General features: G+C 45.0%; 1 protein-coding gene across 2 annotated transcripts; it reads right to left on the bottom strand.

Moving 5' to 3' along the window:
- Positions 1–17,991: 17,991 nt before the first annotated feature.
- Positions 17,992–52,497, bottom strand: LMO2 (LIM domain only 2). 2 transcript variants are annotated; one of them, XM_025356298.1, is made up of 6 exons: positions 52,006–52,497; positions 41,443–41,506; positions 29,127–29,403; positions 28,778–29,003; positions 24,022–24,237; positions 17,992–18,997 (listed from the first exon to the last, which is right to left on the bottom strand). In XM_025356298.1, exons 3-6 carry the CDS (start codon positions 29,131–29,133, stop codon positions 18,778–18,780), a joined length of 669 nt encoding a protein of 222 aa, XP_025212083.1. In that variant the 5' UTR covers positions 29,134–29,403; positions 41,443–41,506; positions 52,006–52,497; the 3' UTR covers positions 17,992–18,777. The 2 variants fall into 2 exon arrangements, with proteins under 2 accessions (XP_025212083.1, XP_025212084.1); XM_025356299.1 differs by lacking the exons at positions 41,443–41,506; positions 52,006–52,497 and adding an exon at positions 29,770–29,867.
- Positions 52,498–71,794: the final 19,297 nt, after the last annotated feature.

Below are 71,794 nucleotides of genomic sequence, written 5' to 3'. Positions count from 1 at the left end.
TCAGAAACAAAACAAACCAACCAACGTAAGGCCTACACTCAATAAGAAAAGTCTACCAATCTGATGATCACTTCCATAAAATATGAGCTATAAAACAAGTAAGCATCGAAACTGTCAAACAGAATTTTACGTCCACAAAGATGCCTTCTTTACAACAAATTATTAGATCCAAGTGACTTTGAGTTCTTAATATGATAATGAATCGTTTGAATTTTTCAATATTTTATAATGAATTATTTGCTTACCTAATTTACATGAATTACTGTCATTAGTCATTGTTATTATTGAGAAATAAATAATTTAACTTTTTAACTTGAGGAAAGAATAGCTTTTTCAAATTTGTACGAAATGCCATATAGGCTGATGATAGCCCTGGTTTGGGTAGTATACTAAATAAAGAATGAAATTACCCATGGAACTTACCTGCCTGGTCTCAAGCTCTTGATATCCTGAAATTGCTCAGCTGGTTCAAATAATCCAAATATAGTCTGACCCAGAAGGGGATTTTAATGGGCCACCAGATAGATTGTTAAAAGGTTACCTGTGGGACCAAGGAAAACAGGATTCTTGGCCGTGGATCTGCCAGGAAGACCAATTACCAAGTCTTCACGGGAAAAATAGGAACTATGGACCTGCATGGCATAGAATCCTGGAATTGGAAGCTTGTCCAGGGTCTAAGGCAGCTCCAGCTATTATATGAATATAAAGCTTCTTTATCCCCTCCCCAGTAGTCTGCACTCCAGCCATTCAAATAACCCATCCTCTCCCTCCTCCTTTCCCTTTCCTTTCTTTTTCTGCCTCTACTACTGATCTCTGTGTAGCTCAATTAGTAAGAGAATCTGACTGGACTAATAAGGTCACTCTTGTTCCTGCTGGACAAAATTCTCCTAACCCCAGACTCGTGTTAAAAGAAACCCTTGGAAAAACTCTTCTAACCAGGGGCCAGTGGATGGGGGCCCTTCACTTACCAGGCTGGAGATAAAAACTGACTGTGTAGAGAATCTTTTGAAAACAGTTCTTCGTTTAAAACACTCTTGATGGACATTATCTTTATAATAAACAGCATTTATTTTCCTGACTATAAAAGTAGTACCTGCTTGTTTTAGAAAAATATAGAAAAAAGTAAAGAAGAAAAATAAAATAATCACTGACCATTTTTGTTGTTTTTTCTTCTAGTTAAATATATTTGTGGCTGGGTGCATGGTGGCTCACGCCTGCAATTCCAGCACTTTGGGAGGCCAATGCAGACAGATTGCTTGAGCCCAAGAGTTCAAGATCAGCCTGGACAACATGGTGAAACCCTATCTCTACAAAAAAAAAAAAAAAAAATTAGCTGGGTGTGGTGGTGCGTGCCTGTAGTGCCAGCTACTTGGGAGGCTGAAGTGGGAGGATCACTTGAGCCTGGGGAGCAACCTAGGCTGCAGTGAGCCGTGATTGTGTCACTGTACTTCAGCCTGGGCAACACAGCGAGACCCTGTCTCAAAAAATATCTATATCTCTCTAAATATAATGTATATACATATATATGTTTATATGTGTATACTTACATGTGTATTTAAAACGTATATAACATTTGAGATTATGCTACACATATTCTTTTTTCATTTATTTTGTGAGTTTTTTTCTAAGTGATAGAAAAATTCTTCATAAACACTTTTGCTAACTAGATCCCTCATCTTCCAACAAGAGATGTGCTATTATCAGCAACTTCACTATTGTAGGACAGATGTGGATTTTAACCAGACTTCGCCTGTATGAAAATGTTGGAGGGGTAGCTGTGAGGACAACTCACTGTATTGTGCCTGGGGTTTCTCACCCCTAGACCTGACAGAAGAATTAGCTGGTTTCTGTCTCCAGGTCAGCTCTGGCAGCCAGGACTCCATCTACCAAACACAGGCTTCAAGAGGTGGAAGGCCTGGCACGGGGATGCGGTGCACCAGCTTCTTCTAAAGGGTTACAGGATTAGAGAGCTGAGCTGAAGGGGTGCACCTGGAGGCAGTCCTGCACGCTGGATTTACAACAGGAGCCTGGGAGTCGTATAAATGAGTAATGCTTCATGATGCTCTTTTCCAAGCGAGCTGCAAAAATTGGCAGGGGCCCTTCAGTGTGCTGTCGATGTGTCTGGAATTCAAATAATTTGATTCTGAGATACAATGACAATGGGAAGCAAGGCATTACCTTGCAAGAATGATGGCAGAGACAGCTGCTGCAACCAGCATCCATGGAAGAGGTTGTGCGAACAACTGTTCTCCCTTTGCCGTGCCCCTGAAATCTCTATTATGCCTCGCTGCTACTGCCCTTACTCAAGGGCATTAAATTAAAAAGTAATGTAGCTGGTAATTCTTCCTTTCTTTTGCCCTAGTTCAGGCAGTGAAGAATGGGGAAAGTGAAATAAAAACCTTGACGGAAACTGATATGTCTCTTTAAAAAAATGATGCTGACATTAGACACAGCTCAGGAGGGTACAATTTGAATATCGGGTGGCATTGCAACATACAGTATCACTTGCTTTCTTTGCTTTAAAATTTGTCCTTGTTGGCTGAACATGTTAATATTTTTCCAAGGTGTAATAGCTGGGAGGGTTCCATCAGGAATAACAGGAGATCTGGTGAGCACTGGGTTGTTTTATCTTCCAAATCGTAAGGGATTTTGCTTGTGCTGGTTGTCGCTTCCATTAGAGGAACTGATAAGCAGATTCTGACTTCATTTGCCCAAATATAGTGCTCTTGTTGGTAGAGCATTTAGCTTCTCTGAAGCACTTTATTATTTATTTATTTATTTATTTATTTATTTATTTATTTATTTATTGAGACGGAGCCTCGCTCTGTCACCCAGGCTGGAGTCCAATGGCACAATCTTGGCTCACTGCAACCTCTGCCTCCCAGGTTCAAGCAATTATCCCGCCTCAGCCTCCTGGGTAGGTGGGATTACAGGCACCCACCACCATGCCTGGCTAATTTTTGTATTTTTAGTAAAGACGGGGTTTTGCCATGTTGGAACCAGGCTGGCCTCGAACCCCTGACCTCAGGTGATCAGCCTGCCCCAGTCTATAAAGTACTGAGATTACAGGCGTGAGCCACCGTGCCCTGCCAGCACTTTATTTTTTTAAGCCTTTTTTTTTTTTTTTTTTTTGTCTAGGCCATAGCATTCTGGAGAAGAGCTCTAGACAAGAACTGTGAGCTCTTAGTTGTGATTTCAGATTTGTTGTTGCGGCTTGCTATCTCTGGATCTCCTTTTTTTCCATCTAGAAAAGGAAAAGTGTTGGGCTTTCCTCTCCAGATTCCCAATTCCCTGATTCTGTTATCTGATGTGATAATTTATTACTGATGGTTGCATTGGCAAAATTCCCAGATACTTTGACACCACCTTTCCTACAAAAGTCACAGTCCTTTAAAATGAATTTAGCAAACAACATTTTGACTTTTTCTTAACGTCTTAAATACTTAGTTCTCAGAATGTGAACATGTAAATAGTAATGGCAACCAATTACATAGCATTTACTATGTAACAGGTATGGTTCCAATGCTTCATTTAGTCTCACAACAAACCTGTGAGATATGTAGACAGAGAAAAATTATTCTTCTAGCTTTACAATTGCTAAGAAATAATGTATAATATGTCCTGTTTCTGCTACCGAAGTACCTTGGACAGACAGTCAAAAAGGGGTAATGAATGGATAAAAAATCATCAACGGCATGCCCCTAGATCCAGATTTTCTCCTAGATTCATGAATTCAGGGTAAAACCTTGGACAAAAAGCCAGTGTCCAAGGAGCACAGATAAATTCAGCAGTGGTATCTGTTCACTTTCATGAAAACTGTCTAGAAACGTGGTCACAGGTTCATACTGACCTGTCTGGATGAACTTGAAGGTTTCTTTCTTGTCACAGAGTTAGGATTGCAACCTGCCTGCATGGAGAACAGGATTCCTTCCTAATTAGCAATTGCTTCTTTTGTAGCTATTGCTCCTGGAGCCAGAGCAACCCACTGGTGCACAGGGGAATCCTGGTGTGCCCAGAAGTGGTTACAGTGAGCCGAAATCATCGACACCCTTGGCAAGGCTATGAGGCCCCAGCAGCTTCCCCACCGTACTGCTGCATTCCATTCTGTATGTGCCAAGTTACGCAAATGAGTGGGAAACACCAGTAGAGAACGTATTCTCTCTTTCCTACTTGCTGTCACTGAGAATGAGAATTCAACCAAAATGTCCATTTCACTTCAAGGTAAGGAATTCCCCATGGAACAGAAACAGAGAAAATCATGTATAAAACAGAATCGCCACTCAAAAGAATCCAGAGTTATGCCTATTCCAATGCTGAACAGTTTCTTCAAGAAAATGAAATCATATTTATTTAGGGTTTCTCTTTCTCTCTCTTTTTCGTGTGTGTGTGTGTGTGTGTGTGTGTGTGTGTGTGTGTGTCCCAAGCAAGGTAAACTGTTCTTCTTGTACCCAAAAATACTTTTAAAGACCAAAAGTAATGTGTAGGTCAGCCCTCTGACAGTTACTGCTACCATCTTGTATTACCGCTAGACCACAGTGATCCAGAAATGATGCCAAGGGAGAATCTACTCAGCTGGGCCTCTCTTGTTCCACACAATCTAGGGAGTCAGGTTCTTAGCCTTGCAAGTCTAGATGTATGATCTTCTCAGTATCCCAGAGAAGACAGGCTATGGGAGGGCAACCCATACAAACCAAATTCATGCAAGGTTAAATTATAGCCCAGAATGCGATGTCAACATTCTGAAATTAAATCATCCAGGCAACTGGTAGTTACTCGGGAGACTGATGTGGGAGAACTGCTTGAACCTGGGAGGCAGAGGTTGCAGTGAGCCGAGATCGCGCCACTGCACACTGCAGCCTGGGTGACAGAGCGAGACTCCGTCTCAAAAACAAAAACAAAAACAAAAAACCTACAAAACAAACAAACAACAACAAAATGATTACCTAGGCAACTGGGACCTCCTGGGAAAATCTCCCTGCAGGGAAACTATGAGGGAAGCCAACCCAGACCAGGAGGTCATCGAATGAGTTTTGAGGCTGTTGAGAAGGCTCTTAAGTGAGTCTGAACAAAGGCAAGAGGCCTAGAAAGTGTCCCTGAGGGTGAGGCACAGGGTGGCTCATGCCTGTAATCCCAGCACTTTGGGAGGCTGAGATGGGAGGACTGCTTGAGCTCAGGGGTTTGAGACCCACCTGGACAACATAGCAAGACCTTGTTTCTAATTTTTATAAAAGTATTTTTTAAATTACACAAAAAAGAAAAGAAAGTGTCCCTGTATTGGTGATTGGATAGCCTGCTAGGCACAGTGCAAAGTGCTTTATATATACTGTGTTGTTTAATGTGGTCCTCATAACAATATGTGATATTCTGTTATTATCCCCACATTACACCTGAGGAGACAAGACCCAAAGAAGGTAAATTGTCCATTGTCACACAGCTGTTGTTTATGGCCAAAGGGTACAGAAAACTGTGTTTACATATTTTTAGCTCTGTCCAGTAAGAGACCATGAGTTTTTTAACAATAAGCTTTATTGAGGTATAATTTACATATGATAAAATCTACCCATTTTAAACATTCAATTCAATGAGTTTTAACAAATTCACAGTTATGTAATCATAACCACAGTCACCATACAAAACAGCCCCGTCCAACCCTTATCTCTAGCTTTTGACAATCACTGATTTGTTTTTGGTCACTGTAGTTTCCCCTTTTCTAGAATTTCATATGAATGGAATCATGCAGTGTGTAGCGTGCCTAACTGGCTGCTGTCACTTAGTGCAATGCTTTTGAGACCCACTCATGTTGTATTTGTCAGGAAAATTCATGTTGTAGTTTGCCATAAAAAGGAAAAAAACAGATATAGTCTTCTGTTTGTATATCTTCTTTAGTGAAGCATCTATTCAAATCATTTCCCCATTTTAATTGATTTGTTTTCTATTACTGAGATGTAATTATTCTTTTCAGGATACAAGTACAAGTCTTTTTTCAGACACATGTTTTGCAGGTATTTTCTCCCAGTCTATTACCTTGCCATTTCTTTTTCTTGATGGTGTCTTTGCAAGAACAACATTGTAAAATTTTGGTAAAGTTCATAATTGTGTTTGCCTCTTCCTATTGAGACAGAGGAAATCACAGCTTAATGTCAATTTTTATAAATAATTTATTGGATTGGGCGTGGTGATTCCCAGGCTGTGCATTTATTGTACATTCAGAACTGTATAAGTGGTATCTTGAGGTTTTGCATTCTCAGGGAAAACTTTTGTTTTCTGTCATCCAGAATCTAGATAGAGGTTGCAAACTTCCTTGACATCGCTCTGTGCCTGTGGATAGATTTTTTTTTCCCAGTCCACCCCTTCACTGTGGATGTAGCCCTTTGCTAGCTCTGCCTTATGTAGGATTCTCACTTCTAACCACCCATTCACAACAATCCTCAATGTATTCTCCCCGCATGGAGCCAGATGGTAGTGGCCAGTAACTCCCCAGCGCATCTCAGTGCCAGCTTTACGCAATATTTCTCACCTCTATTTATTTCTGGACCTGATGTTTTCTATATTTGTTTTTCCTGCAGCTCAGTTTTGCATCTAGATATCTTTGGATACATTTTATTCATCATTAATAGGTGTTGTGGTTATCTTAGGCTTCCATTTTGCCCGAACTACACATTCTCCAGCTTAGGTTTTACTTCATCTTTGTGCACAGCTGGATCTGACTTATTTCACCTTCCCCTGTCGGGTGATGCTGGGTTTGTGCCTTCCTGTTCATCTGGGTTTCATTATAAGCCATGGTAAGTAGAATCAGAAGATTTACATTCCTTTCTAATGACCCCAGTTGCCCAGCAGTTAAGACCAACTATCTTTTTTCTCTCTCTCATGTTTTGAGACAGAGTCTTGCTCTGTCACCCAGGCTAGAGTGCAACGGCATGATCTGGGCTCACTGCAACCTCCATCTCCTGGGTTCAAATAATTCTTCTGCCTTAGCCTCTGAGTAGCTGGGATTACAGGCACCTACCACCTTGCTCGGCTAGTTTTGTATTTTTTATAGAGACCGTGCTTCACCATCTTGGCCAGGCTTGTCTCAAACTCCTGACCTCAAGTGATCCGCCCGCCTTGGCCTCCCAAACTGCTGGGATTACAGGCATGAGGCACTGTGCCCAGCCATCTTTTCTCTTTAATCACATATTCAAATGAATTTTTTTCTTTTCTCAATAACTCATTTCCCCTGATCACACTAAGCAAGTAAAACCTTAGGGACCACAGCAAATTGTGTTGCAATAAACAACTAAGACAATATTGCTTCAACAAAAATCATGCACAAGATGGTTTAAAAAGTCCCTATTATTAGTAGTAAAAATAAAAACTTCTTTTAGTGCCAGCGAAGTCATTTTAGCTACCTTTGAAATATATCTGGAACCTGTTGATATAGGTTGGATCTGTTTCCTCACCCAAATCTCTTGTTCAATTGCAAACCCCGCTGTTGGAGGGCAGGCCTGGTGGGAGGTGGTTGGATCATGGGGGCACTTCCTTCATGAATGGTTTAGCACCACCCCTTTGATGCTGATCTCACGATAGAGTTCTCACAAGATCCAGTCATTTAGAAGTATATAGCACCTCCCCCCACCTTCCTCCTGCTCTGGCCATGTGAAATGCCTCGCTTCCCTTTTACCTTCCACTGTGAGTAAAAGCTCCCTGAGGCCTCCCCGGAAGCAGAGGCCACCATGCTTCCTGTACAGCCTGCTGAACTGTGAGCCAATTAAGCCTCTTTTCTTTATAAGTTACTCAGTCTCAAGTATTTCCTTATAGCAATGCAAAAATGGTCAAATACGCTTGACTAGTTTTCTCTATCCCCATTTTAACACCTTAATTCAAGCCACCATCATCTCTCATCTGGATTATGCAGTAGCCTCCCAGCTCATCTCTCTAGGGTCCTCCCTGCACACACAGTTAGAGTGATCTTTCAACACACTAATCAGAGTATGTATGTCTCTCCTGCCTAAAATATCCCAAAGTCTTGCCACTGCAGTTAGAATAAGATCTGAGCTCATCTTCAGCCTTGTAAGATCCTATATGATTTGGCCACATGTATCGCCTTTCTTCCAGCTAAGCGCGACAAGTGGGTTCTTGGCTTCAGATTTTCACTTGCCTGTTTCCTCCGTTTCTGAATGTCTGTATGACTGAATTTTTCCTGACATTCGGTCTTAGCTCAAAGTCACTGCCTCACAAAGGCTCTTCCTGACCACTCCCTCCCTCCCTCCTCCAAAATGACAACATCTCTCTGCATCTCTTGACATTCCATCACATTGTTCTATTTTATCCTAATTCATTGATCACTCTCTGAAATAAACCTGTTCATTTATTTGTGTACTTATTTATCGTGTTTCCTCCCACTAGAATGTAAGTGCTGGGGTAACAGGGACCTTGCTGTCTTGCTCACCACCGTATTTCCATTACTAAGAACAGTGCCTGGCCCCTAGAAAATGCTCAATACATATTTACTGAATGCATGCAAGCATGAATGCCAGCAACTGTTCTCACTGCTTCATGTAGATTACCCATAATTTTTACAATGATATGCTAATGTAAGTATATTATCTTCATTTACAAATGAGAAGACCAACTAGAACCACATCCGTTTGTCTCCAAAGATGACTCTTATACATTTACACTCCCTCCCATTTTGTTAGGTAACATTAAATGCAATGAAACATTTATTGTTGGCAAATGCTTTTAACATTTTGTTTACATTGGCTATATTAATTTTTTTTTTTTTTACACAGGGTCTTGCTATGTCATCCAGGCTGCAATGCAGTGACACAATCTTGGTTCACTGCAGCCTTGACCTCTCAGGCTTAAGTGATCTTCCCACCTCAGCCTCCCCTCCCCCCAGTCCCTCAAGTAGCTGGGACCACAGGTGTGTGCCACCAGGTCCGGCTAACTATTTTATTTTATTTTTTATTTATGATTATTATTATTATTATTATTATTATTGAGACGGAGTATTGCTCTGTCGCTTGGGCAGGAGTTCAGTGGCACAATCTCAGCTCACTGCAACCTCTGCCGCTGGGGGTCAAGCGAGTCTCCTGCCTCAGCCTCCTGAGTATGGGATTACAGGTGTGTGCCACTATGTCCAGCTGATTTTTGTATTTTTAGTAGAGACGGGGTTTCAGCATTTTGCCAGGCTGGTCTTGGACTCCTGACCTCGTGATCCACCTCTCTCGGCCTCCCAAAGTGCTGGGATTACAGGCATGAGCCACGGCACTCAGCTCTTATTTTATTTTTTGTAGAGACAGGAATCTCGCTATGTTCCACAGGTTCATTTTGAACTCTTGGGCTCATGCGATCCTCCCACCTCAGCCTCCCAAAGTGCTGGAATTACAGGCGTGGGCCACCACACCTGACCTAGGATTTGACTTCTGTCTCTTTTTCCTTAAAATAAGTGGGAAAGTAATTTCCAGCAGTCCGAAAAAATATATGTTATTTGGTTATATAAAATGAAGTTTTGAGAGATAAACAAATTAATGAAGCTAGAGGCAATATAGTCTAGGATGAGATGAGCTAGATTAATTAAAGTCTCAGCTTTATCCCAAGCCTCAGTTTCCTCTTCTGTAAAATTCAGATAGAAATATTTGCTGTGTGGGGTTGTTGTAAAGACCATAAAATACTTAGGATAGTGCATCTGCCTGGCAGATGCTCAATAAAGTCATGTTTAATAACATTGATGATGATAGTGCCGCCAAGAATCAGAATTCTATTGCTAGAAAACTATAAGAGACAAGTTCCATTCACTGAGTGAGAGGTTGGGCTGGATAATTTCAAAAACTTCTTCAGCTTTCCACTAAGATTGTATTATTCTGATCAGTGCTTTTCAGACTCTGGAGTTTTTAACTTTCAGTCTACCGTGGATTGATACTTTTGTACAATATAATAAAAAGTGGATGACTGGAAAAATAAGAATTTAAAAATGCATACAAAATAAAAGCCCCAATTTTTAAATCTAGGTTCAACAGATGTAAAATTACTCCTTGGAATTGCTGTAAAAATTTCTAAATGTATTCCAACATACCATATCTCCTGGAAAAAAAAAAAAAAAGCTCCTAAATATCTTTTAATATAGCTTGTTGCATAACACATTGCCCCAAAACTCAGTGGCTTAAAACAGCAATTATTTATCTTGTGTCACTCAGAAATTGAGGAACAGCTTTGGACTGATTCCGGCTTGGGGGTTTTTCAAGAGATTATATTCAAGATATAAGCTGGGACTGCAGTTGTCTGAGGCTTTGACTGGGCCAGAGGCTCTGCTTTCAAGGTGGCTCATTTACAAGATGGGCAAATGAATGCTGGCTGTGGCAGGAGGCCTCAGTTCCTCTTCACCACATGGAGCTCCCAGTAGAGCGCTCTGAACAACTTCAAGGCATGACAGCTGTTTTGTTTTGTTTTGTTTTCTCCAGAACAAATGATCCAAGAGACAGCAAGGTGGAAGCAACAAAGTATTTTAGGATCTAACCTCAGAAGTCACATTCCATCATTTCTGCAATATCCTATTGGTTAGACAAGTTAGCCCTATTCTATGTGGATGGAGACAACACAGGAGGTAAAGCCAGGACGCAAAAATCACTGGGGTCACCTTGGGGAATGGCTACCACAAATGCTTCCTCCCAAACTCCATACTTACGTGTCTGTAAAGCAAAGTCTGAGGACCAAATTCCTAGAGATCATCTACTGTAAGCTCCTCAGTTTGCAAACGAGGAAACAGACCTACCTAAAGACACACCAGTAATTAGTGGCAAAATCAGGTTTCCTGATTTCAGTGTTCTTTCTGTCACATCACACAGGCTATTTTACCTACTATATATCTATTTTGCCTGGGATGTAATTACAGGGGGGCATTTGCCTTGAGCTGCTCATCAAGTAATTAGAATGAATGGGGTGGGGTGGGGAGCGTGACACAGAGATGCTGCTGTGGGTTTGCTGAGGCTCACAACAAAGCCATCTTTAAAGTGGTCATCAAACAGGATAATTCAGTGAGCCCAGTTCAAAAGCATCACAAAGTGACAATGTTAGCTTCAAAGATTCTATTAACTCAGAGAAATGATGATTTTCCGGGAGAATTAATACATGGCCACTGGTAAAGAATGGAAGTGACTTCAGGGCTTTGAAACATCTTTTAACTCAATTCTTAGATGTACATACAAAACATTATAGCTTAGATTCCTGCCCCTATAATACACACATTTCAGGGCCAGATGATTACATCTTGATCCTAATTACAAAGGAAATGCAGGGTTTCTGGTAATCTCATTTTATAAGGTTGAGAAAAAACGTGCTTCCGAAATAAGCACTAAGTGAACCTTCTAAACACATTCTTCGCATTATGGGGGAGTGGGTGTGGAGAGGGGAATTACTTGCTTGAGGTACTTTCTTTATTTGTAAGGTCAAAAGTGCATTAAAGTTGTGACAAATGAACAGTAGTACATTACTGAATTCTGAACTATATTTTCTCCTCTCTTTATCTGCCTTGTTATTCTCCTAATCAAACCAAAAAGCCCAAAACGAGAAAAAGCCAAGATTTGTGAGTTAAAAAAAAAAAAAAAAAAACTACCTTTTTATTTGGAAATAGTTTCAAACTGACAGAAAAGTTGCAAGAATAAAAACAGTGTACCAGTACAGCCTTTACCTAGACTCACCTGTTGTTAATATGTTAATCTCATTTGTTTTATCATTTCTCCTCTCTCTTTCTCTCCTCTCTATCTCTCTCTCCCTGTCTTGAAACACACACACACACACACACACACACAACTTTTTTCTCAACTATTTAAGTTACATATATAACAGCTCTTTGATGCAGGAGTTTTTCTCCACTCCTTCATCAGACTTGCGATAGGCGTGCCCTGTTCACTGGGCTCTCCATGCTCAAGCTCTTCTAGGGGGAGCGGGTGGGTGAATGAGTGCAGGATCTGGCCGGCTGCTTTGGGCACCTGCAGGAGCAGCCTCCCTGCAAGCCCTGCAGCGGTGCCCAGGTGGGGGTGCCTGTGACCCCCGAAGCCCCAGAGGGCATGTTACAATGCTCTCTTAGCTCCAGCATCTGTGGACTATGGTGTGTTATCAGCTCAGCGGGCCTCTTGCCTCATCGCATGGGGAAGCTGCCTCCACCAGTGAGGGCAAAGGGCCAGTGTGACAGCGTTTTTTGGGTACCCTCACTCAGTGGGTCCGGAGCTCTTGTTCAGCATCTGAGAAGAATGAGGTCTCACGGACACTTGCGTGGAGGTGGAGAATTATATTTATTGATGGAGATGGCTCTCAGTGGAGAGGGGAGCTGGAGAGGGGCTGGGATGGGCAGATAATCTTCCCTGAAATCTGGCCTTCTCCAGCTGGCTCTTCTCTGAAGGTAAGCCATCTCTCCTCTGAAGTCCAGCTCTCCCTCTGAAGTCAAGTCGCCTCTCCCCAGTCAAGCTGCTTCTCTCCTCTACTGACTGAGTATGGGGTCTATACAGGCACAGGATGGCAGGGGGTGGGGTGGGCCATAGGTAGTTTTGGAAAAGGCTACATTGAATTGGTAAAAAGACATTAATCAGAAAGAACCAATGGGGAGAGAGTGGGCAAACGGGGATAGAAGCTCTCACTTTGGGCAGAGGGTTGCAGGGTTTTCGGCTGGAAGGTGGGGTTTTGCCAGGGACCCACCCCTGTCTACCTAGAATTTCTCTGCTTCCTGCCTCTATCACTTGACTCTTAAATATTTCAGTGTGCATTTCCTAATAATAGGGACATTCTCTCACATAAACACAGTACAATTACCAATTTCAGTAACATTTTCATTAACACCTAATACTTTTTAACTAATCTATTCATTCATACTCTGACTTTATCACTTGACCCAATGAAGCCCTTCGTAGAATTTTTTCCCTCCAGCACTGGATTGAATACAGGGCCAGGTGTTGGATTTAGTTGTCAGGTCTCCTTAGCCTTCTTTAACCTGAAACATTCCCACAGCTTTCTTTATTCATGACACGAACATTTTCAAAGAATAGAGTCCACATTCCCCGCCACCAACTTTTAAAACTAGAATGTTCATCATTTTGGGTTCATCTAATAATTTGTCTCATAATGAGACACGTTATATATTCTCAGCAGAACTATTAAAAAGAGTGATCCTGTGTCCTTTTCAGGATATCATATCTGGAGGCCTGGGATGCTCATCTGCCCCACGTAGATCACCTGGTCAAGGTGCTATCCAATTTCTCTACTGTGTAATTAGTATTTTTCCTTCTTATCACTAGTGAGGAATATATGGGAAGGTACTTGAAGACCATCCAAATATCCATATCTTGCTCTTTGTTTCTCTGTTGAAATTTAGCATTTATTGATAATGCTTGCTTGATTCTATCTTAACTGTCACAGTTGCAAAACGATTTTTCCAGCTCTCATGCTGTCTTCCCATTTACCAGTTGGCATTCAAGATTCTGCTGTAAACATGAGTCCTTCCTTCTCCCTCATTTATTTATCACTGGTATAAACTCATGAATTCTGCCCCCTGCCATGCTTAAAACTCATTACTATCCTTAATTCATTACTGTCCTTAATTGTTTTGATAATCAAATTGTCTTAGATTTGGCTATTGAGAGCCTCTTTAAGCTGGCTCCTTTGTCTTTATGACATGTTTACATCATTTTTTTCATTTCATTTATTTATTTAGTTTTTACTATTTCCTTACTTTCTGGCATAACAAGATGCTGCAGGCTTAACTTCTATCTTCCTTGCCCCTTCCCTGCAAATTCCTGGGTTTTACTTCCTAGTTTGATTTTGATTTACCATTTAGTCTTAAAATTATAGAAAACCTCATCTCCCCTATTTATTTACTTACTGGCCCTCTGTCTTAGCTACTCATGCCATAAATATTTGTTCCTTCTTTTCCACATGCGTGACACTGGCCTAAATGCTGTTGGCGAGGATAAAGAACTTACAGGCTAGTTTCAGAAAAGGCCTTCTTCTCAAATCAGGTTTTAAAGTAGAAAATAGGTGGGGAGTGGTGGCTCATGCCTGTAATCCCAGCACTTTGGGAGGCCGAGGTGGGCAGATCACCTGAGGTCAGGAGTTCGAGACCAGCCTGGTGAAACCCTATCTTTACAAAAAAATACAAAAATTAGCCAAGTGTGGTGGTGCATGCCTGTTATCCCAGCTAGTCGGGAGGCTGAGGCAGAAGAAATCTCTTGAATCCAGGAGGTGGAGGTTGCAGTGAGCCAAGATCATGCCACTGTACTCCAGGTTGGGCCATAGAGTGAGACTCCACCAAAAAAAGAAAAGAAAGGAAAAGAAAAGAAAAGAAAGAACTAGAGAACAAAGTTTTAAATAAAACAAAGAAAATATAACAATCAGGCTAGCCATGGTGGCTCAGACCTGTAATCCCAACACTTTGGGAGGCTAGGCAGGAGGATCGCTTGAGCCCAGGGGTTCGAAACTAGCCTGGGTGACATAGCAAGACCCTGTCTCAAAAAAAAAAAAAAAGAGGAAGAAAGAAAGAGAGAAAGAGAGAGAGGGAAGGGAAGGGGGAAAGGAAGAGAAGGAAAAAAAGAGAAGGGAAGGAAGGAAAGAAAAAGAAAGGAAGGGAAGGAAGGGAAAAGAAAGGAAGGGAAGGAAGAAAGGAAGGAAGGAAGGAAGGAAGGATCTTGGGCACTATGTGCCAGGCAGGTGCTACAGTCTGGAAAGGGTAAACCAGAGACTGTCCCTGAGTTTGTGGAACTCAGGGTTCAGGGTTTAGCAGCAACAAAGGAAGAGGAGTTTCCTGATGACTGTGTAGATTCCTGGGTCCCATCCAAGAGATCTTGATTCTGCAGATTTGCAGTTTGGTCCAGGAGCCAGCATCTTCATAGTTTCTCCTATTAATTAGAAGATTTCTAGTACTGAAGTTTGAGAATGATTGGATGAGTAGCTGTAAATTGGAGATTGAGGGGGCTACCTGGAAGAGGAGGGGCTTGAGCTGAGGGTCCAAGGTCAAGTCACAGGTCAGCAATGTCCACAGGACCCAGATCTTGTAGAAACTGGAAATTAAGGGCACCCCACCAGAAAGTGACAGCATCAAAATTTAAGCCCTTCACTGGCTGGCCTCCAGCCAATGCCTGTACACAAACTGGGCTCACTGAAATACTCATGCTGCAAGTCAAGGTCCCCAAGTCTTTGCTCTTCCAAGTCCAAGGCCATTTCAAATGTCACTTCCTCTTTACTCCAGACAGACAGGCTTGGGCCAATTTAATTGTTCCCTTATCTGTGTTTCCAGAGCACTTTTTACATTGCTTTATTGTGGTGCTAATCCTGTATCGTTGTGCTTTGTTTACATTTCTGCCTAGACTAAACTCAAATATCCCCAAATAATCTGGGATGGAAGGTGTTCATGCTCCCTCTTTTGCAGATGGGAAACCTGCTGTTCAGTGAGGTGAGACTTCGAGAGAGCAGCAGGGCGCAGGGTGAAGCACCTTGGTTAAAGCGACTTCTGTCACTTCTCAGCCGCAGGACCTTAGAAAGTTTCTTAACCATCTGTGCTTCATTTTCCTTGGCAGCACAATGCAGGTGATAAGCAGTAGAAACTGCCACCGAGGCAGGTTATGTGGCCTCAAGGAGTTAATATATGTAAAACTAGAAGAGGGCCTGGCAAATGGCAAGTGCTGTGTAAATGGTTATTAAGCAATTAAAGTCATGTCACTGGAATTCAAATCCAAGTCTTCAGATGATAAAGCTCCTAGATGCTTGTTCTATTTTAACTTTGTAGGACTCCAAGTTTTCCCGAAAAGTAGTAGTTGTCTTAGAAGCAGCAATAAAAGGAAGCTGGTTTGCAGTAAAAGACATTCAAGAGATAAGAGGAAGCAAAATGTTCCAGCCAACTGCTTTAATGAAGGCATGGACCAGGGAAGAGAGCAGATTGTCAGTTCTCCTGACCCTGGGTCTAGAGCACACACGGTAACACATTCATGCAAGGACCACCAGGGTAGACCTTGGGAGCTGGTCCCTCTGAGTCTCTTTACACGTCTTTCCTCTTAAGTCAGTTGTGGGTTAGATATTTGGGCCCCTGAGGTGATGTGCTACAAAGACTGCCTGCGCATCCACAGTTCTGCAAGACGGTGCCATTGACAAATGGAAAAGGTCAATTATTGCTTTGTGGAGCATGACAAAAATATTTGCTGATTTCCTGAATCTTAATGTGTGTTGTGCTACAATGGGGATTAAGAATAAAGTTTACATTTCCAACGCAATGATCATTTGTATTTTTACTTAATGCTACTTATAAGATGATTGCACAGATAGAATCTATTACCATTATTATTATTATTATTACTGTAAATATAGTTTAAAATGGTGAATTAAATTGTGATCGATTTTGAAGATGATATGCAGAACAAATGAGTGACGAATGTATGCGAAAGTTTTCAGTTTAGGGACCAAGGGTAGACAGTATCTACATGTGGAAGAGTTTCAGTGATTAACCTTTGCATCAAATATTAATAACTTAGAATGCTTGATCTTCCTAACTGGGAGCTGTTTTAGAATAGCCATTCTCAAACTTGAGCATGTGTCAGAATCATCTTTAAGGCTTATTAAAATACAGGTGGGGCACGGTGGCTCGTGCCTGTAACCCAACACTTTGGGAGGCCAAGGCAGGTAGATCACTTGAGTCCAGGAGTTCAAGACCAGCCTGAGCAACATGGGGAAACCCAATCTCTACCAAAAATCCAAAAATTAGCAGGGCGTGGTGGTGTGGGCCTGTAGTCTCAGCTACTACAGAGGCTGAGGTGGGAGGATTGCTTGAGCCTAAGAAGTCAAGGCCCCAGCGAGCCAGGATCATGACACTGCACTCTAGCCTGGGGGACAGAGAGAGATCTTATCTCAAAACAAACACCCCACAAATTGCTGAACCCCATCCCCAGATTTTCTGATTTAGGGTGTCTTGGGTGGAGCCCATGAATCTGTTTCTTTATTATAGTAAGTTCCCAGGTGATGTGGATTCTGCTGGTCCCCAGAGAGTTTGAGAACTATTGACTCAGAACAAACATCCCGTCTCTGATAGCGCCTTTCCACCAGGTGAGCTGGAATGCAACGTAACTGGATTTGTTTTAAATAGGCCACCTTACGCAGTCAGATTTCCCAACCACTTTTAGCATTTTACAGACCAAGAGAGCCGTGACTTCATTATTTCTCACTAGAAGGAAAAAAAATCATTTGTCTCTCTGTCCTGGGATTTAAAAAAATTTTTTTTAAAAAAAGATCACAAACCTTAGGAAGATTTTAAAGGAATCTTATAGTTAACTGTAGCCTTAGCTGCATGTTTCTTGTGTCTTAATAACTAAACGCATTTAGACTTCTTGCATTTCCCAGTACTCTAAGGAAATCATTGAAAAGCTTCTTCTTCATCTAGGTTTGTCCTTCATTGGGACCCTCTTGGGCTAGTGCGCTTCGAGGTGATGACCAGCAGGTGGCGCTCTGCATCAGTTCATGGGGGCGGCCTGACTCGGGGGAAGGCAAACACACAAACCAAGGGGCCTGCTTTAAATCCTCAAAGTAAAGGTCCTCTTAACCACTTGTCATAAAACACCCTGAGACGCCCGTCTTGGAAAATCGAAGTGTCAAGCTCAGCATCTTTGCCACATTTCAAACTAGGTAATTACCTTCTCTCCCAAAGGGAATCTGCTTTATGTATTTGTGTCCTTTCTAGGTTACAAGTTTCCCAAAGGCAATGATCTTGCCTTCCACTCACTCCATACAATGCTGAAGTGAAATGCATATTTTACAGTAACAATTTAATTATTCTACATTCCTCTGAGCTACATGATGACCTGTTACATAATTGCCAGTAATATAGAAATGTGCCTGCCTCATACAAACCCTTGCAATCCATGGAAGTTTTTATTTGACCTAAGAGTAAATTGCTTATTTACTTCTCCTTTACAATACAAAAAGCAGAGCTTTTCCCCGCCATCCCAAATTATAAGTCGTAATCAAATAAACAACACTGCATTTCAGTCTGTCATTTTTATTAAGCCTGCAGAGCTGGTTTTTTTTTTTTTCTACACACGACAAATACTTTGATATAATCTAGGATAATAAAATAGTTGAACAACTTTTTTTTTAAGATTTATATTTGTATAGAAACAATCTGTGGAGCTCCTCACCTCGAAATGAAGGTGTCTAAAAACAGTGGTTCATCAGCATTGCTTTAAATAATTGTTTGGTTAAAAGTTGTGGTTTCCATTCTCAACCAAAATGTGTCTCCATGCAGTTTTCCTTGGGTCCAAAGCTTAAGGCCCTGGGAAGGAGGCCAAGAAAAAAAGAATGGCCACTCCTTTCTGTCCTTCCCTTGTGTGGAGGACAGTCATTGAAACAGGGGTGTTACAAAACCCAGGAAGAAAAGAAATCAATTGCACATCTCTAGTTTGCAAGCATCAAAGTCACAACAAGTCTTTACACAACAACTCCCTATCTGTGGATATGAAATTCCATCATGACCGCACAGTGCCTGCTTGCCCCTAAATGTTCCTGTCTTCTGCTAATCATGTCAGTTACCACAGATGGCTGTGGCCGCAAGCTCTCCCTTAAGGGCTGGTCCTCTGTCACCTTGAAGTGCCAGCCCTTGAATTATGCCACTTGGATGCTATGCCTTGGTACCCAATAAAGGTCTACCATCCCCTAAGAAAACCCTTACCCCACCCCCAAACCCCCAAAGTGCCTAAGAGTGAAGACGAAGATGCCATGGAGACGGTGTCTTCAGTGAACACCTCCCCAAAGATGCCCGGGGACTCGGGCCTATATCATCCCATTGATCTTAGTCCACTCGTAGATGTCCTGTTCGCACACTATGTCGGAGTTGATGAGGAGGTATCTGTCACCTACACAGAAATGCTTCTGACAGGCGGCACATTTGAAACATTCCAGGTGATACACTTTGTCTTTCACCCGCATCGTCATCTCATAGGCACGAATCCGTTTGTCACAGGATGCGCAGAGACCGTCTTGCCCAAAAAGCCTGGGGCAAAAGAAAGAAAAGCTAAGAAGACAGTGAAAGGGACAATCCTGGAAGACAGGGCTCAGGGATGAGCCCTAGAAAGGAGGCCGAACTTTCAGGATGTCAGGAAGCCAGGAAAGGACAGCTCCAGAAGGAGGGCCGGCTAGTGCAATCTTTCCGAGCAGGCAGAGGGAACTCAGATGAAACTGGCATTTGGATCTGGCGTAACTCCTCCCTTTTCTGAGCCCTCTCTCTGTCTGCAGCAACTGCTCACCATTCCCCTGGGCTGCCCCCTGGCTGCTCCTCTGTGGGCGAGACTCTCAGCTGATGTGATCTATGATAAGGAGTTAGGCAAGTATTACCTGTCCCCTCCCAGGGGAACCCTCATTTCAGAAGAGCAGCTGGAAGGAGACCCTAAGGGTCCCTCTGAGAGGGTACTGACCAGGAATGCAATAAAATGGGCATTCTTCTGAGGCTCCCAAACTCTATCATATCAACAGCCACGGATTCTACCCATGGGGAGAGCTGACCTTGAATACCTCCGTAAGCTGCAAAGCACATCTCCACCTGCTTATTCGCTGCGGCCCCAGCTGCTGGGAGACAGGGACTTCCACAGAAAACACGCAGTACAGCTAATCGCGCCTCTGAGATATAGAGGACAAACAGCATCTCTCCGCCATGAATGGAAGATCTTAATTCATGGCCCTTGCTGCCCCATTGTCATGAATCAAAAGTGAAACTTTTTTTCTGACATTTAAACCAAGACTCTGCCAAGCCTCAGTTGATCACTTATTTCAGGCAGTATTCAGTGTCAAGGTGGGAGACAGAACATGGCAGGGCTCAGTGCAGTGGTTCTCAAAGTGTTGGTCCTGGGACCAGCAGCATCAGCACTGCCTGGGAACCTGTTAGAAATACAATTTCTCAGGCTGGGCGCAGTGACTCACACCTGTAATCCCAGCACTTTGGGAGGCTGAGGCAGGCAGATCACTTGAGCTCACAAGTTTGAGACCGCCCTGGGCAACATGGTGAAACTCTGTCTCTACAAAAAATACAAAAATTAGCCGGGTGTGGTGGTGCATGCCTCTAGTCTCAGCTATTAATACTTGGGAGGCTGAGGTGGGAGGCTTTAGCCCGGGAAGTGGAGGTTGCAGTGAGCCGAGATCATGCCACTGCACTCCAGCCTGGGTCACAGAGCCAGACCTTGACTCAAAAAAAAAAAAAAAAAAACCCCAACAAATTCTCAGCCCTCCCCTCTCCCTACCCAACTGAAACACCCTGGGGAGAAGGCCCAGTAGTCTGTGTTAACGAACACTTCCGGGGGACTGGATGCAGGCTGACATTTGAGAATCAACAGCAAAAGTGCAGTAACACAAGTACCGGAAGCAGAGTAGACCCAGCTTCAATGTCCTGGTCCAGCCCTGAGTGACCCTGGAGAGACCTCTGATTCTAAGCCTCAGTGAAACAGCAGCCATCATAGGCTCCACCCCACTCAGCTGTTAGAACAACCGAACGAAGCATGTCAGGGCACCCATGGTCAAGGGCTAAGCCAACGCTGCTTATGTTTTAACACATTTTGGGTGTATTCCCAGTTGCACCAGTCTTGCTGCAGGAAGTAATTTTCACTCGTGGCTGAAAACATAGCATGTTAGCAGGTGGTTTCTACATAAAACCTTTAGGACAGTTTTAGGTGAGTGCTTGCTCTTACTGGAAGTTCTGATTGATTTCAGGATATCAGAGAATCAATTGGTACATTCTGAGAGGTTGTAGGAGACGTAAGGGCAGTTGACACATTTTGCAATATTTGGGCAAAATTAATGGAATTGAGAAGAGGTGGTCCATGAGTGGAGAGCTCATTGTTCGGGCCAGGGCCAGCTAATTTTCCTCTGAATCCTGCTTTCCATTTGAAGATTTCCGAGTGTTTCCAAAGCACCGCCTGGGAGCAAACTCATTACTGGGGGAGAACATTTTATCCCAACATAGCAGATGGTGGAGCGGCAGGTAACCGCCACATTGGAGGTCACGGAGTGGAAAGACAGTTCTGGTTTCCTGACTGTTCTGTAAGTTAAGTTTGGGCCTGAGCAAGGATGAACGACTGAGAAAACAGTGTGCATGGCATGAATCCAACCGCCTGGGGTGGGCGATCCTTAAGGAAGGAGGGAGCTTATTAAAGGGAAGTCAGGGGGTAAATTACAATCCACATCAGGCAGCTAATGAAGGGAAGGACAAAGGACGAATATGTGAGAGACAAGTTCAGGTCCCAGCATCACCTCTAACTTACCAGGTGACCTGAGCAAACGGAGTCCCCTGCACAGGCTTCCGTGACGTAAGCCGTAAAGCAAGGGAACTGAAAGAGAAGGCCCTTGTAGCCCTTTCCAGCTCTGGGATTCTGAGATTCTAATATTAGCAAAAAATAAGCCAGGAATTGACACCTAACTTGAACATTAACCTCTGGCACCAAGAATTGGTATCTTAGGCTGGATATGCCAGAAGTGGCCCCTGAGGCAAGGATTTTTGTGCCAGTGATTTATGAATGATGCATTCTCAGGAAAAACCTAGAAGGCAGCAGGGGAGGCTGGAGGGAAGGGGAGGAGGCCAAGCCAAGTTGTAACCTCAGGCAAAGTCCCTCAGAGGGGAGGGACTCTGGAATATAAGTTATGCCTGGCTTCAGGCAAGGCTGCAGGGCTTGGTACTCCCACCATATCTGTCACTGGTTAAGGTCCATTGGGGGTGTAGCGGGGGCAGGCATACTTCTGGCTCTAACAGATTCAGGTGCTGGCTGTCAAAAGCAAAACCACTGCCATCACCACCACCCCACCACTCCCAGCACACTAGAATTAGTGAAAAGGGATCCAAGGAGATCTGGCTCGGCACAGACATGAACAGCTGCTCTCAGGTTCCCAACAACACAGCAGAGTTGAGGTTCCGCACGGGGGTCTCATGAATATTTGAAGCGAAATGTCGGAAAAGAACTGTAACAGGCAACTCAGCCACTGGAAATCCTCATGGGGACAAGTTATCCTAGGGGTGAATTAGAATTCAACCCCATTACAGGGCTCGTTCAGTCACTCTTCCAACTTGCCTTGTTCAAAGATCCTGCCAGATATACCAAGAATGCAAGTAAACAAGATCTTGGCTAAAGGACCATCCCTGAAGCAAAAGACAATTTTTCTCCTCTGTCAAGAGGTGTCCCATCTTAAGCTCTCTGCTGCCCATTTTAATAACAATAATATAAATGTTAAAGGATGGCTGGAAATGCCTGCACTAACGCAGAGTTAATTAACATGTTGCCTAGGAATGTGGCAGGGAGAAGAATTATTTCATGTCACCAAGACACAAGTTAATTAACATTGGGTTCTCCCAGACTGGTTTTTTTTTTTTCCTTCCTCTCCTTTTTGAAAATGGAAAGGATTAACAAGCCCAGGCAGCAATGGTTTTATTCCTGAATGTTATATAAAACGGTAGAGATAGGGAGAAGCCGGGGCTCTTCTGACCTTACTCAATCTGCACTTCATTTAATAAGATTCAAATGATTTGACAGGGATGGAGTCAAGGGTCCGATGGGATTCATTTACCCGTCTACCTTCTCACTGACTTGGCAAAGTGGGAGTGAGCAAAACCAGGTCTGTATTTATCCCAGTTCTATTTTTTGGGACTTAAAAAAAGGAAAACTGACCAAAATTATAAGCATGATCATTGCAAAACCCTACTTATTTTCTCGGAACCACCATATCTGCAAGGACTGCAAGGACTTTATCTGGGAATTCAAGAAGGACAAAAGGCTTCTTCCATCAGTCTTTAGGTAAAGCTTCCTTCACTGTGAAACTGCCTGCAGTTTTTTGGTTTGGTTTTGTTTCTGTAACGTAAAATGCTCCGAGGGCAGGTTCGAGGGGAAAAGCTGGCCCAGCAGCCAAGGGCGCTGAGGTCTCAACAAGCTTCCATGGGTTGGATGGTCCGGGTGCATCAGGGAAGCATGCCTCACAGACCCTCTGCTCCAGGAAGACGGAGAAATCCTGACAGCTACACAGTTGAGCAGATCTGACAGTAGAGGGCACAGAGAGTTACCTCCACAGCAGCTCCTCGGAAACTAGAAACGCTAGTACATTCTAGGCAAAGGCATTCACAGAGTGCTGGAAAATTCGGATGGCCAACGGAAGCATGGGAGATGTCCTCAGCTCCTGTCTTACTTGGCGTGGTCGAGTTCCTATTTTACCCTTCCATTCTTCCATCCCTTTGCTCATTAGATTGGAAAATAATGATTACGCCATAAGGATAAGTTATAAGAGCAGCTAACATCTATTTGATCCATACCGAGTCAAGTAGTTTATCTGCATTATTCCATCAAATCCTCCCCACATCCTTAGAGGTAGGTGCTATTATGATCCCCATTTTACAGATGAGGAAATCGAGTCTTAGGAAGGTTAAGTAACTTTCCCAAGGCCACTGGGAAGCAACGGTGTTGGGACTCGAACCTCCAAATGCCTGCAGGGCCTTTGCCTTCTGTTCTTCAAAGACTGCCTTCCTGCTATGAGTCAATGCTTGGAGCTCCACATGCTTTCTATTGTTAAATTTCTCATCATATAATACTGGAGTCATACAAAAGAATATTTATAACATATATATGTGTGTGTGTGTGTGTGTGTTCTGAAGCATTCAAATGAGGTCCTCAGAGCCCACCTCCTAAGTTAGAAACACTCCCAGTTCCTCTGATCCTCCGTGCGTACTCCTCCTCAACCCCATCCCCTGGCTTCTCCCGCTCCCCAAGGGAACAACTTCTCTGAATTTTGGGGGTGCAATTCTCTTGCCTTTAAAGATATTAGTATTTTACCACATAGGAACGTAACCCTGAAAATATGCTTCTCAAACAGGAAGAAATGCCCTCTGCTTCTCGGCAGGGGAGCTGAGACTCAGTTTCTGCAGCCTGACCTCTTTCTATAGGTGTTGTCTAAGCCTGGAACAGGGTCGGGGGCAACATGCACAGATTGCAGATGTTCAGGGACCACCCAGCCTCCCTTCCGAGGGCCCCAGTGGAGTGCCGCGGAGGGTACCTGAGATAGTCTCTCCGGCAGAGCTTCCGGCCCAGTTTGTAGTAGAGGCGCCGCCCCACCTCGCCCAGCCGGCAGCCACAGAGGTCGCAGCTCAGGCAGTCCTCGTGCCAGTACTGGTCGATGGCCTTCAGGAAGTAGCGGTCCCCGATATTCTGCTGGCAGCCGCCGCATGTCAGCAGGGACGGGGGGATCTGCAGCACCTCATCCACTGGTTCCCTGGAGAGAAGGCCAAGCATCAGGGACAGCCTCACCAGGGTGAGACCAGCACCGGGGCTCCGAGATCATTTTGGGCCAGACAGGGTACCTCACCTGACTGCCTTTTGGTGACCTAAGGGAGAAGGGACAGGACAACACATCCCTTGGCCAGATTGCAGAGTCCCAACCAACCTTGGGTTAAGACGGAAGAGAGCCAGACCTTACTCCCTAGATCTCTAAGAAGTCAACACAAGGCACCAAGAGGCATCAAAGGCAACTGCAGGTGGCAATGTGCCCCTGCCCATGCCCAGCACTACCTGGGCACCTCTGGTCTCCTTCTGCTTTTTCCCTCTCTCCCCGCTGACTCTCCCTCTCTGTCTTCACAGATTTCCCTCATTTTCCTCCTCCTATACCCTGAACCCAAGGGCACTGCCTAACCTCAAAGGAGGCACCCTGGACTAAAAGAGTTGCTCACCATCAGGGCAGTGGACGACCCAGAGAGCTAAGAATCTGCAAATCCCCTGTTGAGTAAAGTGTCATCCTCCCTCCAGCCCTTCCGCCCCGCACAAAAGCAGAGGTGAGGAAGAAAGAAGAATGAGACCAGGCTGCTTTCTCTTTCCAAAATAAAAATTCCATCAGGATATAATAGGAATTCTCCTAGTTTTACTCTTTTACAGAAATTCCATTTTCCATTCTTCCTACTGAAGGAATACTTGGAGGAAAATCCCACATTGTAAGGCCATTGTTACACTTATGAAGAACATCAAATAGGCCTTTCTTTCCTTACCTGAACATTTTTATAACAGTAAAGCTGATTCGGATAAAGTTGATTTGAGGAAGAAAATGAAGTGGGGGCAATGATTATTTCAAAGAGAGTGGAAGGCAATTAAACAGTCATTGACATCTCAATCCAGCAATTGTTAATAGGCTGTGACACGCGTTCTTTCATTAATGTGCCATGCATAGTATCTCCTGTTCACTTTGCTTCACTGGAATCTGAGTACTTTTTTAACATTTAAAAATAAATAATTTTGCTAAAAGAAAATAAACGAGTGGAAGGAATTATTCTAGTGTCCCCCAAATGGGACACAGGAAACACTTAATACTTGTTGATTTGTAATAATTAGCAAGTGTTCTCTGGAACCTTAAACACAAATCTATTTCTAAAAAATCTATTATATTTCAAAAAACAGACCTTCTTCCAACCATAAAATTCGCAAAGGGAGTTTCCTCCTGGGTGCCCTGCAGGTATAAATCCCTGTCTCCTATTTCTAACTAGTACTAACTTACCAGGTGACCTTGTGTCCTAATTGGTCTGAGCCCACAAAGCCCAGCAGTCATTATACTTGGGGATAGGAGGCTAGGTGGCTCAATGTCTATAACACTCTGACAACTTCAGAGGATTCTGTCATGTGAAGAATGAAGCGTTTCTTGTGAATATTTAGGAGTGCTAAAGCCATGCCCACACTTTCTAGATACAATGTAACAGCACTTCATGAGATTATCATCTTTGGAACAAGAAAATGTGAAGCTCAAGTTAGTTTATCTGGGAAAAAAAAGAAATTGCCAGGCACAGTGGCTCACGTTTGTAATCCCAGCACTTTGGGAGGCCAAGGCAGGAGGATCACTTGAGCCCAGGAGTTTGAGGCCTGCCCGGGCAACATGGCAAAATCCTGTCTCTACAAAAAATATAAAAAATTGCCCAGGCTTGGTGGCATGAGCCTGTAGTCCCAGCTACCCAGGAGGCTGAGGTGGGAGGATCACCTGAGTACAGGAAGTTGAGGCTGCAGTGAGCACTGCACTCTAGCCTAGACAACACAGTGAGACCCTAGCTCAAAAAAATCAAAACTATAGTTTCTTTTTTTTTTTTTTTTTTTGAGACAGAGTCTTGCTTTGTAGCCCAGGCTGGAGTGCAGTGGCACGATCTCGGCTCACTGCAAGCTCCACCTCCTGGGTTCGCGCCATTCTCCTGCCTCAGCCTCCCAAGTAGCTGGGATTACAGGCATCCGCCACCAGGCCCAGCTAATTTTTTGTATTTTTAGTAGAGACAGGGTTTCATTCACTGAAGCCTTGCTTTCTTTCCTTTGTTTCTACAGATTGTATATAAGGACTGCCATTTTCCCTTCTAACAAGTAATACCCTAGCGTTTTTATGTGTATCAACTCGGAATTGCATCTCTTCTCTTTCCACAGCCCATGGTCTTACTCTGGGCTTTCAAAACCACTCATGGGACCTCGACAGACATTGGATGTCCCGATGCAGATGCTGCCAAAGGATTGTGAAAGAGGATAATTTGCCCTTAGCTGGTGCAAAACTGCCTGGAATTCAAATGAACTGCTCTTGTTACTCACAGGGGAGGCAGTGGGGGCCACCAGTGGCATAGCAAGAGAATCTCTGTGTTCATGAATTCTGGCTGGCTTTCTGTCCAAATGTTTCATTTGCATATAGCTAGGCAAGTCTCCATCTGTAATTTGGAGATGCTGATTGTAATGACCCAAGTCGGCTTTGAGGAAGTACACAATGAAGCATCTAGTAGGATACTGGACAACAGGAGGAACGTAAAGTAAAAGAGTTATGGTGATGGCCTGAGATGAGATGGAGAAGTAAAGTATAAGATATGGGCTCTGTCTTTCTATAATTAATTGATAATATCACATTATACTTAGTGGGCAATCCAAGACGATGAATGAGATTGATTCACCCTCAAATTAATATTTTATATTCTCCCAGACCCTTATCTTGAATATTACACCTGAGTATCATTTCAGCCTGGATTTCTGGGATAATCATAACAATTTCTAAGGGGGTGGAGAATGTGCTGCTGCAATTTCTCAACTAGCTTGTCCCTCTTTGATCAGAAACTATCTTCGCTGGGCAAATAGTGAAGTGAAGGAAGGAGCTGGTGAGCCTCCAGCAGTAGATACCTGCTGTGTTAGGAAGTTAGGATGTTTCAGTTTTCTAACCTCAGTGAAAAAGCACAAACTTTGAAAGACGCAAACTTCCTTCAGGGAAATGAAACCTTCAGATTTACCTTCTATTGAAAGGATTAGTGACTAAACTCTGCTGATCAAAAAGGCATGAGGCACCAATTCATCCAATTCACTCCCTTATTGTGTTACTATGATCTTGCCCAGTCTCTGAAACTCAAAGCTCAGTTGTAATTTTAAGTTTATTTTTTAAAAAGTGATCAAACCACCCTTTAAACCCATTGTTGACATAAACATACTTTAAAAAAAAATGTTATTTTTCTCCTGAGAATTTGTTGAAGGAAGTGGGGGTTTTTGCTACAACAAACCTAGCTCATTACAGAACTGGTGTCTTAACCTTCAAGACGGAATAGTGATGTTTATATTCTCATTGGATGGTGGTACTTCCTGTGTTTTATGAGAACATGCTGAGCTTTTATGCTGCTAACTGAGGGTAAAACCCAGGTAAATAAACACCATAGAAAGCCGAAATTGAAGGGTGTATGTGTGTGTGTGTGTGGTATTTCAAGCAGGAAAGCACAATTCTTTTAAACCAGGAAAAGAAAAAACAAAACAAATGTCTCTTAAAAGCACAAATGGACAAGTCATTAACCAGCTCCTTTGGTCTTGTGTAACAAATCCCTTCAAAGGATTAGAGGGGGACTTCAAAGGAATAAAAATTCTCAAAACCAGACAGCTAATGACTCTTAAAAGGGCATTTGCGTTGACAGGAAAATGATATCTTAAACACCCCTTGCTACCCATGTTAACACTAAAGAATTGGTGAGAGATAGAAAAACATTCCAAACCAGTACGAGGCTCAGAAAACAGATGCGGTCAATGCTCATTAGAGCTCTGGTTCCCTGACCCCAAACCCTTTTGAGACTATGCTAAAAACTACGAGACTCTGCTCCCTAGAAGAATTCACCTGTACACAAAATGGTGCATTAACTTTCGAGGTTCACAGGCCCCCATCGGTGGACCCCGAGGAGGGCTACACGTACTCAGATTTACTCCGGATTTCGCTGCTCTAGAAATCCCCGGAGGCCCAGAGCCAGCTCCGAGGTGGACGGTCGGACCCCTCACCCGCCCGTTACCCGCGCGGCTGGCAGCGGCTCCACCTGCGGACCGGGAAGGCGGCCGCTGGGGACCCCGGAGGCCTCCACTTGGAATGTTCCCCTTTCCAAGACCAAATGGACAAAGAGAAAGGGCCGAGAAGGAGAGGTGAGAAGGGAGCCGAGTCAAGCACGGAACGCTCTCCGGACTGCACCTGCACGCCTCCAGGCTCCCCTTGTGCCTGCTCCCGTGCAAACTTTCTGGCCCGCGGTGGCTTTAGGCAGCGTCCTGATAGCCTGGAGTGGCCCGCAGAGGCGCCGAGCCGACCCCTCTCCCTGCCGCCCACCGCCCAGTCCCTCTCCCAGCGCCCTCGAAGTCACCCGGGAGGAAGAGGGAGCCTAGCGCTCCGCACAGGGGGCCAAGAGCACGCCGCAGGTGCGCACCTGGAGTCCCCTCGAGGGCCGCCCGGGTCCCCCAGCCGCTCCAGGACGCGAGGCCGTGGACACCGGGGGTGGCAGGGGCAGGGGCGCCGCACTTACTCTGAAGGGTCCAGGCTCTTCCTTTCGATGGCCGAGGACATTGGGGAGGGAGGCGGCGTGCCGGGCGGCAGGGGCGCTCCCTTTGTGGCGCGGGGCTGGCCGGCTGCCGGGGCTCGGACCCCCTCGGGTGCTCGGGCGCCGCCGCCGCCGCTCCTGCGCCTCCGCTTGCTCCGGCGCTCCGGCGGCGAGCTCGCCCCTCCGCGCTCAAGGACAGTCACCGCGCTCCCTTCAAATGCCAAAGAGAGAGAGCGAATCACCGGGCTGCGGGCGCGCCGCGGCCGAGGCGGGGGCCGGGGCGCGCAGCCTGGCCCCGGGCGGCTGCAGCTGCTGCTGCTGCTCAGGACTTAACCTTCCATCCCGGTCCCGCCGCCTCCGCCGCCCGGTCCCTCTCGCGCGCTGTCGCCGGCTCCGCGCCGCCCGCGGGGATGGTGCGCGCCCGCCCGGCCGCCCCGAGCCCCTCGCACCTTCGGCCCGGGTAGCGGGCGCTGCTCGCAGCGGAGGGCAGAACGGGGGCGGCGGCCTGGGGGCGGGGAGAGGACTGTGCGTCTCTCCCCGGGCTTCCTCCTCTCTCGGGAAGGTCTATTTTCGCTCAGCTTCCCTCTGTCTCTGGTTTCATTTCCTTTTTCCTGATCACGATTCAAATACAATAGAAGGAAATCACATTTAAAGAGACAGCTGCCCGGTTCCCCCACCTCCCCTTTTTTCTTCTTCTTTTTTTTTTTTTTTTTTTTTTTTTTAAACGGGGCTCCTGGGGATTAGCAATACAAACAGCAGCATCAGGACTGACTTGGCTTCTTAAAGGGGCCAGTGTCGGGGACGGGGAGATCCGCTCAGCTAACACCTCTCCCTGGAGAGGAGGCTGGGCAGCCACTAAATAATTCTTCAGGGCTTCCCCCCTTCAGCCTTTCCCTTTTGGTTTAACTAAGGCAGAAAGTAACCCACGAACAGCTCGAGCAAGCAAGAAAAAACAAGAATGTGAAATAAGCACCTACAGAAATGCAAGTGTTCCGAGTGGATTTTGAGCCCGTCCCAGGTTCGAGATCCCAGGTCCACGGACGCCGAGCACCGGGATGCCCCGGACAGCGCGGCTCTGCGGGCTACCGGCTGCGGGCTCCAGGCTGCGGCCGCGCTCTGCAGAGGCGATGGGGGTGCGCGAGCCGGGACTGCACGGGCTGGGGACGCCTGAGCAGAGTCAGGGCAGCTAATCCCAGAGGGAGGGTGGCTGGGAGGGACTTCGTGGGGCCAGGGCTCCTCTCAGTCGGCTGGTGTCGGAATCCCCTCCCTCAGCACCTTTCAGAGAGCGGACTCCTGCGGTTAAACTGCCCCCCATGTAAAGTGCCAGTAGTACCCCGACCAGAGAAAGTGTTTTTCCAGTGATCCAGAACAGTATTAGGGAGATTATTTTGCCCTGGGTCAGGCACAGAGAAAGAAGGCGGACTTGATTTGGGGGTTCAGGCTTCCCCCCTCAGCCTCCTTCTAGAAAGAGGTAGGAACACAGAGGGTAAGAGAGGGGAGGCCAATAGTCTGCCCTTCCATGGAGAAAACGTTTGTCTCTCCTGGGCCTCAGAGGTCCTTGAAAATATCTGCGTTCAGAAACCCAAAGGCCTATTTGTGCGTGATGCCAGTCACTAAGGCTTGCAAAGAGGGAACGTACTTTCAGGATCCATAGTTTTATATGATCAGTCTGGATCACAGGCATACATTTTTGTTCCCATTTTCAAGATGGCACATGGGCCTGGATGAGCTCACCCTGAAAGATGGTAGTTGAAGTCAGAAGTGAATCCCTGAGTGCTTCATTTTCCCTGTTCAGAGCCAAAGCTTCATGACTTGTTACAAGTATAACCATAGTTTACTACTGCCTGCATGCTTTTGTCATTTTCTGGTCCCTGTGTCCCAAGGCTTGGGTCCCTCATGGGTATAATCAAAAGCTGTGTGTGTGTGTGTGTGTGTGTGTGTGTGTGTGTGTGTGTATCTCAAAGAAAGCCTTAAGAGCAAATTTTTGTCCAAGTGGAGCCTTCAGTATACAAAAAGACTTTTTTTCGGCTGTGCTCGGTGGCTCATGCCTGTAATCCCAGCACTCTGGGAGGCCCAGGCTAGCCTGAGCAACACAGTGAGCCCCCATTCCTACAAAAAAGAAAAATAATTAGCTGGGCGTGGTGGTGCTTCCCTGAAATCCCAGCTACTCAGGAGGCGGAGGTGGGAGGATTGCTTGAGCCCAGGACGTTGAGGCTGCAGTGAGCCATGATCGCACCACTGCCCTCCAGTCTGGGGAACAGAGTGCGACCCTGCCTCAAAAAAAAAAAAAAAAAAGTTTTTTTTTTTTCCCAATAGACCCTTGTTTTTAATCTAAAAAAGAAAATTCTTAGAATTTTAGGCAAGCCTAAACTATGTGATAAATATGTAACCTACCACACTACCACACTACTTCCATTTCTAACAGAAATGAAAATAAACATATAGGTTGTGATGAACAGTTTACCTACTTTAACCAGTCAATGTGGTGGTTAAATGCTGGAATTTTGGAACCCAACTGCCTGGGTTTGATTTAGACTCTTAAAACGTATCAGCTAGCATGGCCTAGGAAAATTATTTAATCTGAGGAGGCAGTATGCGGTAGTAGCTCTGGAGTCAGGCTACCTGGATTCTAGCCCACCCTTGACCACCTGTGTGAACCTGGGCTCACAGCAGGAATTTAAACTCCCAGTATCCTGGCCAGGCTCAGTGACTCACACCTGGAATCCCAGCACTTTGAGAGGCCAAGGTGAGCGGATCACTTGAGGTCAGGAGTTCGTGACTGGCCTGCCCAACATGGCGAAACCCCATCTCTACTAAACATACAAAAATTAGCCGGGTGTGGTGGGACATGCCTGTAACCCCAGCTACTCGGGAGGCTGAGACAGGAGAATTGCTTGAACTCCGGGAGGCGAAGGTTGCAGTGAGCCAAGACTGCCACTGCACTCCAGCCTGGGTGACACAGCGAGACTCTGTCTCAAAATAAATAAACAGATAAACAAACAAATAAAATAAACTCCCAGTATCCTCATCTGTAAAATGGAGATGACAGTTCCTATTGCCTAAGTTATTGCGGGGATTATATGAGTAGTGCACAAAAGGGTGGCACATAGATTTGTAATGGCATGGGGGTAATAACAGATATGAGGTTGTTTGCATGAAAAGCAACTGGTATATAGTAAGCACTCATAAATGGCAGCTGCTATGTTATGGCAAAGGGCATCATGAAGATAATTTTAAAAGAGCTTGACATTAAATTTAAAGGTGAAATGGGGGTTTAAAATAAGAATTGCCCACCCAAATTTGGAAACTATTTCCTGTGTTGTAAAAGCAGGAAACAGGATCCCTTCACCTCACCCCCTTCTTCTAAATAAAACATGTAAGCGTTTTCCATTTTCGTGTTCATTATAGTCGTGACTAAATGACCTGTTTGCATCTGCTTGGGTGTTGTTTGTTTGTTTTTTGAGATGGAGTCTCTCTCTGATGCCCAGGCTGGAGTGCAATGGTGCAATCTCAGCTCACTGCAACTTCCGCCTCCTGGGTTCAAGCAATTCTCCCTGCCTCAGCCTCCCAAGTAGCTGGGATTACAGGTGCCCACCACCACGCCCAGCTAATTTTTTGTATTTCTAGTGGAGATGGGGTTTCGCCATGTTGGCCAGGCTGGTCTCAAACTCCTGACCTAAGGCGATCTACCTGCCTCGGCCTCCCAAAGTGCTGGGATTCCAGGCGTGAGCCACCGTGCCTGGCCACATCTCCTTGTTTTTATTTAATCTGATAAATTATTACTTTCCTTGTTACAGTTCTGCATGGGGCTTAAGTCAGTTGTTAAAATAAATATATCCTTGGGTTCCAAGAGGTAACCTCGGAACAGCCAACTTCAGGGCATAAAGTTTCTTTTTAATAATATGCTTCTACTTTGACCTGAGAGTGTAAAGAAAAAGAGATTACTGCATATGACTTTGGGTCAGTTTCTTATCTTGCACAACTCTTTGGGGAGAACTTCCTTAGAGAAGGTGAATATTTGAAATGGTATCTTAAGATTTCAATTTCACACACAGTGGTTGTAAGAAATAACTGCCTGCCGGTGGGATTTCATTCCTATTCAACGGGTAATTAAATTGCTCAAATTTAAGTTTAACAGTTAGTATCAAGTCTCAAAATGTGTTTTTATTATGAATAATTTTAAAGCAATCATGACCTTATTGTATCCTCCCATAACAACTAGTACATGCCTTATGCAGAAGAGAGACTCAGGAACTGTGAGGTGATTGGGACATGTAAAACGGTTCTTTAAAAGTTGAGGAAATCTCTATTTGATCCCTGCCAGTGGGACTGAAATTTCATTCCTTTTCCCTTTCCCCCAACTCCTTGCAAATCTTCAATATTCTAAAGTCTAGAAAATGTTCAAGTTTTCCTTCCTGAATAAGAATGCTAGAAGAATGAATCAATCTACATCATGGCTCTGACCCCAGATGGATCATTTTTTTCCCCCTGTGGGCATTTTCTATTCTTTTCGCTTATTACATTTACAATTGTTTTCTAGGGAAGAGCAGATTCAAGTGACTAAGGTTACATTCCTTTGTTAAAATGGACTTCTGGTAGAAATGAAAATGCAAATATAATTGAGAAGATCCCAACATTATGATAATTTACCTCTCTTTTTTTTTTTTTTACAACCATTAGAAGCCAAGTTGCAACATATGCTTTGTCACTTGTGACATTCCTATATTAAAATATGACATTTTGTTTCTAAATGTGGCATTCAGGAACAAAAATAAAGATCTGTCTTAATAGGGGTTCAGCTCCCATGGATAATTTTTTAAACTATTCAGTTGTCACAGGCATCTTGCACTCAGACTCATTTCAGAACATTTCAGGACCAGCTGATAGATAAGTTTTCACAGATGTTAGGCCTATTAGTAACCTTAGTGATAGGCAAATTCGGTTTTCTGTATAGTGAAGAGCCCAAAATACATCTTTTAAAAAATCCATTTCAACTGAGTCTTACGATGAGCGTAGAAGCTCAGCTGTTTGCTAGCTGTGTGATCTGGGGGAATTTACTTCACCTCCCTGAACCTCAGTTTCTGTACCTGTCAAGTGGAGGATGGGGGCAATCATAATGTCACCAGGGCCAGAACTAGGATGAGGCCACTGGGGTGCCTGCTTGCCTCACAGGAGTTTTGAGAGGATTCAATAGGATATGTATAAAAATGCTTTGCACAGTGATGCTGCACAGTAAATGGTCAGAAATGATAGCTGTTGGTATTACCCCATCTTTCAGAAGTAATCACCACTGTATCAGGAAGCAACAGTCTCCCAGCCAATCAGGACATCCGCCAAAGAGTGCTGAGACTGGGGTGCTGTAGAAAGCGCTGAAGTTCACCTAAGACCTTGGCAGGCCTCAGGCCAGAAATGCAGGGCTGTGCCCATTTGGGGGCCTGGGTAGGCTGCTGACAGCTGCATTGCTTCTCTGCTACACTGACTGCTTCAGCCACATCCCTGATTCTTCATCTGATTTTCCCCCTTCCAACAACTTTCAAACCACCATTTATAATTTTAAAAAGAAGCCAAACAAAGCACTGAAGGAGCCGCCCCCAAATGTCACCATTTCTCAGTGAGTTCTTAGCAGTGTTAAGCTCATAGTGTGTCCTAGTGGAAGGGGCCTGAGAAATGGGATTTTCTAGCTTGCTCCTTGTGCAGTAGGAGTTTGAAAGTGCCTCCCTAGTGGGTGTCACCCACCCCGCTCCCACTGCAGCAGTTCTGCGTTCATTGACCTTGGGCGTGTTGCCCAACCTCTCTGCATTTGAGCTTCCCCATCAGTAAAGTGGGAGTATTCAGAGTACCTGTCTCATGGAGCTGTTCTAAGGAATCTGTGAAATGAAGCAGATCACAGAGGAAAGTGGCACACTGTCAGCTTATATGGAAAATTTTGCTTATAAAAAGAGATTCTAATTGTAAAATGTTTGGGCAGCCGGGCACGGTGGCTCACGCCTATAATCCTGGCACTTTCGGAGGCTGAGGCGGGTGGATCACCTGCGGTCAGGAGTTCAAGACCAGCCTGGCCAACATGATGAAACGCTATCTCTACTAAAAATACAAAAACTAACTAGGCAAAGTGGCCAGCACCTGTATTCCCAGCTATTCGGGAGGCTGTGGCAGGAGAATCGCTTGAACCCGGGAGGCAGAGGTTGCAGTGAACTGAGATCGCACCATTGCACTCCAGCCTGGGTGACAAGAGCGAAACTCTGTCTCAAAAAAATGTTTGAGCACCTATTGATAATTCAAACCCTTTGATGGACAAGGTAAATGAGACATACAGGGTCAACAGTTCCTTCTTCCGCCTCAGGCAATCGTCAGACTGTCCCCACCTTCTCTCTTGGGTACCAAACCCTGGACTTCATTTGCTGCTTCAAGTTCAAGGTGGGAGTCAGAGCCAGGTGAGCTGACTCACTGAGCTGTCTTTATGCTCTTTGTTTATACAGTCTCTCTCCTTTCTGTAGCTATGCAGAGGTACCACACCTGAGTGACACACCACAGTGCCTGGGTCCCCGGCACAGCATATTTGAGATCTAAACTCACTGTGGCCTGGAAGGCCCTATTATCTGGCTTCTACTGCCCGCCCTGTCCTTTTCTCCAGCATGCCCCTTCACTCTGTCTGCTTGAACCACACTGGCCTTCTTCCTAGTCCTTAAAACAGACCAAGCTTACTCCTACTGTAAGACTTTTGCACTTGCCCTTCTCTCTGCTTGCAATGCTCTTCCCCTGGATCACCCCATGGCTCCCATGTACTTCATTCAGGTCTCTGTTCAATATTTCATCCTCAGAGGGGCTTTATAAGATCCTGTTTCTCCTCACTCTCCATCCCTGTTATCCTGCTTTGTTTTTCTTCCTAGCATTACCACTGCCTGCTCTTTACTACAGATGTATGTGCAGGGTTTTGGTGTGTGTTTTGTTTTGGCCTTTCCTCCCAGCTAGAATGTAAACTCTGTGAGGGTAGAAATTCTTTCTGACTTGTTCTCAGTTGTGTCTTCAGCACCTAGAATGTGCCTAACTGTGGCTGGCCCTCAATAAATATTCATTAAAAGAATGACTGTACAAATGGCAGCACCATTCCGCTTGGCCAAAGCATGCCTGCATGATGCCCCCTGGGTGAAAGTGGAGAAGGAACTTCAAGGTCCTTTGTTTTTCTTGAGCATCATTACTGGGAGAAGAATAAGGGTCCAGATACCATTTGTATTTGGGCCCAAGAGTTTGGTTTGGGAAAGAGATCAGGCTTTTGGCTCCCAGGAACAGAGAAACGGTGGTGTCTAGAAGCCACAAGGCCACTCTTTGAAGCCTGACTCTCCACTGCAGAACCTCTACCCTCTCCAAGGACTGAAGTGTAGAATGCAGTCAATCATATGAGTAAAAGCAAAGGCTTTGGAGAGAGAAAGCCTTGTGTTTGAGTCTTGGCTCCTTTAAGTATGTGGTTTTAGGCAAATTAAACAGTCCTGAACCTCAGTCTCATCATGTGCAAAACAAGGATAATAATATCTTCATTACGGGTTGTAGGAATAAAATGAGATCATGCATGCCAAATGCTGAGCCCAGTGATCAACATGGAATAAGTGCTCAACGGATGGCAGCTATTATTAGAATTAATTAAGCAAAGAGAACCTCAGAGGACAATAGTCAACCAGGGCAGGGCTTTCTTGGATAGACATAGATGGATAACTGGAGTTCTGCCCTACAAGGGCTTAGTTCAAGCAAGGTGGGGTCAACATTCTTGCCTGGGGAACAGAGTGTCTTGTCTTACCTCTCCCAGTATGTTGGCCTCCACGGGACAGGTGAGTTAGGTTCACAGAGGCCTGGCCGAGGCTCACATTCAGGAAGGCAACATAAAGAAGGTGCTGGAAGCCATTCCTGGCCATTGGCTCTTCAGAGTCACGTGTCACTGATCTGAGACATTGCACCCCAGACAGGATTTCTATTGGAGGAAGTGGGGAGGATGGGGACAGGCCGCTGCTGGGGAAGCTGTGTTTTCTGGCATTTGGGCCATCAAAGGGCGCTGAGCCTGGCAGGGGAAGGTGATTCTGACCTTTCTGATGGCACTTGCCCCTACAAGCTGTCTCCCGATTCTTTTTTTTTTTCTTTTGAGACGGTGTTACGCTCTGTTACCCAGACTGGAGTGCAGTGGCGCGATCTCGGCTCACTGCAACCTCTGCCTCCCGGGTTCAAGTGATTCTCCTGTCTCAGCCTCCTGAGTAGCTGGGACTATAGGTGCACACCACCACTCCTGGCTAATTTTTGTATTTTTAGTAGACAGGATTTCACCATATTGGTCAGGCTGGTCTTGAACTCCTGACCTCAGGTGATCTACCCGCCTTGGCCTCCCAAAGTGCTAGGATTACAGGTGTGAGCCACCGTGCCCAACCTGTCTCCAGATGCTTAAGCGACAAACCTCAGCAAGAAAGAGTAGAGCTGGAATCTCGTCTATGATGCTCCCTAGAAACACCCATTGTTGAGGGAGGTATCCTTTGGCAAAAAACAGAGAAAGAGCTGCTTGTTTTTTTCTGCTAGTTTTTGCTGCTTCCCTTCAGTCACCCATCATGTGTTTTACTGCCACACTAACTGATCTGGAATACTGTTTTCTTCCCCGTCAATACCATGCTCAAGAATTTGCAATGGTTCCCTATCGTCTATGACCATCCACAAGTTGCTTAACCTCTTGAGACCTCAATTTTCTCATTTTATAGAGAAAAGAGGCAGACTGGAAGGTTAGAGCTGAAATTCTATGTGTGATTCTGTCATTCTAGCAGGTCAAGACCACATTTCCCATGCTTCCATTAAAGGCACCCTGTAATCCTGCTCACTCCATTGATCCAACTTTATATCCCACAGTCCTGGACCCTGAACCTTCCCATCTAGCTTGTTCTCCTCTCTGATCTTAAATATCCTGCCTCTGCCATTTATGTGCACTGTGTTATTCTTTTCTCTCTGTTGGGGATGTCTGCTTTCTCCCTGTTCTAAAGCTTTGGTACTACAATAGTAGAGTGATTAAGAGTAGAGGCTTTGAGATAAATAAACCTGGCTTCAAGTCTCTGCTTTACAACTTACTATCTGGGTCATCTTAGGAAAATCTCTGAGCTTCAGTGCTTGCAATGATCAAATAGACAATGATAAATGTAGGGTTAGGAGTAGTCATTGAGATAATGTATGCAGTGGGCAGAGCACAGTGCTTAGAACATAGTAGGTGCTCAGTACATGGCAAAGATTATTGCAGTTAGTATAAAATCCTTTCCAGTCTTCTCTGCTTCTCCAAATCTTGTCCAATGTGGACCCAGATCAAGCTACATCTTTACCCTGAAGGTTTCTCTGTCCCCTGAAGCTCATGGTGGTGATCCCTTTCTGAGTTCTTATAGTCCTTGGTCCTAGTGCCTAGCTAGGTGCCTCATTAGATTCTGCCTTGCAATGCAATAATTTCACGTGTGTGCCTGCAACATCTTGCCTTAAGTCCCTGGAGAAGAGAGACCATGGTTTTCATCTTCACTAGCTCCCAGGATACTGATAGAAATATGGAGATACTTAATCACTCCTTTTGAATTGAAGCCTTCAAATATCACATTCATGTCATCAATTGCCCAGTTCCTAGATTCACACTGATATTTACAAAGCCCTGAGTGTTGTTGCTTTGGTGAGGAAGTCCTCCCCAGAATCATTATTGAAGACAGAGCATGCATTATCACAAACCTTTTAAAAACCTGGTAACTAAAACTGTAACATTCTTAAAGACAACCTAGGGGAACAGCTTTATGACATTGGATTTAGCAAGATTTCTTGGATATGACACTAAAGGCACAGGCAACAAAATTAGAAATAGGTAAATTGGACTACATCAAAATTTAAAACTTTGGTGCATCAAAAGACACCATCAACAGAGTGAAAGGGCAACCCCCACAGAATGGAAGAATATATAAGTCATATATCTGATAAGAGATTAAGATCTAGAACACACAGGCCGGGCACTGTGGCTCACGCCTATAATCCCAGCACTTTGGGAGGCTGAGGTGGGTGGATCACCTGAGGTCAGGAGTTCAAGACCAGCTTGGCCAACATGGTGAAAACCCCGTCTCTACTTAAATAAAAAAAGTAGCCAGGCGTGATGGTGTGTGCCTATAATCGCAGCTACTCAGGAGGCTGAGGCAGGAGAATCGCTTAAGCTCAGGAAGGAAGACAGATGTTGCAGTGAGCTGAGATCGTGCCACTGCCTGGGCGATAGAGCCAAGATCACGCCTCCAGCCTGGTTGACAGAGCGAGACAGGCTCTGTCTGGATTTAAACAATCCAGTTTCAAAATGGGCAAAGAATTTGAATATCCGTTTCTGCAAAGAAGACATACAAATGGCCCACAAGTTCATGAAAAGATGTTCTACATCACTAATTATTAGAGATGCAAATCAAAACCATAATGAGATACTACTCCGCACCCATTAGGATGGCTAATGCACAAGTGTTAACAAGCACTGGTGAGGATCTAGAGGGTTTGGAGCACTTGTGTATCCTGGTGGGGATGTAAAATGGTGCAGCCATTATTGAAAACAGTATGGCGATTCCTCAAAAAAAGTAAAAACAGAATTACTGTATGATCTAGCAGTTCCATTCTGGACATACACCCAAAAGAATTGAAAACAGCAACTCAAACAAATATTTGTACACCCATATTCACAGCAATATTACTCACAATAGCCAAAAAGTGGAAGCAACAAAGTGTCTATCAACAGATGGATTTTTTAAAGTGATATATACATACTATTATATATATACACATATATCTGTGTGTATATATGTGATATATATGTATACACACACACACACACACACGATTCCACCTTAAAGAGAAAGGAGGCCAGGTGCGGTGGCTCACGCCTGTAATCCCAGCACTTTGGGAGGCCGAGGCGGGTGGATCACGAGGTCAGGAGATCGAGACCATCCTGGCTAACACGGTGAAACCCCGTCTCTACTAAAAATACAAAAAATTAGCCGGGCGTGGTGGCCGGCGCCTGTAGTCCCAGCTACTCGGGAGGCTGAGGCAGGAGAATGGCGTGAACCCGGGAGGCGGAGCTTGCAGTGAGCCGAGATCCGGCCACTGCACTCCAGCCTGGGCAACAAAGCAAGACTCCGTCTCAAAAAAAAAAAAAAAAAAGAGAAAGGAAATTCTGACATAAGCTACAACATGAATGAAACTTGAAGACATTACGTGATATAAGCCAGTCCTGAGAGGACAAAGACTATATGATTCTACTTTTGTGAAGTTCTTAGAGTAAACAAAGTCATAGAGACAAAAAGTTGAATGGTGGCTGCCAGAAGCTCGGGGGAGGGGACAGTTATTGTTTAATGGGCAAGACATTTCAGTTGGAAAAGATTAAAAAGTTCTAGAGCTAGATAGTGGTGATGGTCACCCAACAATATTTATGTGCTTAATGCCACTGAACTGTACCCTTGGGAGTGGTTAAATGTTAAATTTTATGATATGTGTATTTAACCCCCACACCTCCCCAAAAAAATCTGACAAAAGTTAAAGACCATTCCCTAGGCGCAGCTCTGCTCCTGCATGCAGAATTTTACATATGGTTCCAGGGAGCTCATGATCCTCTCAGTTCATCTGTGGACCCATTCGACAACCGAGTGTTAGGGGGAAGCCAGTCTCATGAGCTCCAACACATTCTTCAGTGCACTCAATGGCAATCCCGGCCCACTTAGGCCTTTTCGAATAGCACTCATCCCTGACTTCTGGCTAGACTTCTTTACAGAAGCCCATTTGGCTCCAAGGACAGGAAAAAAGAGTGCAGGTGGTTATTATGCAAAGCCACAGCATTAAGGAACTCAACATTCTTCTAGATATACTGCCCTCCTCTCTGAGAATCCAATACTTAGAGTGTAGCAGGTCCCAGCTCCATTTGGGGTGGCGGTGGTGGAAAAGGCGGCGTCTGGGATAAACAGAGCATCTTTAATGCCTGCTCAGGCCAGAGCCCCTTTCCAAAGACATCGAGACCGCCGTGGGCCTGCTGACTCCTCTCACGCTTTCAAGCTACAGTGCTTCCCATCACATTGCAGAAGGCCGCCTTGGGTCATATCTCACAAAGGAAGAGCTATTAACAAATATTCCATTTGTATTTCCTGCGTGGCCCTCCATCTGGAAATATCTTTTATCTGGCAACTTTTGCAAAATGAACCGAATCTTGAACGAGGTCTTGGCAGGTTTATGCTAGCCTCTCTATCACTCCAATAAGTCATCTCCATTCTCACCTTCACAAGGGTCAAGCAGTTGTGACTTGGGATAGGAGACGGGGCTGGCACGGAATGGTAGCGAGTCATCTGGGCCCTGAGGCATCTTTTTAACCCTGAAAACGTCCACTTGGAGGGCAAGAGCCAAATCTAAAAAATTATTATACATACTGTCTTTCAGCTTAAATATGTATGCTCTCACTCCAAGTTCAGATCACAATTTACAATTCCACATTTTGTAATTGTTAAGTGCAGTCTCGCTTCCCCAAAGACTGCAAGCTCATTCTGCCCATCCAAGAGCCTTCTTAGCTCAGTCTCTGGCATGCAGTAAGCATACAATAATGGAAGGAATGAAGGAATGAACAAATGAATTAATTAAACCCACCTTACCTGCCTCTCCACTAGTTACTTCAAGTCCAGGTTGAAAAATACCTTCTTTTCAGAGCAGTTGTTACTGAAAGAAAATGAGAGGAGCCCTCTGGTTTAGACAGCTAAAAGTAGAAAGGAGAAAGAGAGAGAGAGAGAGAGAAAAAAAAAAAAAAAAAAAAGAATTCTTATCTTCAGTTAGAGAAATGTTTCCACAGGTCCTTGATAAACTAGGGAAAAAGACCCCCAGGGCTTTCTGATAGCAGGCGGGTGTCCTTGATAGTGTGACGGGTGGGGCAGGCGGAACTTTGGCATCAGGGCTCAGGGATGGATTCTAACGGTTTCTTTGCTGGTTGAAGAGGCTGCTTCCTGCCGACTTCTTTTTTTTTTCTTATTCTTCATGTACCAGCCCAGCTTGTGAAAGCAAAGGAGTCGTCCCTTTTCCAAATGAACAGGACTGGTGTGTCAGGTGGCCTTGCCATTGCACGCGCCTGCCGGTTTGAGAAAGCGAGTGTTCGTCTGTGTCTGCGACTGTTTGTGTCTCATGCTTTGCAAATCTCTTATCCCTTTGAGTCTCAGAAATCCCCCACGAGTGAAAAAGGGCAGGTAGCCTGGTGCCCATTTGATAGGAGAGGAAATGAGGCCAAAGCCCCTCCAAATCTGAAACATGCCTAAACTAGAGAACTGCGTGACCCTTATTCCTTAGACTTGGGCATTCTTGCTCACAGGCATGTCTTGAGTATTTTTCAAGACGAAGAGCTTCATGAGGCAAAAGCCAACATACAGATACCGTATTACCTGTGGCATTTATTGGATTTGTCTCTTGAGTGATTCAAACAAAACATTACGGTTATAAATAGATAGACCTAATTGCTGCAAATAATACCTACCTTTTATTGAGCACTTATTATGTGCCAGACATTTTAAATACTTGATCTTATTCAATTCTGATTAAAAAAAAAAAAACCTCCTGGCCGGGCGCGGTGGCTCAAGCCTGTAATCCCAGCACTTTGGGAGGCCGAGACGGGTGGATCACGAGGTCAGGAGATCGAGACCATCCTGGCTAACACGGTGAAACCCTGTCTCTACTAAAAAATACAAAAAACTAGCCGGGCGAGGTGGTGGGCACCTGTAGTCCCAGCTACTTGGGAGGCTGAGGCAGGAGAATGGCGTGAACCCAGGAGCCATTCTGAGCTTGCAGTGAGCTGAGATCCGGCCACTGCACTCCAGCCTGGGCGACAGAGCGAGACTCCGTCTCAAAAAGAAAAAAAAAACCTCCTGAGATCAGTAGTATTATTCCAATTTTACAGAGGAGGAAACTGAGAGAGAAGTTTCAACAACTTTCCCAGTGTCATACAGCTGCATAAATGTAGGAGATGGAATTTAGACCTAGGTCTTCTGACTCTATGCCCTCATCTCATCCACTATGCCAGTGTTTCCCAAATTTCCTACGTTTGCATGTTAGGAATACATATTCTTAGGCCCATACCCAATCTCCCAGATCAAGGGAGAAACCTCAGAAGGCCTTTCCCTGATCTGAAAAATAGCCTCCTCCTGGGCACTAACACACCGCTGTTTAATTTTCATCATTATATTTGTCACTACTTGATATTTTCTTATTTGTGTATTTGCATATTGTCTTTCTTCTCCACTAAGGGATGAGTTCCATAAGTGCAGATACAAGATGTCCAAAGTTTTAATATCTAGCAACTGACTAACAGGGATGGTACCTAGGAAGTACTCAGTACATATTTAATAGATAAGTTAGTAGACACTGTCCAAAGTATTGTGTTAGGAAGAATTGTGAGTCTGGACCCAGGTTCTGGAGAGAAGAGCAGAACACTGGTGTGTGTCCTGAGATTTCAGCGTGGGAAAATGTTGGCACATATGCCATGTATTTGCCATCCGAGAGAAAGAAACTCAGTCCCCCCAAAATAAGAGGAAGATGACACAGCAAGTCAGTAGGAGAGCCAGGTAAAATACAATCACTTCTTTCCAAGACCTTTATCTCTTACTTGGAAGTCAAAATGAACACGTTTGTAATGGAGAAGACATCCACGGTCAACAGTGAGGTGCTGACCAAAACTGCAATCAGATTGGATTAGGGAGCAATCACAGTGGACATCAGCATGGAAGGCTTTCTGGAGGAAGCAGAAAATTGAGTTGCCCCTTGATGAGCAATTATCTGGAAACTTTCTTTGTTTTCAGGCTTGTACTATGAGCTTTACATAGAGTGCTTTTTTTAGGCCCTTGCAACACCCTAATGAAGTAAGTATTGTAATCATAATGTTATGGGTGATGAAACTGAGTCACAGAAAGGCTACAGAACTTGCTCCAGATCACAGAGCTACTAAGGACGGAGTAGGAATTAACAGCCAGTGATTTCAATAATGGTTTTCTTAAGCAGAGCAGGTGTGTCTGGTGGGAAACAGCCCAAGTAAGGGTCTGCGTATGGGGTCAGTTGGAGGAGCTGGAGGTGCAGTTCACAGGTAGTAATGAAGTCAACTGGCTGCAGAATTGGCCCATAACAATATTTCAGTGAAAGGAACCAGATCTGCTGTTCACTCCCATTTGAAGGCATTGGATGCCAAAATGCACCACACCTGACCCAGTGACCACAGGCAATTCAAAGGTTTATTACTTATACAGGCATAGGCAGCGAGGGGAGCCCCTGGTTGAGGGCCCCACTGAGAAGAGGGCTCCCTGACCTCTGGGGAAGAGAGAGAGCCTGGTGCTGGGGACCTAGGTAGATATAGGACAGGAGCCCACCTGTTGAATAATGCCCAGAGGAGGTATGGGGGGAGATTAATTTTAAGTGATCTGCTCTGGTGGGGATCAGGCTGGGGGTAGTCAATCAGAAAGAGCAAGGGTGAGTTTTCTTGCATGTGATTACCAGGTGCTGCAGAGGTGAGTGGGGCTGAGTGGGTGGTGAGGGGCGGGGGTGCCCTGATGGTTTCTGCCCCAGTGGGTGTTAATTGTTTGGCCAAATGACATTTTGCTGGGAGCAACTTTTTGCACTCAACTCAATTTCTTCAAAATTCACTCCCTAACGTTTGGTTCACCATCCCAAGAGCTAATATACTTGTATACAGGCTGTACCAATTTTACATAGCCAGTGCAGTATGTAAGTCTACTTGTGGGCAGGAGGGCCTCCTAAAACAAGGTCACCCCAGGCTATAGGGGACATCCAAGTCCTAGGGAGTTCAGAGTACCACATGTAGAATTTGGTTTCGGTTTGGTGGCACATCCATTGGGCTATTTGGATTACTTTGCCTGCAATATTTATCCACATCCAGCAGGATACGCTATGTCCTCTGAGAGCGTATACTCCTTCTGGGAAGCTGGCATGTCATCTGGAACTAGTCTCTTATCTGCCACCCTGGCAGTTAGGGGTTTTTGCCCTTCAGTGAAAGCTTCCAGTGCTGCTGATTTTTGTGTTACAAGGGCTGATTGAACCTCGGACCTTTCTCTGAAGTATCTACTAGTTTTCCTGGTGTGATCATATGGTAAGATCTTAGTCCCACTCTTCTAGCCCTAGGTCATGCTTACACCCAGGACAATGGGTAGGAAGACGGCCCATCACCTCTGACTAGGGACTGTGACCAGCAGGGTTAAACTGCAGAACAGTTAGAAAAATGTGAAGGGGGGTTGTCAGAGTTAACAGTGTGCAGGTGAGTTTAGGTAGTTGGGATGTCAGGAGGAAGTTATCTAGGAGTGGAACAGGTGAAGCAGGTTCCCTCTGGGGCTTCCAATCTCTCATGTTCCTTTAATATCTGGGGTGAGCCATGACACTGGTTGTGCTATGTGGACCTAGGAAGATACAAACATAGGCATGTATTTGTACATTTGTATAGATGCATGATGTGGACTCATGAGCCAGGGACCAGACTGGATAACATCTGAGCCAGCATAGGACAGGGCAAGACCTAGGAGCCTAGACCAGAAGTGTTTGGTGTTGGTGGTTTTGTGGTGCAAATAAGGGAGTGGCCTGCTCATGGGGGCAGATAGGAGGCCCAACATTGCATGAGGTCCAGCCACTGGGATGTGGCTTTATCTATGTGTACATACAAGTTAGCCCGGAGATAGCCTTAGGCAGTAGAATTGCTTTGGGAGGCCCAGGAGGGGAAGTTCGGCCACAATAGTAATGAGGTTTATTGTGCCCAATGGGGAGGAAGTGGGAGGAGAGAGTTATAACTTTGGTGGCCTGTCTGGTGGCCACCCTTTTCAGGTATGTGACAAATGCTGATTAAGGGATCCCCCAAGGGAAGCTGTTTGTGCTCCAGCAGGGGGGTCCCTTGGTAGATGATGTGGGTTACTGGTGGGCAGCCTCCAGGATGCAGTGGTTGGCTGGGATGTGGTCATTACCTGCAATGTGGCCATTGTCTCCCTGGGCTGGTACAATTTTTTTTTTTTTTTTTTAGCTGGAGTTTCGCTCTTGTCACCCAGGCTGGAGTGCCATGGCACAATCTTGGCTTATTGCAGCCTCTGCCTCCCAGGTTCAAGCAATTCTCCTGCCTTAGCCTCCCAAGTAGCTGGGATTGCAGATGCCTGCCACCAAGCCTGGCTAATTTTTTTGTATTTTTAGTAGAGATGGGGTTTCACCATGTTGGCCAGGCTGGTCTCAAACTCCTGACTTTGGGTGATCCATCCGCCTTGGCCTCCCAAAGTGCGGGGATTATAGGCAGGAGCCACCATGCCTGACCACAACTCTTAAGTCAGATTTGGGTCATGGAGGTATAGGCTGACATCTGGAAGGATGTCACAAAGATGCACAAAGCAGAAGGAGTGCTTGAGGGCACATTTAGAAGGGGTGCTGGAGGGCACCACATGCCCTGGGCTGCCGATTGGGCATCATTACTATGATAAAGGTAGTTTGTGGGGGAGGTGGGACTAAACATGCAGGACCACATTCCTTTCTGTTTGTCCTGATGGCTGCTCAGGATGATGTGATATTCCTGGCCCAGGGTGTTGTAGAAGAATTATATATTCCAAACAGATAGGGATGACACTGCAGGGGCAGTATTGCCCAGGTGTCCCAGCACTGAGTAGGGAAACTGTGTCCCAGGCCACCAGCCATATCAGGCATAGCAAGCTATCAAAAACCAAAAGTTTCCACAATAACATTTTCAGTTTTTAGAGTCTGTAATAGCATTTAGGGCTGGCCTTTTCGAATGACAGGGGCATCTGTATCCCACAGCTGTGAGTGGCTCTCTGTGCTTTGGCATCCGTGGTGGGGAATAGACAGCGTTGGCCATTGCTATTTTAGAACACTAATGTTGGGGGGGCTCTTTCGTCTTCCTCCGAGATCCACATGGTGGTAGGTGTCAGTCCAGGGGCCAATACTTCTATTCCCTGTGGAACAAGCTCCACAGTAGCCAGCCTTTAAATCCATCACAACTGGTAGATGTGTTAGGGGATGGGAGAGCCTCATTTCCAGGCTGGTAGAAACTTGTTGTCAAGGGCTTCACTGTTCCATCCATAGCCAGAAGGTCCCACTTATTATTGCCATTGGTTTGACACCGATGCTTTGTGAATTGTGGATACACTGGAAAAGGACAGAGGAATGAAGGATCGGAGGAGCAGGAGGAGCAATCCCATAAGGGAATCCATGGCTTGGAACCTGGGACTCTTGTCAGAACTAGTAAATGTAAAACAAGGGCATTTTATTATGGATGAGGGGCCCACAGGGGCAAGTATCAAGGGAGATAAGAGCAGTAAGAGAAAACTGATTTGGAAACCACAAGCCATTTTGTAGCTTTAAGGGAATATATATCATTGTGGAGTTTGCGGTAGCCTGGTGGGAGAAGTAAGCCAGTGACAGACAGGAATACATGTCCACCATGGTTAGGGCATATTGTGGGATTGGGGAACCTGAGGGAAGGACCCATTACCATGAATTTTCCATCGTGAGTGTGGTCAGTTTCCTCAGTGATTCTGCTAGGAGTGACATATTGCACCCACCCATATTTCTCCACAAGTATTCAATATGTTTGGGATAGCAGTTGAATATGGGTGGGCAACGTACATGCAGTATCTTATTGTGGAAGGCCTTAGTTGCTAGTCTCCAAGACTGTGGATTTATTTATTTGTTTGTTTGTTTGTTTATTTATTTATTTTTAGTTTTAGTTTTTTGAGACAAGGTCTTGCTCTGTTGCTCAGGCTGGAGTGCAATGGAGCTATTGTGGTTCACTGCAGCCTTGACCTTCTAAGTTCAGGTGATCCTCCCAACTCAACCTCCCAAGTAGCTCTGTGCACCACCACACCTGGCTAATTTTTTTTTTTTTTTTTTTTTTTGTAGAGATGGGGTTTTGCTATGTTGCCCAGGCTGATCTCAAACTCCTGGGCTCAAGCCATCTGCCTGCCTCGGCCTCCCAAAGTGATGGGATTACAGGTGTAAGCCACTGCACCCAGCCAAGAATGTGGATTTAATGAGCCTTTAGTCCATGGAAGACTCTTGAACAGCGGAAGGATGTGAGTGGAGTTGCATTTGGGTTGGGTTGGGGTGGGGAGAGCCTGGAGGTGAGGCTACTGTGCTAGGAGCTTAACCACCAGTGAAGGGTTGAAGAAAGGAGTTAGGGGCAATGGGAGTGACTGAGTGGGCAATGACAGAGGGACCCATGTGACTGGCCAAGACTTGTCTGCAGCAGACAAGGAAGCTATAGCCAGGCAGCTGCAGGGCTATTGATAGAAGCTGCCATGGCTTGAGCACTTGCTCTGTGCCATACTCATACAAGTGCATTCGTATATGATCTCGCTCCTCCCTCACACTGAGGTCATCTGTGGGATGCAAATGGCCAGTCTTATGCTTCTGCCTCATCCACACAGGCCAGGGGCCATACTCTGTGCCACTGCCAGGGGGATCCTTTCATAAACTGCATCAGATTGTCTCACTCCTCTGCTTGAAGCCTTCCCAAGGCTTCCTTCTTGGCCAGAGTAAAAAGCCGAAGTCCTATAAGGCCCTGCATATCCAGCCCCAGCCCTCTCTGTGTCGCCTTCTCTTACACTCCCTTTCTCCTTCCCTCCGTCTGCTTCAGCCACACAGGCCCCCTTGTCATTCTTCAAACTCTTGCTTTAGGGCCTTTGCTCTTCTCCTTCTTCCAGGAACATTCTTCCACAGATGTGAGTTCTTCTTACTGGAAAGGTCTTCCTTCATCACCTGAGTAAGACACTAATAACCCAGGCCAGCACATTCCATTTTCCCTCACTCTGTCTGTGTTACTTTTCTCCCTTGCACGTATTGCCATCTGGCATACAATATGTGTGCTTGCTTATTTGATGGGTGTCTGTCTCACCCTCTCAAGTTTGTAAGCTCCTTTCAGGCAAGAGCAATGTTTGTTTTGTTGAAGTCTTCGTATCCGCAGTGCCTAGAACAGTTCCTGCTGTGTATGGGGCGCCCAGTAAACGCTTGCTGAGTGGATGAATGAAGTGTGTATTATCATCCTGATTCGATGAAAGGGAAAACTGAGGCTCAGAAAGGGTAAGCAACTTCTCCAGGCAGGACAGCTAGTAGTTGCCAAAGCCAGGGTTCAAGTCTGACTACAAAGCCTGTGCTATTTCCGTTAGGGTAGAATACCCTCGAGGCTTGGATCTTTGTAACTGAGAAAATTGATCTTTTTTTTTTTTTTTTTTTTTGAGGCGGAGTCTCGCTCTGTCGCCCAGGCTGGAGTGCAGTGGCCCAATCTCGGCTCGCTACAAGCTCTGCCTCCCGGGTTCATGCCATTCTTCTGCCTCAGCCTCCCGAGTAGCTGGGACCACAGGCGCCCGCCACTACGCCCGGCTAATTTTTTGTATTTTTAGTAGAGACAAGGTTTCACCATGTTAGCCAGGATGGTCTCGATCTCCTGACCTCATGATCCACCTGCCTCGGCCTCCCAAAGTGCTGGGATTACAGGCATGAGCCACCACGTCCAGCCGAAAATGGATCTTTAACAAACAGAAATGGGGAAATTGAACGGATTTGGGTAATAGGGGAGAGATGACAAGTTCATTTGGAACTCTGCTCTTCTTTGACTGCATTGGGACCTCAGAGGCTAGGGGTAGCCATTTGAGCATCTTCTGTGTGCCAGGCGCTGTGCTGGGCACTAAGGATTTAAAAATAAACAAGACACCATCCGTACCCTTAGGGAGCTCACCAGCTAGGGGTGAAGTGTCCAGGACACACTCTCTGAGTTCCTGTTGTGGCGGCTAACCATAGCCAGACCAGAGCACGGAGATGAGCTGGCAGCCAGACTCTCCAGGCCAGATACGGGCCGGGTAGCAGCATCTGACTGTCCTGTGCGTCTGTTCAACAGAATCGCTGAGCAGTTCTGTTGTGCCAGACAAAGCAGTAACAATAGCGATACAGAAGCAGGTCAGACAAGGGTCCATTCTCAGAAGCTCACAGCAGTGAGGAGGAGGCATCCTTCACTCATTATTCATTCATCCGTCAGCTAGAAAACAAGCACTTGCCATGTGCAAGGCTTATAAAATTTATAACACTTATGAAAACACTCCTAGGCTCTTGTTACAAAGCAATGAAGAAAAGAGAGATGATCCCTACACTCAAGGAACTTACAACCGAGTGGCGATGCGGAGAAAAGAGAACTCTTAAATGCTGTTGGTGGGAATGTAAATTAGTACAGTCTCTAGGAAGAACAGTATGGAGATTTGTCAGAGAACTAAAATTAGAACTACCATTCGATCCAGCAATCCCACTACTGGGTATCCATCCAAAGGAAAAGAAAGTATTAGATACCTGAACTTGTAGGTTTATTGTAGCACTATTCACAATAGCAAAGACATGGAATCAACCTAAGTGTCCATCAATGGATGATTGGATTTAAAACTGTGGTATATATATGTGCAATGGAATACTAGTCAGCCATAAAAAAGAATAAAATCATGTCTCTTGAGACCACATGGGTAGAACCGGAAGCTGCTATCTTAAGTTAAAAAAGTCAGACACAGAAAGACAAATACCACATTTTTCACTCATAAGTGGGAGCTAAATAATGTGTACACATGGCCATAGGGTGTGGAATGATAGACACTGGAGACTCAGAAGGGTGGGGGGAGGACGATGAGAAATTAATTGATGGGTACAATGTGTGTTATGCTGGTGATAGATACCTTAGAAGCCTTGCAATTTACGCATGTCACAAAATGCAATTTACGCATGTCACAAAATTGTACTTGTTCCCCATAAATTTATATAAGTTTTTATGTTTTTGTTTTTGTTTTTATGAGACGGAGTTTCTCATCATCCAGGCTGGAGTGCAATAGTGACATCTTGGTTCACTGCAACCTCCGCCTCCCGTGTTCAGCGATTCTCCTCTCTCAGCCTCCCGAGTAGCTGCGATTACAGGTGCCTGCCACCACGTCTGGCTAATTTTCGTATTTTTAGTAAAGACAGGGTTTCACCATGTTGCCCAAGCTGGTCTTGAACTCCTGACCTCAGGCGATCCACCTGCCTCAGCCTCCCAAAGTGTTAGGATTACAGGTGTGAGCCTGTAAGTTTTTTAAAAACTTAGAGGTGAGTAATTATAATAAGTGATATTATTATTACTCTTATTAACAATGACAATGATGACTGATGAGCGCTAAGTGCCAGCTACTATCCAAGCACTTCCATGATTTATTTCTATTATTTCTTACAATAACTCTATGGGTACCCCTATATTACAGATGAGAAAACTGAGACTGTCATCTTTCTAAGGTCTAAAGTGATTTTCTGGGAGCACAAACAAGAGCTTAATTAATTTTAACAGATAAAGACAGAAAAGGCTTCACAGAAGATTCACCTTTTCAGGGCAATCTAAAGAAGTACAGGTTTTCTTTAAGCTGAACCATTAGGGCAAGAATCTGGAATAATATCTGCTTCAAAGGGGAGTTATGCAAAGTCAACAAGATAAGATGTGTAAAACCCAAGCACAGTACCTGGCACAAAGTAGATACTCCCAAATGTTTGTTCCCCTTCATTGATCCTCTGTGGTAGAAGGAACTTGTAGCCACTTTCCCCATCCACCTTGGTTTTTCAAAACACCCCTTGAAGTTATAACCTCCTTGGGAGCCAAGGCTTTTCTGAAGCACCCCATTACAATCTTTGCCCTCAACTCAGAACTGGAATGTGTTTGAAAATGCTAACAAGGACAGCAGCCCCACCTTTTCTTCATTGCCTAAGGTTGTTAGGCAAACACACACACACATGCACACACACTCACACCGTTGCTGGGGAGATCATGGTAAACACAAGCCTCTCTTTTGGATCAGAATAATTGAGTGGTCTCCCTTTGTGGCCAGTGTACAGGAACAAATTAAATGGGTAAATTAGCAGTTCCCGAAGACATTAGCAACCAGCGGCTCACACAGCAAGTGCCTGACTCACCGTGGGGCCTCTCCAAGTCACAGCCTATGAATAGGCTCTTCCTCCCTCCAAAAGAGAAGCCAGAGTGCCCGGAACACCATAGGGGAAGCTTGAAGGCTTGTACCCCTTTGGAGTCTTTTTATTTTAAAAGACCGATTTAATTACCACTTCTTCTGGCTCCTTGAAGACGAAAAAAGTTCCCTTGCAATCCTCCATTCATCGGAGAATTAATAAAGCCTACTCACCGCAGATGATGTAATCCTGGTGGCTTCCCCCATCAGATCTAGGCTGCCTGCCCCACGGATACCTTCTGGGCTAATTGCCTACTTTGCACCTGTTCCTTCTCGGGAGGCCCTGGCACCCTAGCACCTGGTGCCTGTGCCATCTCCTCTCTGCCAGGACACCAACAAGCCCTTGTGAATAGCAAAGCCCACTTCAAGGCTGAGGGCAGGTGGGGGTATTTCCTTCTCAATTCTGCTCAAGGCCCGTTGCTGTTCTTTGAGGATGTTGCAAATCCAGGGTTTGCAGGGCTGGGCCTCTCGGTGGCCTGGTTGTCTATCTGATAGGGCGGAGCCTTCACCCTTGCAGTGAGCTCTGTCACACCAGATGTGCTCCGTGTGGAATCCTAGCCATCAGGGGATGTCCTCAGCAAGCCCTACAGGGCCCAAATCCTAACTCAGACCCTCATCCTCCTACTCAGAACGTGGAGACTTGTGATCCTCAGTTTGGACGAATTCCAAGAGACCTTCCAATTCCAAGAAGCCGTCTTTGTTTCTGTTCACACATAGCTCCCTCTCCCTCCTAGGCCTTCCCCCTTTGAACTTCTCGCCTACACCATCAGCCTATATTTACTTCTCCTTCTTGCTCAATGCATTACTGTATTATCCCAGTTAAGAGGGGCTGCAGGTTGTATCAGAAAGTTCAGAGGCTCACATGACCTGGATTGGAATTTGGCTCAGCCACTGACTAGCCAGACAAACTCAGATAAAGTACACCGCTTCTCAACACCTCGGCCCCCTCATTCATAAAAAATCAGGGACAATGGTATCCACTTTGCAGGGCTGTTGAGTGGATTAAATTAGACAACACAAGGAAAGAGCTTTCCTAAGTTCCAATGCCATGTAACACATACAGTATTGTCTTACCCAGCAATAATTTTGGTGCATGGATCTGATCATCTCTTTTTTTTTTTTTTTTTTTTTTGAGATGGAGTCTCGCTTAGTCCCCCAGGCTGGAGTGCAGTGGCACAATCTCGGCTCACTGCAAGCTCCACCTCCCAGTTCACGCCATTCTCCTGCTTCAGCCTCCGGAGTAACTGGGACTACTGGCACCTGTCACCACGCCTGGCTAATTTTTTGTATTTATCTTATAGAGACGGGATTTCACCGTGTTAGCCAGGATGGTCTCCATCTCCTGACTTCGTGATCCGCCCACCTCGGCCTCCCAAAGTGCTGGTATTACAGGCGTGAGCCACCGCGCCCGGCCGGATCTGATCATCTCTTAATTAAACATGGAATTCTCCTAATATGGTTGTTTTTTTGAACTCCTCAGGGTCTGAACAGTTATAAGTGCACCGAAATTGGGTCTTCATGAGCTGAATAAAAGGGGACTCCAACTCTCTTCTCTTTTGCCCTTACCGTAAAGTTCTTATCAGCTGCTCTCCTGGCCCTGCCTCTGACTCTGGGCTTTGGGGCCATTACAGGCTCTCCTTTCCTTCTCCCTCTCTGAGTCCTGAAGTCCTGGTTTGCAATCTGCTGTTGCCGTTCTCTGCAATGGCTGCTTCCCCATGCGCCTCTGTCTGTCAGCTCCCTCCCCCGCATGCATGTCTGTCTGCTGGGCAAGGCCCTATTCCAAGGTGACATCTCACCGGGCCTCACCCACAAGTCTCTTCCAAGCATTAGCAGCCCACCCCAGTCCAAAGATATCTTTTATAGCTGATCTCTGGCGGCACCTCCTACCTTCCAATTAGCAGCCTGTCAACACCCGGGCCATCACTCTTCCTGCAGTGGCTGACAACATACATGCCTGCCGCGGCTGCTCCGGGAGAGTCAAGCAAAATTATTTCCGTGGTGGTGGTGGCCTGAGCACAAGAGTCGGAATCTAGGTGAATCCGAATCTAGTTCTGCCTTCTCACTTTGCGAGGAGGTGATTTATTTCTCTTTGAATTGGCAGCACCAAGCATCATGCCTGGCACACAGTAGGTACTCATAAATGAACACGTGTAAATTAAATGGAAAGGCCAAAGACACATTGCTAGCTTGCAGATTCCCTTTCTCAATGTCTAATGACATCCAGTTCATTTCTTTCTCTTACACGTGCAGATCAGAAAGTTAGCTCATAACTCATCTGTTGTGATTTTTTTTCTTTCCTTTACTTCTGTGGTTGAAAATAAATTTACCCCAGAAAAGGGAGAGAGAAGATGCCTGATTCCTTTGTCCTCCCTCTTCGATCCTCTCTAAATCTCCGGGTCATGGTAAGGCTCTCTGAAATTCAGGGCCATTTTCAGACGCTGGAGCTGATGAGGGAAGTATGACACAATCGAACATTTTCTTATCTGGCAGTATGGTCTGGTGGTTAGCATACGGTCTCTGCCAGTCGGAAGTCTGCCTTTCTATTTCTGGGGCTTAGGGGAAACCATGAAGCAACAGTCTTTGCAGCCTGCTCACTCTTGCTTTCTCTTTCTCTTGCTCCTGTGGAGTTCACATTGGACCTACTTACCCACAGCAGTCACCAGCTCAACCAGGGAAGGAAACGCACCACCCTGCTAGCCCTGCTTCAGCCTTGGGTGAGGCTGTGAAGACTGGTGGTAAACCGATGAAAGATAATCCAAAGAAATGAAAGTGAGGGTGATGAGCAGGAGAGCGGTTTGGGGCTGAGGGTATGAAGATGCCATGATGACTGACTTAACCACATCAAACTAAACCATGTCTCCTACTACAATTCATTGGCCTGAAATTGTGAGAGGCTCTCGGGGGCGGAGATTTCGCTGGCGAAGGGGCACCCTGTGTGCCTACAAGAGGAGGTGGGAGGGACGTTAACCTTGCATTGTCCTCCAGGGTGCAAATCCAGACGTGGGAAAAAGGGGAAGTTCTTTTATCTGAAGTAGAAAAAGGTCGGGGAGAGAAGGAGAAACACCCAGAATGGCAACAAATTTGATGAAATCAGAGAGGTACAAAAAGAAGAGAAGAGTATTAAGATCAGATCTTCTGAAGGGCAGAGAACTACAATGACACACCTGCTTTATTGCTGGACCTAGGACAGTTTATACGGCGGTTCGGAAAGGCCTCCTGAGGGGTTATCTGTGGCAGCCCAGCCCAGCATCTATAGAAACATGAATCTCTGAGGAATTCTGTTACATCTGAGGCTTCAGAGTACATAGAGATTTGAACAGTCTTGAAATCGATAGGAAACTTTCAACATTTGATCAGTCGAATTATCCCACCATAACTCTACAAGTTCTTGAGCCACATCTAGAAAGAACAAGGCAAGTTAGGGAAGAATCATCATTTAACATGCCATTTCCTTCCTCATTTCTACCCAAATGATCTTTAGGGCTCAATTCCTGCTACTGTTGCTGTTTTTCGCAACCAGGAAGCTGTGAGACCTTTGGGTTATCTTTAGAGTGAGACCCTCTAGAAGGTTTTAGGCTGAGCCTTGGGCTGGGTGATCAGATGGCATTGGCCTTGGGCTGACCATTGCTTTGGAGTTGTGAGAATTTCCTCTCTGCAAAGGAGGTTCAAACACTATGTTTTCTCGGCTAATCGTATGTGCGTTACGCAGAGTGTTAGACTATGGTCAGAATATAGTGTTTTACAGGATCCCAGTGTTAATATCACAGAAAAGTCCAGCTGAGATTATGTGATGTAGGGTGCTTTAAAAGAAAAAAAAAAAATTCCTCTGCAGGGGGCAACACTAAGAGAAGGATACTAGCTTTTTTTTTTTTTTTTTTTTTTTGACAGAGTCTCAGTCTGTCGCCCAGGCTGGGGTGCAGTGGCGTGATCTCAGCTTGCTGCAACCTCTGCCTCCTGAGTTCAAGCGAGTCTACTGCCTCAGCCTCCCGCGTAGCTGGGATTACAGGCACCCGCCGCCATGCTGGCTAATTTTTGTATTTTTAATAGAGACGGGGTTTATCCACATTGGCCAGGCTGGTCTCAAATTCCGGACCTCAAGTGATCTGCCTGCCTCAGCCTCCCAAAGTGCTGGGATTACAGGCATGAGCCACCATGCCCCGCCAGGATACTAGCTTTGTGACGAGAAAACTCTGGGTTTGAATTCTGTCTTGGCCCTTACTCAGGCAAACCACTTACTCTCTCCTCCTCCACTTTTCATCTGCAAATGAGGATTACAAAACCCTCTTAAGGCTGTTGTGAGAATTTAATCAGATATACAATTAGTATAATCTCTGGCACATAGCAAGTTGTAATTTATTGCCCCTCTGTCCCAGAGTGCATGTGGAGACTTAATTTTTAAATATTAAAAACGAAGTTTTCCCTGGGTTTCCAGTCTGTTGATGTTTATGGAGAGAAAGCTTTCAGCTGACAAAGGCTATCCAAGTGACAGAGCCCATTTCAGGATGGCGACTAAGGCTAATGATGTCCTGCTCGTAAGTGGAGATCAGCAAATGTTAAACAGGGGCCCCACCTGCTCTACCAGACAGCAGCAAAGTGCTTGTCTCATTTTCTTTCCAACATGTTACCATCCTTGTGTCACAGACAAGGTAGTTTAAGCTGGGTCTAGACATGTCTGAACCAGTCTGGAAGACAATAGGACGCCCTCCCCTCCCAGACCTAATTACTTGCAGGATCAAGGAGCCTCTCAGAGAACAATATGTCCCATGGAGAAGCAAAGTTGAAGGGGCGTTTGTTTTATTCAAGAACAACAGGAAATAGCAGAGGGAGAACAGCTCTCAGACCCCCAGTGGAGTCCTAGAGCAAGACAGCTATGATAAGAGAGGGAGTGAAAATTGAATCAAAGACTTTTCACTGAGATATCTGGGGAACAGCCCGACAGAAAGCTCTGGGGCCAGCTGCTTGGCTGTGAATAAAGATGATGGCACTGGTGGCTTCAGAGGATGGTGCCCTAAGGGCCAGTTTCGGTGACCTTGGTTTGGGCAGCATCACTCACCTTTGAGGTCATTCACACTTACACATTCACTCATTCATTCATTCATTCATTTATTCATCTAACACATTTATTGAGTGGCTATTATGTGTCAGGTGGGGCATCAATGCCTTTGGTGTACAAATGAGTATCCTTGATACATGTGAATCCACAAGAAACATTCCTGGGATTTGCTCCCAAAACTATCTGTAGAGGGGTGGGGAATGTGACGGATCTAGCGCCCCATAGTGCAGGAGCCAGGGGAATCCACCAACTCCTGCCTGGTTACTACCTTTGCGACCCCGGTTTTATCTGAAGGCTTGTGTGGTTTGAGGCCTGTGGTGCTCATCTGTAAAATGAACTGGCTCGACTGCATGATCTCTCAGATCTGTATTTTATTTAAACTTCTACAGGCGGAAACTCTTAAGTCCTCGTAATAAGCAATAATGAATCATGTACTAGACATTTTGAAAGCAGCATATATTACTTTGTGATCCAGCTTGACTGCTTGAATTATCAGTGTCCGAAATGATCCCCATCCCTCATTCCTCCCCTTTATCCTTTCTATGGTAGGATCAGGCACGACGTTGCTTCAGCCCCTTCGGCCACGTAGATTTACAGGCCCAGAAATGTTCGCTAATTTGGATTTCAAAGTGAATTTTTTTGTCTTTTAAGCAAAGGCAAATTATATTTTTTCTATTTTGTTTTTGAGACAGGGTCTCGCCCTGTCACCTAAGCTGGAGTGCAGTGGTGTGATCATAGCTCACCATACACTACAACTCCCGGCTCAAGCAATCCTCGGCCTCATCCTTCTTATTACCTGAGACTACAGATGCAAGTCATCATGCCTAAGTCATCATGCCTGGCTAATTTTTTAAAAAATCTTTCGCTTTTTTTTTTTGTAGCGATGGGGCTTGCTTTATTGGCCAGGCTGGCAAAAATATTTTTTAAGTTGTGCACGAGCCAACATTGAGGACAAAAAATTAAAAATCAGCAGGCTGATTTTAACTAATGGCTACCAGTTTGCAACCTTTGATTTTCATAATTAGGTATGGATTGACTCAGGAGAAATGGGATCCAGCCATATCTGGCTCCTAACTGGCTTGAGCGGATCATCAAACTTCTCTGAGACTCAAGTCTCCTCATCTTACGATGAGATTTTAGAATTCAGTCTTCCTTCCAACTCTCGACAGTCTGTGCCTGTGTTTTAGAGCAGTAGTGTCATGTGTGTACTTGTTGGCTCGTGAATATGTCACTGCTTTTGCATTCAAGACTGGAAAGTGTGTGCATGTCCTTTTTGCTGGGAGGTAGGAGGTTCCAAAAAACGTATCATGACTTTACCTTTCCTCTTTGTATTAGAAACAACTGAGAAATAGACCAGGAAGCCAAGTGAGAATTAAACTATAATATGTGCTCTTTTGCTGGCAAAGCTGAATAATGACTGCCCTTTCAACCTGTGGTCAAAGTAGAGGTGATTACCTCCTCCTCAAGTTTAGGCCAAAGGATCTGCCTGTGGGCAGAATTTGGGCTGCACAATAGAACTTTACACTGACAGCCATACTGAGGACCCGGCCTTCTCACATTGTGGGAGCATCACTAACAGTCAGTGCCCAGCACATTCCACCTGGGTCGTGTTCCAGGTACGCTTGCCTGGCCCAGTGACTCCTGGAAGCAGGAGATGAAAGGAAACCTGACTCTACATGCAGACAGATCACTGAGCAACAAACTTCAGAGGAAGCAGGGCTACTGCTAGCCCACATGATGCCTCTGTAAGAATTAGAAAAAGCTGCCTCTTCCTCTGGGCAGACACTGCCACATCGGAGTGCGTGGCTTAGCAAGCAGGAAATAAATTATATTTCAGCCCAGAACTCATCTACCCTGCTGCACAACTACAGCAGCAGCTTGGGCGGGGGCTCCCATTTTATGGGCTGAGGATGGGACTGCAAGATGAGGGCCTTGAGTCATTGTCATAAGTTCTGTGACTATGCTGTCCAGAATAGTAGCCACTAGCTATATGTGGCTATCGAAATTTACATTCAAACTAATTAAAATTAAATAAAACTAAAATTTCACAGCTCAGTCTTACTAGCTTACTGTAAAGTGATCAATAGGCCAGGCACGGTGGCTCACGCCTGTAATCCCAACACTTTGGGAGGTGGAGGCGGGCGGATCACTTGAGGTCAGGAGTTCGAGACGAGCCTGGCCATCATGGTGAAACGCCGCCCTTACTAAAAATACAAAAATTAGCTGGGCATGGTGGCATGCACCTGTAATCCCAGCTACTCAGGAGGCTGAGTCAGGAAAATCTCTTGAACTCAGGAGGCAGAGGTTGCAGTGAGCCGAGATCGTACCACTGCACTCCAGTCTGGGTGACAGAGCGAGACTCTGTCTCAAAAAATAAAAATAAATAAATAAAGTGCTCAATAGCCACATGGGGCCAGTGGCTACCATACTGGACAGGCAGATGTAGAACATTTCCATCGTCACTGAAAGTTCTCCCATTGTCCTATGGGACCACTTTCAGTTGTATTAGCCACTTCCGAGTCTTAACTAGCTTACCTTTCTCATCTCCTCCCCTGCCATCCCACATAACGGACTGCATTCTCTAGTCCTTCTCGTGCGTTCCCAATATCCCAGGTGGAATCCAATCATCATACTTTTTGCTCCTGCTGTTCCCTCTTCCTGGAATGTCTTTCCTCTACCAAGAACAATCCATCCAATCAAATCCAGCTCGCTCTTCCAGGCCCAGATCACATGACAACTCCCTAAGTTTCCTAGGTGGGCACTGTTATCTCTTGAGAGCACACTGTACATTTATCTGTCGTAGTACGTTTAGCACTGATTCTAGTCGAGTGTTAGGCTGTCTTGTGGCCCCTGCTCACTGTGTGCCTTTGAGAGCTGGTAGCTGTCTTATTCACCTCTGTGTCTCTAGGGCCAGTGTACAAAAGCCCCTCAAAGCTATACCTCTGGGAGGAAAAGTCTCTTGAACCCTATCATTAAGACCTTGCGTCAGATAAGTGTGTCATGATATTTTAATGCGATTAATAGTTTTGATAATTTAATGTTTAATAACTCAGCAATATTTTTCATCACAATGCCTTGAGCACTCTCTGCCTGTTGTTTCTCTGAGCCCTTCTAGATGAGTACAATTTTCCCCAACTCAGTGCTGAGAGAACAGAGGCGCAGGGATGGGCAGTCATCCAGGGTGACTCAGCTAGGAAATGGCACAGTGACATTTGGACAGAGCTCTTCCTGACTCCAGGGCCCAGATGCTGGAATGCCTCTCATGTGAGCCAGTGGTCTATGGAAATGGTCTGGCAGACCTGCATTTGTTTAACTGAGGCAGAATGGAGGGTGAAGAGCTCAAATTAGGCAGAGGGTTCGTTCGGGGCAGCTGCCTCTGCTGCACACGGATAAACCCAGAGAAGGTCAAGGTGAAATTGAGGACGGGTCTCTGGGAGGCTTTCTCAGGCTTCATTCCTCTGGACAGGGTTGGGCGGGTCAGGGGACCTTGTTTGAACTCTCTTTTTCCTCTCCTACTCTCAGTCCGTCGCTTCTTGCAAAATTGGTTGCTGCAGAAAGGCAAGTTTGACTCTGGCTGGGAGAGGATCGTGTATCCCTAACTTTCCCTTATGCCTCAGCTTCAGGTCAGATGCTCTGATCTCCTCTCCGTCCTTGGGGGCACCATTTCCACGGCAGGCCTAGGTGAGCTGGGAAGTTTTATGATGACATTAAAACAAATTCCTTTCTGCAAGAGGCTTTTAGCTTGAGTGTCAACTAACTCTGGACATCTTGTTACTGAAGCTCTTTTAGCCTGGGGAGAGACATTTTATACTCAAAACTCATTAACGAGAACGGGAAAACTGGGGGAAGGAAGCACAAGTTATCAGGTACAGCCGGTCCACCCATGGCTCCCTCCAACCCTGGTGTAGGTTTCTGAGGGGCAACGCTGTGGGGCAACACCAGTCATTGCCAAAGCACAAGTCTCTGACCTCCCGCTAGAGTGGCCTCGGTTTTCTCTGTTTTTGGCCTTGTCTTCCTTCCTCTTCTAGTTTTCATGTTCTTGTTTCTCATTTTCTCTTACCTCTGTACATGCCTTAAATCTCCTAGTGAGTCCCCTGGGTATCGTGTGGCCCTACTGGGGGTATTCAGCTCAGAACACATCTTCATTCGGTTTTTGAACTCCAGCTCTCCACCTCTGTCCCCCTTCCCAACCCACAGTAAACATCCCTGTTCAATGTTTTGAGGTCCAGATTCTATGAATATAAAAGGGTTGAATTACGAGCCAAGATATGCACTTGAGGAAGGAAACACCTGCATTTAAGGGGCCAGGTCAATTGCCTCCTGGCAGATCACCTTTCCCTTCGACCCTGCCCTCCCCAGATTCGGGTAACTGCACTTGTTATTCTGACCTTAGCAATTAGATTCTGAGCCCTTCTGTTCCTGGTCTGAGTTCCTCCCTGTTGGTGACATTGGTTGAGCCTAATCTCTAGGTTAGGACAGCCTGATAACCCATTGCCAACTCCTGGTGATGGTTCTGTTTTGGTTTGGCATAGTGGGACTGTTCCCCAACTCTTGTTAAGCCCTTTGTAAGACCTGAGCCTCTCCTCCTAAAACTGAGCACTATCATGGAGAAGTTAGGAGCACAGCCCCTAGTGTCAGACCGTCTATGTTTGAATCCTAGTTCTGTCCCTTGCTAGATGTGTAACCATGGACTCGTTATTTTAGCTTGCCATGCCTCTATTCTGTTTCCTGTAAAAGGTAGGAATTATAATGCCCATTTCACGGTGGTGTTGTAAGGATTCACTGCGATAAGACCAAAGAGATGGGACCTTCTCTCTTGAGAACTTGACAGTTAGGTCCAAAGGAGTGTGAGTAAAACCCAGGTGCAATTTAGGCAGGTGACAATAACCAAGGAGCCCAACCTAATGCAATAGGCAGGAAGTTGTATGGGGAATAGATGGCAAGAGAGTCAGAAAGCAGAGAAGTAAGTATTAATGCAGAGAAAAGTGAGATCCATAAGCAGAAATTCTACCTAAGGCCAGGCTCAGTGGCTCACACCAGTAATCCCGGCACTTTGGGAGGCCGAGGTGGGAGGATCAAGGTAGGTCGGGAGTTCAAGACCAGTCTAACCAACATGGTGAAACCGCATCTCTACTAAAAATACAAAAATTAGCCAGGCCTGGTGGCGTGCGGCTGTACTCCCAGCTACTCAGGAGGCTGAGGCAGGAGAATCACTTGAACCCAAGAGGCAGAGGTTGCAGTGAGCCGAGATCACACCGTTGCACCCCAGCCTGGGAGACGGAGCAAGACTCCGTCTCAAAAAAATGATAATTAAAATTTAAAAAAAAGAAATTCTATCTAAGAGCCCAAAGTAGCCCTCTGCCCTCTCCCATCTCCTGCAGGGCATGGCACCAGTTCCAAGTTAGGGTAATCTGGAAACTAGCCTTGAGTGAAGGGGCTGAAAAGGCTCAGGCAAGCGGGACAGGATTTGTAGCCTGCTGCTGGAGTTCTGAATAAGGACTCGAGTCCACCTTCCCAGGATTTAGAAGGGTTAGGGAGGTGTAAAGGTGCAGCACAAAGCTACAACCTGAACATAGCACCCACTCACTTCTTGGTATTCAGTGTGGTTGGCTCCTTGGCACCCTTGGGAAGCCATTCCTTCCTTACTCTTAGTCCCTGTGCTCTTGGTGGAGTTCCCACATCCAACTTCCAGAGTAGACCAAGTGACCAGGCCTGGCTAATCAAAGCTTGGTGCCTCCCAGGCCACTGGGATTGGTTCAGAGAAGGGTCACCTTAGGTAGCTGATGTTGCTGCAGCTATCTTGCCACTGTATGGAGCCAAGACTGAAAGATGAAAGACAGCAGGACAAGGAGGAGAGGCCCAGAAAGACCAATGACATTGTTGGAGACACAGGACAAAGATCCTAATGACATTGTTGGAGCCTTTGAATCTAGCTGTGCCTGGAGCCAGCCCCTGACCCTGGAGTTTTCAGTTACATGGATCAATAAATTCTCTATTAGCTTAAATCAGCTTGATATGAGTTGTCTATCACTGTTAACCAACAGCATCCTAACCAAAGGCTAAAGCAGCTGAAAATAGCCTAATTCCAGACCTCATGTGCTCATTGATAAAGAGTAAGTTCCTGTGGTCCCATGAAGCCATGATACCATCGGCCACGTGTCTGGATAAGGCTCAGGCTAAGGATGCCTGACATTACTGTAAATACCTGGGCAGGAGTGAGTTGGCAGAGCAATGACCAGGGATACAGAAAACCAGGTTCTTCCTGATGCCTTATATCCTGCTTTAATATTTCCATCTGCCATTGAGGAGTTCAATTGGTTGCCACCATTTTAGAGAGCATAATGGTTATACTTTACCTTCAAAAAAAATCTATCATCTATCAATCTATCTATCTATCTATCTATCTATCTATCTATCTATCTATCTATCTATCTATCTATCTATCTATCTATCTTGCTATCTTGCTATGGAAGAACCAAGGCAAAGAAAAGTGTAAAGATGATCCTACCAATTGTCTCAGAAGACAGCCCCTGGAACAATCATAAAAAGAATCCCGGCGGGGCGCAGTGGCTCACACCTGTAATCCCAGCACTTTGGGAGGCCGAGGTGGGCGGATCACGAGGTCAGGAGATGGAGACCATCCTGGCAAACACGGTGAAACCCCGTCTCTACTAAAAATACAAAAAAAAAAAAAAAAAAAAATTAGCCGGACATGGTGACAGGCGCCTGTAGTCCCAGCTTCTCGGGAGGCTGAGGCAGGAGAATGGCGTGAACCCGGGAGGCGGCAGAGCTTGCAGTGAGTGGAGATCGGGCCACTTGCACTGCAGCCTGGGCGACAGAGCGAGACTCCGTCTCAGAAAAAAAAAAAAAAAAGAATCCCAAACCCTTTGAACTTTTTTGTCTATGACAAATAGCAAAAGCATCCATTACTGTTAAATATCTGTTACTACCCCTCATTCCTTCCGTCTTACAGATGTAAAAGTTGAAGAATTAGTTGCTATCTTAGTTAAATTAGAATAGCTGCTTAAACAAGGGATCCCAAAATATGTAATGACTCCACATACTTGAAGTTCACCTCTTGTTCCCCTAATAGTACTGGATTGGTGAACAGTTGGCAGGGAAGGCTTCTCCTGTGTAACTGTTTAAAGATCCAGGGAGAGGGAGGCTCTGCCATCTTCAACATGTGAGGTCCTCTCAATTCCAGCCAGTTGGATGGGGAAGGAGCACGCAGGAGCAGTGCGTGGGAAACCTTTATGGGCCAGACTTGAAAGTGATGAACAAAACTTCCAATCTCGTGCAACTGGCTAGAATTCAGTTACGCACCTGTAGCTAAATGCAAAAGAGTCGGAGCCAGCTGTGGTGGCTCATACCTGTAATCCCAGCGACTCTGGAGGCTGAGGAAGGAGGATGGCTTGAGGCAGCAGTGAGCTATGACTGCACCGCTGCACTCCAGCCTAGGCAACAGAGCGAGACCTCATCTATTCAAAAAAAAAAAAAAGGAAGAGAGTCTGAGAAACGTAGTTTATCTTTGTGCCCAGGAAGGAGAGGAAAATATGGATTTGGTGAGCAACTATTAGTCCCCGCTACCATGCGGTGTTTCCTTTCTGAATTGGAATGGCACTTTGAGCTTGCAATTTTTTTAGTCTCTTCTGTGTCTTTGCAATGCCCAACAGATTTGAGAGTATAATCCTCACCCGAGAGAAGTGAATCATTTCCTTCTTATATCTTTAGGTGGATACTCAATACATATTTATTAAATGGATAAGTGAATTCATAAGGTAAAAACAAATAGAGCCTGTTAAAATATGTTGTTTATTAGATCACTCTTTAGCTTTAGAAAACTTTCTTAGAATGTTTGTATGACTAGCCATCTTCTTTTACCATTTTTGTTTTATAAATACATAAATATCATAGAAAGGAAAATTTCAGGAAGTAGAAACATACACTGTTTTTTCGCACTAAACTCAGCTATTATCAAGTACCTGTTAACTTTTGCATTCCTTTGTATGCTTAAAAAAAAAATACTCTCTTTATCTCTTGGTGCCTCCAGAATGCAAAAATCCCTGAGCTCTCAACTTACGAATCTCCTATAAGGCTGCTGGAACTTGGATGTTAAAAGTCCTCATGAGGGCTTTTCAATAGTATGACTTCCTCTTGCAACATTGGCACCTCACTTCTCACTTAAAAACATTTGCTTAGGTGCTTTTCAAAGTGCTTTTATAGCTAGGGTTTGATTCAGTCCTTACAAGTCTGTGAAGGTGGCATGAGGTCATCATCACCCCTCGGACCAAGAAGGGTTCATACACGAAGGTGAGCTCAGAGCTAGAACTAACACCCGGTCCCTCTGCCTGCCATGTAAACCATCTCCCAGAGGAGTGCTGTGTTAATGACCTCAGATTGGCTCCCTCTTCACCCCTTACTCCTGTTTTCTATCCCAGGTCAGAAAAAGGCAAAAAAAAAAAAAAAAAGACAAAAGAGCAAGATCAAGGTATACCTCTTTACCTCTAATTAACACAGAGCCACTATCCAACCCCAGAAGTGGTCCCGCACCAGTAGATGAGTCATTTGTCCACTCAACTTTCTGCCGACCTTATTTGTCAACAAGAAATTTGCACAAGTTCTCTTTGTTAGCTAAGAGGCTTTCTACTACTACAGGCTGTCTCCTACGGGGCGTAGACCCCTTTCCCTCCTAGCCTTTAGAATTGTATTTTGAATATAGCAGACCAGAATTTTGATTAGATTTGTTTTTTCAATTATATGGTGGTTCCCTCACTTTTATAAGCACAGTAGAAGTCGCTATTGGCACCAAGTCACTAGGGGCTTAAAGACAGAAACTGGGTTGATTTCCACATAATGATCCAAATAAAAAAGGCTGAGGAATGCATCCTGAACCACTAAGTCCACTGCAGTTTATGTAAGTGGTTTATGTTGAGATGTGGCCATAGCACATTTCCCTGATTTCTGAGCATAAAAATAAAGCATTTTCCTGTGGATTATTTCTAACCTGCGCATTGTTTTCCAAAGCCAGGTTTGCCTTGACCCCAGGGTGAACATTTAGAGAGCAATACTTCTCAGTCGCGGTTCCCATGATGTTATCAATTCCATTGTAGGGCCAATAATTAATTATAACAGTAAGAAAGACATGATTCAACCAGGCCTCCCTTCCTGCCTTTAAATCCACAAAACTCCCTGCCACCTGGGAGGTTGTTGATGTGTGTTTCTGTGTGTGTGTACATGTGAGTGCACATGTGTACTTAAAAAAAAACAATTAAAATTATGTGTAAAATATACAAATGAAAAACTTTGAAAAAGAAAATATCAGAGTAACTAAAGTAGCTGTAGAAGAGTGGTGACGTTAGTGGAAGATGGGTCTTTTACTCTCTTTTTCTAAAATAACTCTATTGTAGTGTTAGTACTTAAATAACTAAAATTCATACTATTAATTTTACATTAATTCAACATAAAAATTCTAAGTACTTTACTGTTCCTCTAATGTTTATGATGTACCTGCTACATGCCAGGCATTGTCTGGGTGCTAGGGATACAGGATGAATAAGACACAGTTTCTTCTCCCATAGGGCTTCTACTCAAATAGGAGAGACTGACCATAAACAAGTAATTATACAGGTTTATTAATTAATATGTGATATGGTTTGGATCTGTGTCCCCACCCAAATCTCATGTCAAATTGTAATCCCCAATGCTGGAGGTGGGGCCTGGTGGGAGGTGATTGGATTATGGGGGGGATTTCTCATGGCTTAACACCGTCTACCTAGGTGCTATCGTGGCAATAGTGAGTTCTTGTGAGAACTCCGCCCTCTCTCTCTTGCTGCTGCTCTGGCCACGTAAGACAAGCCTGCTTCCCCCTCGCCTTCCACCATGATTGTAAGTTTCCTGAGGCCTCCCCAGAAGCCAAGCGGAGGCCAGCATCATGCTTCCTGTACAGCCTGTGGAACTGTGGGCCAATTTAAGCCTCTGTTCCTTATAAATTACCCAGTCTCCAGGATTTCTTTGTAGCAACGTGAGAACAGACTAATACCCTGCATACAACAAATATTTATGGAGCACATACTATGGTCCTGAATATGTTTATATGCTTTGATCAGCAGTGAATGAGGCGAGCAAAGACCCTTGCCTTCATGGAGCTTATGGTCTAATGGATATAGATCATGATTTGTTTCCAATCATAATGACTATAGTGAAGAGAAAGTGCTAGCGGGGGACCTGACCTAGGCTAAAAAGCCTGGGAAGGCCTCTCCAAGGAAGCAACATGATTTTAAGTGCCTCCGTAAAATAGGGCTTTGTTTTGCCATCCGGGACAGAGGGGGCTACCCTGGATGTGGCAGGAGTTAATTCTGGTGGACACTGAAGTCTGTCTCTCAGTTTCATCTGCCACAGAGTGTAGCCTGGCGCAAGAGCTGCCCCAGGCAACGTGTGGCCTCCAGGCCTTGGGCTAGCTGTGTGTAAGGGGATTTGGAACCAAGTTTCCATTAGCAGTCCCTGTCCATTTTTGCTGCCGTGCACTGTTTCTGGTAAGTCCTGATATAGAAACCAGCAAGGCCATCCTTCCCTCGCAGCACAGACAGTAACTAATGGGCCTTTCTTCTGCAGACGCGAAAACTGGAGCAGGGAAGACAAATCCAGCCTGAGCCAAGAGGCCTCCGCATCGCTTGTCAGGAAGAAGCAACTGCTAGATTTCTGGTTTGCCCCTCAGACCGTGGAGCTCTGGGTCACCAGCCTGAACCGCTTAATGCACATCACGCCTGGGTCTAGTTGGAAATGGCTGAAGGCACTTAAATGGAACTCCCAACCTTTGTCCTCAGCTTCCGAAACCACAGGTAAGTATTTAGGTCTGTGTTGTATCGATCATGCCTCCCACTGGCATCAGGAAAAATGCTGTGAAGCAAGTCAACTTTCTAGTGACAAGGGAAGTCATTCTCCTAATCCGCTCTCACTGGACAATCAGGTTGACAAAAACCATTAAGTTTTCCGAGATTAGAAATTCACTGTCAGAGGGAGCCGTGTATAGAGTTTTCCACTCCATTACACCCAGGACAATAACCAGAGGCCAAGTGACAGGAAAAGGCTGGGGCTTTTTAAAGTTTCCTGTGTCCTTGGATAGAGAAAAATAAATTCACAAAGCGTCTCCTTTTTGTAGGATGTGGGATTATATATAATCTCATTAATCAACGCAACAAGCTATGAGGAGAGGTCTATTTATTGCATTTGACAGAAGAAGCCGCCGAGGTTCTGCAGGAATAGGTATGCTATCTAAGATCACCCAGTTAGTTAGTGTTGGATGGGGCTGAGAATCAGAGTCAGAAGACTGGAGGGGTCTAGAGACTAAATGACCTGCTTTCTTCTAGGCAGAATAGCACTTTAGCCATCCTTGAACCCACATCCCCCAGAAAGACCCCACAGTTCTGTAGCAAGTGGAAGTGGGCTCGCTCAGGGGTTAAGATTGCAGGCTGTGGTGCCTGGCGGATTCACATCCACACCCCAACTCTGCCTCCCACCGCGTGCCTTGAGGCAAGTTCTTTCCCCTCTCCAAGCTTCCTTCTCCTCCTCTTATTCGAAAGAAGATAATAACCTAAAACACTACCCCATAAGGGTTCTAAGGATTAAATGAGATCACACATGTAAAGCATTTATCATATTGACCGGCACATGGCAAGTACTTTGAAAAACAGAAGACAGTCAGCAATAGGAAGTGGTTTCTTACTTATATCTTTACTATAAATTTATATAAACACATTTTAAAGTTTGGAAAACAGAAAAAAAGAAAAATTCACCTATATTCATAACAACTATTACCACTACAGTATATTCCTTCCAGTACTTTTTTCCAATGAATCTATTTTTTCCCACAGATATAATTTTTTTCTGTAGTATTACATTCCATTCTTTTTCACTTAAAATTATATTAAAATCATTTATTCATATTTCTGTAATCTTTCTTTTCATAACTGTACTGTATCTTATCATCCAAACATAACCATAATTTTCTTATCCATCCCTCTATTGCCTGACATTTGTTTTCAATGTCCCTTATTATAAATAATGCTGGCTCAAGCCTGTAATCCCAGCACTTTGGGAGGCCCAGGCGGGTGGATCGCCTGAGGTCAGGAGTTCGAGACCAGCCTGGCCAACATGATGAAACCCCATCTCTACTAAAAATACAAAATTAGCTGGGCGTGGTGGCAGGTGTCTGTAATCCCAGCTACTCGGGAGGCTGAAGCAGGAGAATCACTTGCATCCAGGAGGTGGAGGTTGCAGTGAGCTGAGATCATGCCATTGCACTCCAGCCTGGGCAACAAGAGTGTAACTCCATCTTGAAATAAATAAATAAATAAACAAATATAATTAATAATAATAATAAAATAAAAATAAATAAAGTGCTGGGATTACAGGCATGAGCCACCACACCCAGCCTAAAATCTGGCAAAACCAAATGTTGGTAAGAATGTGAAGCAATAGGAACTTTCGTTCACTGCCAATGGGAAGGCAGAGGGGCACAGCCGCTTTGAAGAGCTGACATTATCTACTATTAAAACCGTTAGAAATGCCTATCCTATGACCCAGTAATACCAACTCAAAAGCATATATTCTAAATCAAGCATTAGAAGACTTTTCCTGTAAAAGATTAAAAAGTCAGAATTTTAGGCTTTGCAGGCTATGTGGTCTCTGCTGCAACTACTCAGATCTGCTGAGCAAGAAAGTGGCCACAGACCATGCAGAAAGAAACCGGCGTGGCTGTGTGCACTAAAAGTTTAATTATGGACACCAAAATTTGAGATTTTTTATTTTTATTGTTATTTTGAGACAGGGTCTTGCTCTGTCATCCAGGCTGGGGTGCAGTGGCGCAAGCACGGCTTACTGTAGCCTTGACCTCCTAGCCTCAAGCAATCCTCCCACCTCAGCCTCCTGAGTAGCTGGAACTACAGGCACACACCACCACATCCAGCTACTTTTTAAAAACATTTTTTTGTAGAGATGGGGGTCTCACTATGTTGCCCACGCTAGTTTCGAACTCTTAGACTAAAGTGATCCTCCCCTCTCAGCCTCCCAAAGTGCTGGGATTAGAGGTGTGAACCACTGCGCCCAGCCCTGAATTTTATATAATTAATTTCATATAATGTATCTTCTTTGGATTTTTCCAACCATTAAAAAATGTAAAAATCATGCTTAGTGCACAGACTGTACAAAAGAGGTAGTGAGTCCATTCTGGGTTATGGGAGGTAGTTTGGCAACCCCTGCTCTGTAATATTACTCAAGGGGTGGTCCAGGGATCAGTAGCTCAGTAACAATTTGTTAGAAATGAAAACTTAAGGGCCCCACCCTAGACTGACTCAATCAGGATCACTAGGAAAAAACAAACAGGAATCTCTATCTTTGCAAGCTCACCAGCTATTTTTATGCACACTGAAGTTTGAGAATTACAGATGTGGTTCTCAAACAGACATATGTGCAAAAGCCTGTATGTACAAGAATGTTCATAGCAGCATTATTTGTAATAAACCCAGACTGAAAACAACCCAAATGTCCAGGAACAGCAAAATGTCTAAAAGCAGTAAAATAGGTAAACCAAATAATATTCAGTAATGAAAATACATAAAGTGGGCTTTATGCTCATATTATGATAATATGGATAAACCTTTTAAAGAATGTTGAGCCCAAAAAAAAATCCATTCAGGAGGCTGAGGCAGGAGGATCACTTGAGGCCAGAAGTCCAAGTCCAGCCTAGGGCAACATAGCAAGACCCCATCTCTACAAAAAATTTTAAAAATAGCTAGATGTGGTGGCACACACCTGGAGTCCCAATTCCTCAGGAGACTGAGGTAGGAAGATCACTTGAGCCCAGGATTTCGAGATCACTTGAGCCCAGGATTTCGAGGTTGCAGGGAGCTATGTTCACACTACTGCATTCCAGCCTGGGCAACAGAGCAAGATCCTATCTCTTAAAAAAATCAATAAACAAATAAATCCAGACACAAAAGAATATGAACTCTATGATTCTGTACAACAATATACAGTTCAAAAATAGACAAACTATTGTTTTGAGGTGAGCACTTAAATGGCAAAACAGTCAAATGAGGCAAGGAAGTTATACTTAAAATCAGGATTGTGATCTTTGGGAGGAAAAGGGGTGTTGCGTTTAAATGGGCACATAGGAAGCTTCTAGTGAGCTGACAATGTCCTATTTCTTGACCCGGGTGACTATAGCATCTGTATTCACTTTATGATAATTTGTTAAAGTGTACATTTATGTTTTATGCACTTTTCTCTATGTGTGATTTTTTTCACAATAAAAAATTAAAAGGAAAAATAACTGCGAGGAGTGGCAACTTTCTGAGCTAGCCTTGTGTATAGAACCTGCCAGATCCACTTCACACCTTGACTTCCTGCTTGGCCGATTCCCTGTAGCCCACCCAACTGCAAGTTGCAAATTTATAGGCCAACTGAGCCCAGATGGTTTCCTGCGATAGCTGCTAGGGGCATAATAATGAATACACGTCTCCCCGCACGTTCCCGAATGCGTTTTGGCAGGATTTTTCCTGCAGGCAGTAAAACCTTGTTACAAAGTCTCCCTCTGTCTCAGGGGCTTGGCCACATTGCAGTTGAGCCACACTGCCTCCTGTTCCAGGCAGCCATTATCCTTGCTCCACATAGCATCCTTGAGAGCTGGCTTTTTCTCCATTGTCCTGTGAAGCTGTTTGATTGATTGTTACTAATAATCATTGCATCTCAGAAACTCAGATTTCTGTCCTCACAGCTGGAACTTTCTCTTCACACTAATTAGAAAACCATCCTCTGGGAAATGGGGCATCTTTATTGAGTCAATCTTTGGCAATGACTAAGTCAACTGGCAAGATGAAGTTTACAGCAGGGAGATGAAGGCACTAAAACTCT

The sequence above is a fragment of the Theropithecus gelada genome, chromosome 14 (assembly GCF_003255815.1).
Source record: "Theropithecus gelada isolate Dixy chromosome 14, Tgel_1.0, whole genome shotgun sequence".
Classification (NCBI taxonomy): Eukaryota; Metazoa; Chordata; class Mammalia; order Primates; family Cercopithecidae; genus Theropithecus; species Theropithecus gelada.
This window is presented reverse-complemented; position numbering and strand designations above follow the sequence as displayed.

Bases quoted from the DNA above. Each gene is read 5' to 3' on its own strand.
- LMO2 (XM_025356298.1), bottom strand. The intron at 24,238-28,777 runs GTAAGTGCGGCG...CCTTCTCTCCAG, and splicing joins AAGAGCCTGGACCCTTCAGA to GGAACCAGTGGATGAGGTGC. The intron at 18,998-24,021 runs GTACCCTCCGCG...CTTTTGCCCCAG, and splicing joins TGCCGGAGAGACTATCTCAG to GCTTTTTGGGCAAGACGGTC.